The sequence below is a fragment of the Genypterus blacodes genome, unplaced genomic scaffold (assembly GCF_046128005.1).
Source record: "Genypterus blacodes isolate CSIRO-AG114 ecotype Tasmania unplaced genomic scaffold, CSIRO-AGI_Gbla_v1 ptg000019l_1, whole genome shotgun sequence".
NCBI classification, from domain to species: domain Eukaryota; kingdom Metazoa; phylum Chordata; class Actinopteri; order Ophidiiformes; family Ophidiidae; genus Genypterus; species Genypterus blacodes.
In genome coordinates this window covers 1495379-1567213 of record NW_027466832.1, presented here as the reverse complement: position 1 = coordinate 1567213, position 71835 = coordinate 1495379, and the positions used below count along the sequence as shown (strand labels likewise).

General features: G+C 42.1%; 2 protein-coding genes across 5 annotated transcripts; one reads left to right on the top strand and one right to left on the bottom strand.

The window, feature by feature from the left end:
- The first annotated feature begins 22609 nt into the window (after positions 1–22609).
- Positions 22610–37886, top strand: rad54l (RAD54 like). Of its 3 annotated transcripts, none has more exons than XM_076141581.1 (19): positions 22610–22641; positions 22795–22890; positions 22977–23060; positions 23616–23708; positions 23794–23854; positions 24473–24608; positions 25165–25234; positions 25334–25622; positions 26081–26205; positions 26295–26445; positions 26578–26704; positions 27196–27270; positions 27411–27541; positions 32943–33053; positions 35520–35643; positions 35721–35799; positions 35873–36052; positions 36162–36325; positions 37217–37886. In XM_076141581.1, exons 2-19 carry the CDS (start codon positions 22837–22839, stop codon positions 37416–37418), a joined length of 2256 nt encoding a protein of 751 aa, XP_075997696.1. In that variant the 5' UTR covers positions 22610–22641; positions 22795–22836; the 3' UTR covers positions 37419–37886. The 3 variants fall into 3 exon arrangements, with proteins under 3 accessions (XP_075997696.1, XP_075997695.1, XP_075997697.1); XM_076141580.1 differs by having other exon boundaries at positions 22627–22687; XM_076141582.1 differs by having other exon boundaries at positions 22632–22687; positions 22798–22890.
- Positions 36375–45493, bottom strand: lrrc41 (leucine rich repeat containing 41). Of its 2 annotated transcripts, none has more exons than XM_076141583.1 (10): positions 45151–45493; positions 44072–44179; positions 43899–43957; positions 43036–43804; positions 42341–42559; positions 41982–42146; positions 40332–40430; positions 39676–39804; positions 38827–38899; positions 36375–38260 (listed from the first exon to the last, which is right to left on the bottom strand). In XM_076141583.1, exons 1-10 carry the CDS (start codon positions 45305–45307, stop codon positions 38041–38043), a joined length of 1998 nt encoding a protein of 665 aa, XP_075997698.1. In that variant the 5' UTR covers positions 45308–45493; the 3' UTR covers positions 36375–38040. The 2 variants fall into 2 exon arrangements, with proteins under 2 accessions (XP_075997698.1, XP_075997699.1); XM_076141584.1 differs by having other exon boundaries at positions 36376–38260; positions 44072–44158.
- Between the last annotated feature and the right edge of the window lie 26342 nt (positions 45494–71835).

Here is a 71835-nt window from a genome sequence, read left to right as displayed (position 1 = left end):
GGGGCTGATGAAAGCCTCATTGACTGAACATGGAACATGATGATATACATATTTCAGCTATGTTAGTCCTATTTTAGCCTAACTAGCACCCCATTTTACGAGCTTTTAGGTCTAGCCAGTCCCATGACGTTCCTTCCTTTCCAGCATTATCTTTTAATTCCTGTCTTTGTTGAGTTTGGACATGGTTATGTAGAACATTCCGTTCGGGGCAGTGTTATCTGGGATGTAAGTGCAACACAATTCTCCAAACATTTGACACACCCCCCCTTGTCCAGCTAGGATCCAATCTAAGGCCTGCCTATTTGGACAAGACATCCAGTTAGTTTCTCGTAGTTGTACACCCATTGCCATAAGGGCTTCATCAGTATAATTCATGAAACGCTGTTGGTTATTATAAATATAAATAAACCAAACAACATATCTGTTGTCGTTCTCTCTTTCCTTGTTTAGTATCATGCAACAGGTTGATGAAAGTGATGACTTTTATTCTTTCTACTTAGAGTCAATGTTGTCTCACTCTTATCTAGGTCATGGGTTGGATTTTGGTCTAACACAATGTTCAACGGGTTCGTAGTTGCATCATACTCATCTGCGTCCTGTCTTTTGGCTTCACTCCAACGCGGCTGGGTCTGTGTCTGGACGGCACCTTTCAGGTCCTTTGTCAGCACAGATCTCTCCAACACTAGTTCCTCCAGGGCTTGGTTTCATGTCACTATCCACATTAGAAGAAAAAGAAGAAGAAACACTTTTATTGATCCCCGAGGGGAAATTATTTTCCTCACTCGGTTGTATGCTTGCATTATTGTTGTACCTAGACAGAAACACACACACACGTAAGGCAAGTCATTATCTTTATTAAGTGGGTCAGAGACTTTTTGCTCATTTTGCTCCTCTGATTTACTGGCTTTCTAATTTGACTCATCCTTTGTTGTTTCTGCTTGGGCCTTGGTGCAGTTGTTTGGATGGTACCACGTAGTTCTTCTCTCCACCAGTTGGAGTTGCCCTGTGTACGGCCCTTCTCGTCACTTTCTCCGGTAGAGCTTAATGTAGACCTGGTCTCCTGGCACCACCGGGCTCTCTGCTACTGAACTAGAATAAGGAACCCTGCTTTTTTCCTGTGAATAGATGACTTTATGTATGGCAGTTAGCTGCCTCATATATTCCTTCAACTCCATTTGCAACTGCCCAAGCGAAGGTCCCTTATAAGCAGGGGTTCTTAACCTTTTTGACCTCGGGGCCCAACCTTTCCAGTACAGAGGCGTCCGGGGCCCATTCAAATATCAACACTGAATTGGTTATCTTACTCTTGATTTGTATTCAATAACTAATTTGTATAACTGTATAAGTAAAAGCAAAGTGCAAATGAAAGTACAGCCTTCTAATTTGCAAATTAACTTAAAAGGTGCATGGCAGAGCCAGAACTTGCTCTTCATAACAGTGACTAATGGAAAATAACTTTTTAAAAATGTTTTACTTCTTACACAACTCAGACGTGATCAGATCTAGCCTAGGTGAAATGGAGGAAAGGCAAACTCTTAGCGATGCCTCCAGTGTTGATCTGAGTCTGTTTCGGGCTTTGGTCTTAGTTATGGCCAGCCTAATATAATTAATAAACGCCACGGCACAACAGTCCAGGCGCAGCGTCACATTTCTTTAGGACGCGGATCCTAAGTCTGGCTTCTCACCGGCTGCCCACACACCTGCCCCGGTTCCGCTACGTCGCGTGTATGACGTCACAGGGTTGAATGAATGAATGAATAGCTGATCGGCCCTGATCGTCTCGTTTTTCCGTGAATCTCCACACCTCTTTGTTGTTGATTTTTCCCTTAACCCTTTTACACCTAAGGCTCAAAATTTTCGCCTGGACTTCTTTGCTTATTTGGACTATGAAAAGGTCAGAAAATGTCCTGTGAGTAAGTGCTTTTGCCCATTTTCCAGAATACCTGTACATTTTTATATCTGGCTGTTATTTACCATCTACTGCATGTTATAAGAGTGTTATAACAGTTTAAAATGAAGAAAAACACAAAAACGGAATTTGATTTTAGAGTTTAAATGAACAAAAAACACTGCAATTGTACATGAATAACAGATATTATATTACTAATTTGAAATATGATAAGTATAAAACAATTTACAATAAAACTTGAGAGTCCCTCTCTCTAAATGTGCCAAAACAGGCCATAAAATAGAAACTTTGTACAGACGTTTTTTACAACACAGGGTCCCTTCACATGCCAAGGCCTTGGTGGTACTGCCAGTGACAGTTTCTGTTGAGCTGCAGACACGGGCCCACATCCCAGTCCTCACACATCCAGGCAGTGCTCCTTTTGCAAAGTTTACAGCGCCGTCACCCCATGCTGGCTCTCTGATCTTTGGCCTGGCTGCTGCTTGTGGTGACAGGGAGGTGGTGATTGCCTGGGGTCTTCTGAGGGCCATTCAGTTCAACTCCAAGGAGGTGTGCAGCGAGTGCCTCCTGGAACAGTTGCCTGGTCTTAGGCCTCCCCTGCAGGCTGGCACAGCGAGCCATGTGGATGACGTAGGCGTTTGTCGCAGCAATGTCAACAAGATGCTGGAACACAGTGGTGAGCCATTGCCTCGTTTTTCTATGGACTGAATTAGTTCCAATCATTTGGTCCGAGGTGTCCACTGTGGTGGGTCTGGGGACAGAGATTTTTTCTTGTGGCCCATCACGTGTCTTGTGCCAGCGCTGCACTGTGTCCCCACTGTACACTGTGTGGATGGTGGAGCACAGGGAGACCTCTCTGGTGTCCATCCACTTTACGTATAGAAGTCCCCCGTCCCTGATCCACCAGATACTGCCTCGTGGGGATCTTTTGGTAAGAGCATTCTCTAGGGTTTTGGGGACACCAACTCTTCCCTGCCTGTATAAGAAGAAGGTGATTACTTTATTGTCATTTCATAGTATTTGCATACACTGAAACAAAATGTATTCTCTGCATTTGACGCATCCTATATATGATACACATCACTAGGAGCAGTGGGCAGCCATTGCACATTACCTGTATTTCCCAAAAGCTCCGAATCTCTGCTGGCTCAGGTGTTGGAGAAGAGGAGGGGGCTGGTGTAAAAGTTGTCTGTGTAGATAATATACCCAGACCCCAGGTAGTCTTTGTTGACCAGTCCCGCTACAACATCAAAAGAGAGCCCCTTCCCGGATGCTGTCTTCGACTTGCCAGTGTAGAGCTTGAAGTCGATGGTGTAGCCGTTCTTGTCAGCAAGCACAAAAAAACTTCAACCCCCACTTTGTTGGTTTGGCCCTCATGTACTGTTTGATGCTGAGCCTGGCCTTGGTCCCAACCATCCTCTCGTCGACTGCGAGGTGCTGACTTGGGTGGTAGATGGCCTTGCAGTTCATACATATCATATCCATGAGTGGCCTGACCCGGTGGAGGAAGTCATAATCCTCTGTGCCCCTTTTCAGATTACATTACATTACATTACGATCATTTGGCGGACGCTTTTATCCAAAGCGACTTACATTACATTATATTACCACCCTTCGCAGAGGGGGGAGCACTTGAGGGTTCGGTGCCTTGCTCAGGGGCACCTCGGCAGGGACTCGAACCGGCAACCCTCCGGTTCATAAGTGGAAGCTCTACCCACTCGACTACTGCCTCCCCAGATCATTTTCCACACTTTTCTCCGGGTCACTCATATGGATATTGGATAAAATGGCCATGAACTGGTCTCAGGACATGACTGTGGCAGGGAATGACACGTGGAAAATCGTTTGCCTACGCCAGAAGTCGCTCATCTTTGGGAGGTCTAAAACTGACATGTACAACAACATGCCTATGAACTTCTTCAGTTCTTCTGGAGTTATTTCAGTCCAGATGAACTTTCTCCTCTTCTCCAGGTTTTTGGCTGCGTTCTTATTTGTGTTTTCACAGAGGAGTTTGAAAACTGCAGCATCAAAAAAGTGTGAAAAACCTGGTGGTGGGTTTCCCATATTGAGAGGGGGTTGGACACCTGGGGACGGTTTGGGGTTGAACCTCAGTGGTGGAGGGACTCCATCATCAGGCTCTGCCACAGTCTGCCATCTTTGATGATGTGGTGAGCGGCTTCGGTCTCTGAAAGATACAGATCCAGATCCTGGACCAGATCCTCGACCAGATCCTCCAGCATCCCCACAGCCTCTCCTAGGACGCAGGCAACTTGAAGAAGAAAAAAATTGTAATTTTACCACGTCACAAGACAAACTGAAAGTAGTGGAGAAAAATATTCAGCTGGTCACACACACTGTGTAGTACAAACAAGGCATGGTAGACTGCATAAAAGATATAAATATATACATACAAACAAGACTTGGTAACTTTACACTATTCTAAAAAAGTCACCAAACAAACAATGCATGCGCCATATTTCGTAGTTCGTGATGCGCACAACTACGTATAAAAAGTATAAATACACACATATTACGAGCTTACAAACTTGGTAAACTGTTTTTAAAAAGTCATCATGCAATACAAGTGTTGATTTACATACCTTTTTGCTGACATTGTTGTTCTCTTTGCTGTTCTTCGGTCTGCTTCTCCACTCTGCTTTCTGTCACTGTCACCGCTGTGTTTGTATTTGCAGCGATGAAAGTTGTTGTTTCGCGGTCTTCCGAGAGAGGCGGGAGGGTTATTACCGTAATAAACCCAAATTGGCTGTAAAGTGCAAGGTCTCAGCTTTCAGAAACCGTTGAAATTTTTCCGATAGCGCAAACATTGAAGTAATTATGGTAATCCAAAGCCGATGACGCAAAACGTGTCGGCGCCGACACACTCGGTTTTAAAGGGTTAAGTGCACTTTCTTTTCTAAAATCTAAAATAACTCATAACTCAAGTGCAAGTGGTAAAGCATCATTCCAATTGAGCTTTGTCTTTTCGAGTCCCATTAACTCTTTCGACCGTCCCTTGAGACTGATGATGATATCCACTTACCAACCTTTGTCTGCTTCTTAACTGTTGTAAGATTCCTCAAGCTACTTTCTGCACAAATGCTGATCCATTATCTGCACTTATTTCTGAATGTATACCAAAATGTGGAATTAATTCTTTTATCAAGAACTTGACAACAGTCTCTGACCCTAGGTCTTTTGATGGTATTGCTTCAACCCAACGACCAAAGCGATCAATTATTACTAATATGTAACGCTTTCCATGCACTGATTTTATCATGTCAACATAGTCTATGACTACAGTAGATGTTTGAATAGTACTTCTGGTACTGGAATTTGGCCTATCGGTGTTGTTATTCCTTTTCTTACATTATTTTGGGCACAAATTTCCCATTATCCTAGCACATCATCCACCATTGTCTGAAAAAATGGCGACCAATATCCTTGTTTTATTTTTTTTACCACTTCCCCCCTTGCACAGTGTGCAAATCAGAAACCAACATGGTTAGCAATGCCACAGCTGCAACTATCAATCTAATTAGAAAAAAAAAAAAAAAAAACTTTCATTAAACATCAACCCCACCATCGTACAGAGCATGTAACAAATGTACGCCCACACAGGCACTCTGGAGCTTTTAACCTTCAGATGCGTTAACAACTCAATAATACAAATAGTAAAAATAAAACAGTAAACTAGCGATGCCTCAAAATTTACATTTACCCGCAAAGTTATGTATGGTATGGATTCAGGTTCATTGTATCACTCTGAAAATTAAAGGATTGGGGTCAATATTTATGGCTGCTCCCTGTTTTCCTATTATTATGTATTAGATTAAAATTGAAATGCTCCCACTTCTGTACAATTTGTTCAGTTATATCCCCCAGCCAACATACATTTGTTGTTTTTGATGGCACGCTCATTTGAAGATTGATTCCAGAACTGTCAATGTACAGACCTTGTGGTGAACACCGGCTTTTTATTTATAATTTACATAATGCATCTCTCCCTAACAAATTTACATGAATTTTAGAACAGTTTGTCTTCTGTTAGTCTTCGTTGGGGTGGCTGATCACCAGAACCCCGTTCGGTCCAATTGGGAGCTGGCCATGGTTCGTTTGATGGGCAACTTTGGCGATTGTGTCCGGGCTGCCCGCATCCCCAGCAGAGTCTTGGAGGTCCTCGTCTTGGAGGTTGGCCCCCCTGGCCTCCTCTGCAGTGCGATGCAGGTGGTCTCTTAATCTTTGTAGCCTATTGTTGTATTCGTTACTATTGGGAATAGACATTGATGATGGGAGAGGGTTGGACACGGGGTGGAGCAGAGGGTTGAGTGACAGGTGTCTCTTTACCTGACTGATTGTTCAGAACTGGGGCTTGAAACTTTTTCCCATATTTGTTAGTCAGTTCACTAAGTTGTAGCTGAGCAACTTTTCTTTGAATGTCTTTCTCCTGCGCCCTCATTCTCTCCTCGTCCTTTCTGTATTTTTCTGTGGCATGTATCACATGGTCACAGAATTCTCTGTGCGGTTTTGATGTCAGTCCCACAACGTCCTCCAATCTGCTATTTACTGGGCTTGGCATGGCCTCTATCACTGATGTTCTGAACAGTGTGGTTAGTAGAGGGCTTCTCTCAGCTTCCTCCTCAGTTTCCTGCTTCCATCTTTTCAGTTGAAGACTGATGTAGGCAGCTGGATTCTCTGTATCAGTAAGAAGCTCACCCTTCAGTGCCTTGGGGTCAATCTTGACCGAATATTCTTTCCTCGGGGCCCCCCATAAGCCAGCTCGATATGGATTGAATTCAGCTCCATTGGCTCGTGGATCAATCATCCAGTCAGCGCCACTCATGCGCAAGACTGATTTTCTGCATTTTCCATCGTTGGCACCCCCATGGTTCGGGCCCACAGTGCCTTAATGTCACCAAGAGCCAATATTTTGCCCACTGTCTCTTCCTCGAATGCTTTTATCCATTTGGTGGCCCTCTCATGGACATTAGGAAATCGAGCAATCAGCCCCTCAAGGTCGAGTGTTTTGCCAAGGGACATACTGTCCCTGTGCCCCCCTTATCAATATTGGATATTGGCCAGGGTCATATCTGTCTGGAGGCCTTATTGCAGGTCTGTATCGAAGGTCATAATCTTTCTCTTTCCTTTTGGCCCCCTGGTGGCTTCCTGCCGAATATGTAAGACTTCCTGCTACAATATCTCTCTGTTCTACTTCCCGAGGTCCTTCAGTGTAATTTACTCGAGCTTAACTTCCTACTTTGCCCTGCTCTTTCATATACTGTGTCTTCTCTCCTTCTTTTAACATCTCTTCGCCCTTTTTCCAGTTCTGCCTCTACTTCTATCACTTGATACCTAGTATGTTCCTGGTTTTCTTCACCTAGTTGGTCAAACCTCAACCAATATGCCTCTGCCTCTTTCTCTTTCAGAGCCTGGTTTATCCCTGCAAAACAATCGAAGACTTTTGTCCTTTCTAACTTCCTTGTTCCTTTCTCTAGTGTAAACTTTCAGAGTCCACTCTTTATATTGGACAGGAGATGCTCTGTAAGGAGCTGAATCAATGTCTCCTGAAATTTGAAGGACACCTGCCAGATTTGGATATATTCCTGCAGTATCTGCCGACACTAGCTGTTTCTCTGTCTGCTTCCTCTCCGTTCTCACCTTTTTACCTCTTAAATTCTCTCGGATTTCTCTCAACCTGTTATTTGTGCCTTCATCTTTGAACAATTTAATTATCTCTTTCACTGTCTTCTGTTGTCTTTTCTTGCCTTTGTCCGACGGTTTGTAGTCTTTTATTCTGAGTTGCATCTCTTCACATGCATTGACATCAAATGTGTCTCCAGCTGGCCAGGAACTGCATAAGTTTTTAGTTCGCTTCTCCCATTTTTCTGTTGTTTTCTCTGTCTTTTTTGCTCAGGGGATACTTAATTCCCGAGAGGGTTACCGGTATCCCGTCCATTTCTGCTGTACGTATCAACAATTTGAATATTGTCTTTTGATGTTTTTATACCTGGGTGGTCTCAATTGCATCGTTTTAGAACAGCAATAATTACAATTTGGTCTTATTCACTGAGTTAAGCAACATACATGTTTCAAGCACAAGTTATAGTTGTTATGTCCTAAGTCACCTCTTCTTAAGCCCTTATTAGGAATTCAGCATCTGGTAAAACATTTAAATCAAACAATGCAACAATATATGCCAATACTGTGTTGCAGCTCTCAGTTTATGTACAGAAAATTTGATGTGTGCCAAACAATATTAAGTGGTCAGACCTGACTCCAGAGAGTCTCAGATGGGGAGGAGGGAAGTCAGCCTCTCTCCTTTGTTCCTGTTTAGCAAGCCCGAGTGTGTGTGGTAACAGCAGTGCAACAGCAGTGCTCCCGCAGCACACAACAAAACAACACTGCAACAGGTTTTGAACTGATTATATTGCCAGAAGGAACATTCAACCTGACCACTACTTTATGTGCAAGTTTTTACTAGTTTACTTCTTCTACAATTTTCAGCTTCAAATTTCAGAGTTTAATATACTTCGTATTTGCAACGGAGCCCAAACTGGACACACACGGCTCCCTTTTGTTCTCGCAGTCACACAAATAGGGACCACATCCTTCCTCACTACACACATGCATTCAAACCTGTCAGTGCTGACCACACTTGTGCACAAACATGCACACCCACACACACAATTGCTATTAACCTAAATATTGAAGGGACAGCAATTGTAACAATTAACAACAGCTTGTACAGCAATTCTAAGATTTCTAAGATTTTTGTTCTTTTAAATTCACCTAAATCTCTTTTTGTCCAAGTCATTTATTTACTCTGATCTATGTATCTCTAATCTATGTATCTCTGAATTTATAACTTTAGTCAGGTCTCATTGAGGAGTGGGACAGGTGTGATTGTCCTGGTGCGTGTCTCTCTCTTTCTCAGGATCTCGGGAGACAACACCTAAGCTCAAGTACTTTAACGGGACCTCTCCCGCATTATCAGTTATCTCCTCTTATTGACCCCTAATTCTTCAACTTTTAACATCAACTTTTAGATTTTTGAAAATTACTTTAGTGCATTTAAAAAGTCAATTTCAATTATGCAGAAATATAGCAAATTAACACGTCTAAAATGCTCCAATTACTGTAGTTTTAATTATGTAAGTACACTTTTATGTTTTACTTCTGTTGAATTCTCTTGATTGATTTTACCTACAGTTCTTCTCCTCAACTATATCTCCTTCAGTTATATTGCTGTTATATATTTTATACTGCTTTAGATTAATCGGACCCGCTGATATGGAAACTGCAATGTATTTTTGAAGACGCAAGCCAACCTTTGAACAGGAGACCCGTTTCTCTCGTGGTCATCCTGTGAGCCAGCTAATCTGCTCCTTCCCTCATTGTGAGCCGCAGAGTGCTCATATAGTTTTTCTTGAAAAATCTCTTACAAGCTCGTTCAGTGCCCCTGAGCTCCTGGAGGTAGATGGCAAATAAGGAATATTTTAGGCATTCCAAATTCTCCTTCATGGAATGTTTGACACCCTTGTCAAAATCATTCAAGATCTCATGAATGAGCAGTTTTAGCCATCACTTGACTAGTATGTCCATGGGTTAGAGACGACTGGGACTTCCCAGATTTGTTGCGCAATCTTCTCTTACACACACACATACACTCAACCTCGGTCTCCATTATTCTCTAATCAGATTCTTTGTTGTGAGTTTTAAGTCTACTGAACTTACCAACCAGACGATGGACCTCCAGGCAGCCCTCTCCCACAGAATACTATACCAGTTAAAAAAGCAAATCTGCTAACCTCTTTATGGCCATTTCTGTGTGGGCAGACGCACCCAAGTTCCATCCCCCGGTGTGGCAGTCCAGCAGGTTTTCTCTTGGCAATCCTGTTCGTGACGGCATTTATATAGAATAATTCTATGTATCAATTTGTGGAGATGGTTGAGGTTTCTTCATCTTTATTCATTCACACCTCATTGTGAGTACAAGTATACACAAGCACTAAGTTCTTCCTAGAGCCAACGTAATTTTATATCAGAGTATCGGGGGGCTTTCCATTGTTGTATTGTTGGCCCTGGCTACCTTAGTGACCATGTCACAGTGACCTGCCAAGACCTAATGTCGCTTCCTCTCTGATGATGGATGAATGATTCTGGTAAAACACTCAAGGTTAAGGACAAACTGTGTACTTCCTTTCAAATACTGAACAGTTACATGATATTAAATGATTGCCAAGAACACAAGGTAATTCACTGGGCTCACACATCCTTGCTTATCATGCCATTCTGGGGTTAAGCGGACCATGTTTGTGCTGAAGCAGCGGTTTTGGTGGCCGTCCATGAAGTCGGAGGTATCGGAGTACGTGGTACGCCGGTCTGTGCCCAGAATAAGACATCATCCAGGGCTCAGATCCGGGGCAGCAGTAGCTCAGTCCATAGGGATTCAGCTTAGGAACCGGAGGGTTGCCGGTTCGAGTCCCGTATGGACCGAGTAAGCAGACTGGTAGCTGGTCGCTTAAATCGATGACGGTCTGAGGAAGGTTCTTAGGGATCGCCACAAATGACGGCACATATGAGCCTCCCTCAACACGCACCATCACAAGAACAATACACCAGTTGTATGAAAAAGGAGAGGACTACAACAGCGACAACGTTACAACACACACCAACTGTTGCTCTCACTAGTGACTACTTGAAATTGCTGGGTAACCATGCTTACAGCGTTACAGTGCATTATAGTGATGAACAGTGGGAGCTGCATTCACTGCTCTGACTTGTTACACAGCAGTGGATCGTTTCAAATAAAGTTTCAACAAACTTAGCACATATAGTGCAAGAAATATGATTTCTGCTGCGAGACATATGCCTTTTGAACACGCCCCCTTGCGCCCATTGCGCACAGTCTCCAGCGTTCTGTCGCAGAACAGTGTGTCTATCTGCAGAACAGTGCATTTGACAGTGACCTGCAGAAACACACACAAACACACTTAATAGCCCAGGGGTCAGCAACCTGCAGCTCCCGAGCTGGATGCGGCTATTAAGCCCCTCTGCAGTGGCTCCCTGTAGATTTGAAGTTCTGTGCTGAATTCATGCTCATGAAAACAAGTAATAAATAATTATACCGTGGATATATATCCCCCCGTCAGAGCGGGTGATTGCAGCGCGAATGTGAAGCGTAGTAGTAGTAGTCTTGCTGCAGTGTTTTGAACAAGCTGCAGTTTCTTAAGAGGAGAGAAGTTCAAACCAGAGAAGAGAAGATTACAGTAATCCAGTGTAGAGGTGACAAACACGCGAATTAGCGTTTCAGCATCTGCTTTGCTAAGAAGCGGTCTGTTTCTGGCTATAATACGGATATGGAAATAAGCAACCCTTGTTACATTGTTAATATGGCTGCTGAAAGTTAGATCCTCGTCAAATGTTACACCCAGGTCCCAAGATCAGCATTTCAGTCTCATCAACGTTAAGAAGCAACAAGTTGTTTGCCATCCAGCCTTTAATGAAAACAGGACTCCAAATTGGAGATCCCAGAGTGATCGTTGGAATTTATGGAAACATACAGTTGGGTGTCATCTGCATAGGAATGGAAATCTATCCCAAACTGGCGATTTATGTTCCAGAGAGGGAGCAAATAGATAGAAAATAATATTGGGCCCAGTAGAGAACCCTGTGGAACGCCACATTTCACAGGATGACAAGACAACATGAATTAATATTGTTTAATGAAACAAAATTAGATATATCCGTTTGGTAGGATCTGACCCATGAAAGTGCGAGACCATGAACGCAGATGTGGGTCTCAAGGTTATCGAGTAGGATTTTATGATCCACAGTGTCGAAGGCTGCAGTTCTAGAAGATTTAGTACCAAAAAGGCACCAGAGTCAGTGGTGAGAAATAGGTTGTTTGAGACCTTTGTTAACGCAGTTTCTGTGCTATGTAGCGGCATAAAGCCAGATTGGTGCGGCTCAAGCAAGTTATTTGCCTCAAGGTAATCAGTAAGCTGATTTGCTACCAGACGATCGAGAATTTAAGAGAGGAAAGGGAGATTTGAGATGAGTCTATAGTTACTATGTAAGCCGTCTGTGTTTAAGGTGGGCTTTTTCAGAAGGGGTTCAATGGCAGCTGTTTTAAAAGCAGCAGGCACAACCCCCGAAAAGAGCGACATATTAAGAACTTCAAGAAAAGAGGCCCCAAGAACCAGTCATAGATCCTTTATAAGTTGAGCAGGAAGAGGATCAAGTAGGCAGGTAGTGGGCTTGGAGGAGGACACTAACTTGTTAAAACTGGTCAGTGAGACTGTCTCAAAAAGACTTAATTTACAGCAGTGGTTCTCAAACTTTTTACATCGGGTACCACCTCAGAAAATATTTGGCTCTCCAAGTACCACCACTCTGGCCGATGTTAAAATACAGTAGCATAGGCCTACCCTATTCAGCTGCTATGCAAAATACACACAGGAAGCAAATTTAATCCTCATAAGAATATTATTTAATTTGACATTTGTCAGTCACAGCCACATTGTACAAATTGGTACTAGAACTCTCTCAGATGAACAACTCTCCTATATGGGGCAGACACACACACACACACACACACACACACACACAGCATGTGAGAACATAAATCAAAAACACAACTGTACTTAAAACACACAGCATTTTGGCAACTATTTATAACTCTTATAGGCCTGACAGAACAGAAAGTCCTCCTAAGCTGCACCATCATGCTCATATCTTACATAAACAAGTCAATTGGAATAAACTTGCATCATCAGTAGTCTCGTCCAGTTCGATGGAATAAAAGCGACTATTTTTAATGCGTTCAGTGTTGTCTTAACGTCTTCTGCCATGGTTGCTATTCTCCGCGACACTGTGTCATTTGAAAGTGGCACCAAATTTAACTGTTTGGCGATCTTCTCGCCACACATAATGTGTACCATCTCTTTTGCTAATGGTTAACACAGCTGTTCATCAATTGTGTGCGGCTTACCTGCTTTCGCTATGCGAAGGCTGGGCACGATAAGAAGCCTCCTGTACTTAACCACAGGTGCACCACGGAACCAAATTGCGCATTTGGACTGCCTCAGTTCATCACGTTTGCGTACAAACAACTCCACTGCTTTGTCTTTCAGCATTGTGTGTTTTGTTGTAAGATGCCGTTTGAGATGCAATGGTTTCATGGACTCATTGCTGAGAACATCATCACACACTGTGGCTTTGGCTCGTCATCCGTCCCGCTCCAGCTGAATCCCAGGTTGATATAACTCGGGTCATTTTTCCATATTGTTTTTCGCTTTTTGCAGCCAGCTACCGGTGCTGTGGACACTTCACACTACTTATGTTGCTGCTAACGTTCGCACTCCGTTCATCGTCGTTCAGACTGTTTAAAATATCCTCCTCCTGATCCGCAGACTTCGTCCTTTTAGTTCCCCTCTGGAGCCACGACTTAAGTGGATTTGGACCGCTTATATTTCCCCCCCCCCTATCTCCACTTACAACCTTGCCATCACATTTAAGTTTGGCCTGTAATAGTCAGCTAATAGTTGACGTTTGCACGCAGCGCCACTATCGGTAAGGGGTAGTAGTGTGCCGTGTGCAAACATTTATGTTAAGTCGTATTTCAATTTTTTCATGGTTGTGATTTTTTTTTTCCACCACGTACCTCCGCGTACCACCGGTGGGGGCTCCACAGTTTGAGAGTCACTCGTTTACAGGACAGAGTCTCCCTCGTAGGGGCGACATCAGAAAGTGATATCATGGTGGGAGTAGAGTTACAAATTGATGTTTTTATGGCATCAATCTTGTTCGTAGAAAACTCCATGAAGTTGTTTGGTAGAAACTCAGAGCTGACTGCGGATGTCACTCGAGAATCAAGGGGCCACTTTGTCCCTTTTGCACGATCTTTGTTTTGGAGGAGCAATAGACTCCAAAGTGCTGACTAATAGGGAGTTCATGTTGTCCGTTAGAGTATCCAGTGAGGTCTTATTAGGTTTTAATACCTCTAGGGCTTGGGGTTATTCCACAGCAAGCTGGTTAATGACACTAGGACGTATAGCACAACCAAAGAAGGCATTTGGCTTGCCTTTGTCACAGATCAGTCCCTCGACACCGAGGATGATAAGGGAATGCTGAATGCAGATACACGATGGCTATGAGGGCTCGCAAGAGCCGTGACTGTAACAAGCCCCACAATGCTTTCGATGTGCCAAACAGACACTGACCACCAAAATAAAAGCCCTCATCCATTTCCACATGATATATATACCAATATAACTTTTTCTTACGTAACTTATTAACCCGTAACATACACCCCCCTTAAATCCTGCCAAAATGGAGACGTACCACAAAGAGAACTCCAAAAAGAAAGAAAAGCAGAAAACAAACTTCCAGTCACAAGACAGTATCAACAAGAGAAAGATGATCCAACGAATCAAGTTCAGCCCCCAGGACAGAGCTAGCCTTCCTGACGATCTTATTGATCCTGTTGGCGTCAGCTGACCTCGCCCAACTGTCCCAGCACATGACCGCGAAGAAGATGGCACTGGCAACCACAGACAGGTAGAACATCTGCATGTTGCAGACATTGAAGGATCGAAGCCTCCTCAGGAAGTACAGTCGACTGTCCCTTCTTGTAAACAGCCTCAGCGTTCTTAGACCAGTCCAGTTTGTTGTCCAAATGGACTCCCAGGTATTTGTATACCTGCAAAGAGTCCACAGTCACCCCATTGATGGTCACAGATGTGGGGGGTGACTTCTTCTTGTGGAGGTCCACCACCAGCTCCTTGGTTTTGTCAGTGTTGAGCTGCAGGTGATTCAGCTCACACCACTCGATGAAGGAGTCCACGACACCCTTGTACTCCTCATCCTTCCCGCGGTGATGCCGCCTACTCTTGCAGAGTCATCTGAGAACTTCTGCAGGTGGCAGTACTCCGAGCAGAATTGGAAGTCAGATGTGTACGGGGTGAACAGGAATGGTGATAGGACCTTACCCTAAGGGGCCCCAGTGTTGCACACCACAGTGTCAGACGCACATCCCTGCAGTCTGACAAACTGCGGCCGACCAGTTAGATAGTCCACTATCCAGGAAACCAGGGGAGAGACTACCTGCATCGCCGACAGCTTACTCCCGAGCAGGACACGGTGGTGTTGAATGCACTGGAAAAGTCAAAGAACATGACTCTCACAGTGCTGCCGGGTCTGTCCAGATGGGCGTAGGCAAGGTGAAGCAGGAAGATGACGGCATCCTCTACTCCCAGTTTCAGCTGATAGGCAAACTGGAGAGGGTCCAGTGAGGGTTTGACCAGGGGCCAAAGGAATGACAGTACCAGTCTCTCCAATGACTTCATCAGGTGGGACGTCAGCGCCACTGGTCTGTAGTCGTTGAGGGTGCTGGGACGTGACTTCTTCGGGACTGGAACCAGGCAGGATGTCTTCCACAGCAGGGGGAGGCTGGGTGTGGCTGATACTGATGGGGGAGGGGGGTTGGGTGTGGCTGATATTGATGGGGGAGGCTGGGTGTGGCTGATACTGGTGGGGGCTGAGTGGTTTCAGTATTGGTGGGGGGAGGTGGTGCCAGGGGGAGGATAGCTGGTATTGTGTTGTTGTGGGGGAATGGTGGGGGAGGGGAGTCAGCGTGGCTGGAGGGTTGAGGGGTGTCGATGGCTGACGAGCTGACGGACTGGTCAATGGGCCTATCATCAAATCTAAGAACAGGTTCAACTTGTTGGCCCAGACCTGGTCACCTTCTGCTGACTGGCTACTGGTCCGCTTGTAGCCAGTGATGGTTTTCATGCTCCACACCTACCTCAGGTTGTTTTGCTGAAGCTTTCGCTCCAGCCCACTCCTGTAAGTGTCCTTGCCCTGTTGGATCTTCTCATTCAGCAGCCTCTGGACGCGCTTCATCTCCTCCCTATCTCCGGAAGGCTCTCTTCTTCTCATTCAAGAGGGGCCATCATGTCTCTGGTCACCCAAGGTTTGTTGTTGGGGAAGCAGCACACAGTCTCTGTGGGAACAATACGGTCTACACGGAAGTTGATGTACCCTGTTACACAGTCCGTGAGATCATCAATGTCCTCTCCATGCGAGTCACAAAGCACGTCCCAGTCGGTAACCTCAAAGCAGCAGTACAAGCCTCTCGTCCAGCGTCAGTCTGTGACTACAAGGACAGTGAGGAGATGGTCACAGGAGGCTGAAGAGGCTCTGCAGGCCTCTTCAGCCTCCTGTGACCATCTCCTCACTGTCCTTGTCCTCGTGCAGCCATGTCTCCGTGAAACACAAAACACTGCTCTCACGATACACCCGCTGCGTCCTCACCAAGACCGCTAGCTTGTCCGTCTTGTTAGTGAGCGGTCTCACGTTCCCCATGGTGATCGAAGGGAGATATAGATTGTATCTCTGTTTCTTCTGTCGTTGTTTCACCCCAGCCTTACATCCCCTGTACTTCCTTCTCAACTCCTTGGGGATCTCAGGCTTTTCCTGTGCTAACGCGGTCCGCCAAAGAGAAACCTTCTGACTGCGCTTGTAGACAAAGACTTCTCCGTATTGTTGAACAAAGACAGCCACACGGTTGAGAAGAAGTGTCCCAAAAATGAGAAAAACGGAAACAACTTTCCACAGCATTGTGATGTGTATGTTGTGATGTTAGGGAATCACTAGTCAACCCTAACTTAACTGAATTAGTAACAAAAAACCCATAACATTAATAGAAAAAAGCTAAAAGGCTAGAAAGAGTAAGAGCACAAACTGTTGCTGGCTGCCGCTTGAACAGCGCCGGAACCAGAAGAAGTATGATGATCCACCACGTCAAAGTCATCCGAGTTAGTAAGCACCCAGTGCACTGTTCAGTCAACACTGCCATCATCCTCATCTGGAGGACTGACCTCAGGAACCATCACATTCCTCTCGCTAGGATGGAGTTCTTGCACCTCATCAATGGGTAAGAAGTTCACAGGAAGCAGAAGATTTCTGTGAACTACCTTCACTCTGTCTGAGTTGATGTCTTTGATCTTGTAGACATTGATATTAGACTTCACAGCCACAACTTCATATGGAGAAGACTCCCATTTGTCAGCTACCTTCCTCTTACCTCTTTCACCTCTGTTTGCAACAAGCACTCTATATCAGCGAGGGCAAGCGGCAACACCTGACAGAGTCAACAGTTCCTTGATCAACTTGCTTTCAAAATTTGCTCCTTGATCAGTGTGAATTATTTTTGGAAAGCCGTAAACAAGGAAGAAGTCATTCCACAGTCTTTGAGCTACTTGCTTGGCAGTTTGATTTCTGCATGGGAATGCATGGGCCATCTTAGAAAAGTGATCAGTCATGACCAATACATCCATGTACTTCCCATCGCTGACCTCCGCTGACCAAAAGTCAATGCAGACCAAAAGTCAATGCAGACCAAAAGTCAATGTAGACCAAAAGTCAATGCAGACCAAAAGTCAACGCAGACCAACTCGATCGGCTCTGATGTGCGGATACTCTCCAATGGAGCACATGCATTGGGTTCAGGTGTCTTCCCAGCAACACAGCGATGACAGTTCTTCACATGATCTTCAATGTCTCCTTTCATGCCAACCCAGAAGAATCTTTGCCTCGCTAGAGACAGTGTTCGGCTTTTCCCTTGGTGACCAGCTTCATCATGAATCCCCTTGAGCACCTGCACTTTGAGGGAATGAGGCACCATGAAGAGGGAAAGTCGTCTGTTCATGTTGTGGTCTCTTCTCACCTTGCAAAGCACACCATCGTGAATGGCCAACTTGTCCCAGTACTTTAGGAGCTGATGTACACTGGAGGCTCATCTGCTCTTTCACTCTTGGATGGCTTTCGACGTCTCTCTATGTAGAAAAGGACACGGCTGATGGTGCCATCTTGCCCTTGGTTGTTGACAAGACTGCTGTGAGGGATGGGTGAGTCAATACATGACAATGGAAGAACAGCTGGACTCGCCCCCATGACTTCACTCAGGCCACCGGTGGAGTGTGCGTCCAGCACAGCTGAAATCTCATGAGCTTCGATGGACCCACCAGATAAGGCTTCAACACTGGGTGGGTTGTGTGCGTCTCTACCTGATCTCAGGACCATCTGATGATTAGTGGTCATCAACAACACCACTGACATTTCTCAGAAGAGACGTGTATGGCTCTGTGACAAGACGGTGACTTATGCATGACTGACAAACAGCTCTCTGCTCAAAGCATTAGCAACAACATTCTTAGGGCCGAGACATGCCTCAAGTCAAAGCTGTAAGACGCAAGTTTAGCCACCCGTCGCTGCTCGGAAGCATCCAGTCTGGGCTTCGACAAGATGTACGTCAATGGGTTGTTATCTGTCCAAGCTGTGAAGTGACACTCTTTCAGTCAATGGCTGAACTTTTCGCATACAGCCCATTTCAATGCAAAGAATTCCAGTCTATGAGTGGGGTAATTCATCTGTGGGCGAGAGAGTGTCCTACTGGCAAAGGCTTCTTCTCCAGGAGGGACTTGAGATAGAACGGCCCCAACACGATCAAAGTCTATGGCCAACATGAACGACTTGTCAAAAGCTGGGTGGGCCAAGGTCACACTCTGAAGAAGCTCTGATTTTAACGTTTCAAAAGCGGTTTGACATGCCAGTATCCAGTCAGTGGGAGCAAGCTTAGCATCGCTCATCTTCTTCCGAGGCTTCCTCCCCCTTCTCTCAGTCTGTTTGTTGGACCCTGCTGTCAATCAGAAGAGCGGCTTGGCCTTTGCCGAGCATCCCTCAATAGCACCATACCAAGGAATGACCTGATCTTTTTTGGACAAGGTGTCTGTCCGTCGGCTTCCATGAGGTCGACATTCTGAATTTTGCCGATGGTCTCGACTTTGTCTGGGTCAGTCTGAAATGCCTTTCTCACTAATGATGTGGCCAAGGAACTTAACAGATCGTCTCAAGAAGAAACATTTCTTGGGGGCCAGCTTCAAGCAGTGACTGGACAGACGGGAGAAGACCATTTCAAGGCATTGGAGGGCCACAGACTCAGACCGGGCAAACACCATCAAGTCATCCAAGTAGCACAAAACACTGCTGAAATTCTCATCTCCAAAGATGGACATCATCATCCTCATGAACGTAGCCGGACTGTTGGAAAAACCCTGAGGCAGTCGGTTGTATTCATGAGAGCAAAAACTGAATGTGAATTTCCCTATTGTGTTAATCAAAATAAAATGTAATTAAATTAATGCGTTTGGAAAACAATTTGTACAATGAGACTTGCATATTCATGCTTTGCTGCCCGTTAAAGGCCAAATACTTTCATATAATAGCTTTTACATAGAATTTATTTTAGTTCACCCAAACACTCCATCCATCCTTGACTGGCTCGGCACCTCTGTCAAATTTTTGTGCCCATTGTGGCCCGCAAATCAAAAAGTTTGCCCACCCCTGCTCCAAGTCAATGTCAGGAAGATTCAGACTGCACAGAACACTTTTAATCTCCTCACTAGATCTGGGTGCTGAAGTGGGGCTGTTCTCAATACACTGTACATTGAACTTGATCTGTTCAGCCTGTGACAGGTCTTCCACAGCAATACAAGGTGACACTGTCAGCTATCTTGGTGTCTGCTTTGGCCTTGACCTTTTGTGGGTTAAACAATGACTGTGCTACCCACAGACAGGACTGACACAGGTAGCTTTCCCCTACACCAGATGCTCTGTTTGCGGCTCTAATGTCATACCTCTCTGGAGCTTTACAGTGCCTACCTTCCATGGCACAGACTCACCCCTCCACCTCTCAGTATTGGAGAAAAGGGACAAAAAGTCACGGCACTCATCACTCCGGTTGTGGCTGGGCATGGACATGAGTCTCCAATAACTGCTAGTTTCTCTCAGCTGCGTCAAGAGTCTCTTGATGCTCTTGGTGCCCAAGATCATCTCCTCAGTCTGACCTGGCACAACTAAAGTGGGATACGGATATGTAATGTAATGTAATGTAATGTAATGGATACCATAGAACAACCATACACTGCAACTTGAAGATCATAGATCGCTGTTGGACTGACACGGTGACCCCAACAGCCAACAATAACAATGTCTCGAGCTGACTGTTTCATCAAATCAGGAATACACTTACACAAACTCGCTTCAGCAGACTCATTGAGAGTACGTGCCATGGATCCACTATCAAAGAGAGCTTTAAATGTGGTTCCATTCTCAATTGAAACTGATGTGTAAAACAAACTGTCTGACTTTGGAACTGTCTTATCCTTAGAAATATCACTACAGTACAATTGACTTAAAGAGTCATACTCTGAAAAAGCTTCAAAACTGGAGGCTCACTCTTAAAATCTACGTGGTCCTCCCCTGCACGCAGATGGGTTAGTTTAACGGCTGGCTGGTGGGTGCTTCATTCCTCTTTCCCTGTGTACAACTGCTCCTTGGATGGTCAGGAGAGAAACAGTGAAAACACAGTCTCTTGTCCTTGCAGTGTGAGAAAGCAGTATGAGTATTCCCACTACAGACTAAACATGGCTCGTCATTAAGGCCTGGAATACGAGACATGCCACTCGTCTTTCTACTCGGTCTTGACTGACTGTTGGACATGAGGACTTTCTCCAGCATTCCAATCATCCTTTCCAGAGCAGAGTGATCCATGGTAGTGTGCTGAGGCACAGACTGAATGCTTTGTACAGGGCCTGGGCTAGCGTTCACCTCTATCTTGTTCACAGCCACTACCTTCTCTAATATAGCCTTCTCCGACCTTTTCCCTGCTGCTTTGATAAACTTCTCAAGAGTGGTGCTCATTCAAGATTTCTTGCACCTCAGAGGCAGTCCACTTGTCGATGGTCTTAGATCGAAAGGTAAGAGCTAGATCTGAATTTGGGCAACTCCTAATGAACATGCGCGTGAGCTCAATGGCCAGGCTGTCACACTGCTTACCCTGCTCTTTTAGACACTCTGCAGCAACATCAGCAGTACAGTTAAGTCGTAGCCAGTAATCACAGGGGTCTTCCTGTGGCTCAGGCAGAGAGGTGTAAAAGTCTTGCAGAGGGAGAGGTGAAAACTGCTGACAGCTGAAATGTTTCCTCAAAAGGCTGTATATCAAGTCTGGGTTGCTCCTGATGTCAACACCACTAGATTTTATGCCCACTTTGACAACATCCTTGGCCTTGCCTCTTAAGTGAATGAGAATCTCCTCGCCCTGTTCATCAGTCATCAAGCCTCCCTTCCTTATGAAAGATTGCATGAGCTCAATCCGTTCCTCAAGTGTAACAGAATCTGACTTGCCTACTCTGAAAGTAGGAAGATCCCTCACTTTCCTCTGACTCACTAAGTGAAGCTGAGATGCATTTGTCACAGAATTCTGAGCTGACTGTCAATATGTGCACTAGAAGCAGATACACCTGTAGCTGGACTAGGTTTACTCAAGTGTGTAAGAACGCTATCTTCTAGCTGTTGACCTATTTGCTGCATAATGTTACCCATCTGATCCAGAACATCATGAGTATCAAAGGGAGTGGACGTGTAAGGAGACTGGTGAGTGGAGGAGCTATCACCCTGTGTCTGATAATGCGAGGTAAAGCGTGTGCTGCCATCCCTGCACTACTACCTACAGTGGAACTAAGTAAGAAAGGGACAGGCACCTCCACTAAACCTCTACCCCGACCAAAACTAATTGGTATGTGAAAAAGCTGAGATCTGGGAAAGTTTGAGCTGTCCATTTCAGTCAAGGAGATAGATAAATAGAAAAGAAGAGAAAACACCTATATACACTATAATACAAGTACTATTACATTCATAAACAATTTCCTAGAATTATATGTATGCTGCAATTAACCAAGGCTGCTTAACTGAACTAATATCATGACTGGTCCACCGGTCCGAGGAGGTGTTGATCGACGACCAATTTGAAGCTTTATCCGGGTCACGGCACCATTGTAACCTGCGTTGTGTCTTGCACTAATAAGGAGCTTGCATCTGGTATGAGTGGAACTTTATTCTGCAGACAGAAGACATTGATTCTGCCGCAGGGTGACCACAATGCCAGTGACGTGCCAAAATGACACTGACAGCCAAAATAAAAACCCTCATCCATTTCTGCAGGATTTAACAATATATATACCAACATAACTCAACTCTTTATTACATTTGCAACCAAATGTAATTGCACTTTTGTTAATATTGCAGTACTTTAACAATAAAAGTGTGCAACACTACTTTTGAATTCATTATCTAGGATGGATGATTCCAGTCATCAGAGGCATTGTGGTGAAAGGAGGGGGTGGAACCTCCTGGTGGCGTTGTGGTCCACGCCTCTCTGGCTGCCTTCTGTCCAGACATAAATGAAGGCGTGTATACTATATTGTAATTCAATGTTTTTATGTTGTGGTTTCACACAGACAAAACAACTAAAACACTGTTGTTCAACGTATAGACAATAAAATATTATTATTATTATTATTATTAGTATTAGTATTAGTAGTAGTAGTAGTACTAGTAGTAGTAGTATTTTAGTTTATACAGGGTCGAGAGAAATGAGTACACAACCTAAACACCAAAAACAAGTTTTGTTTCTGGTTATGTATTGTATAGTTAAAGCATTTATATGAAAAACCGTCGGTGGATAAAAAAATAAATCCTGCTTTACTTAACTACAAGACAGATGTAGAAACACGGGGAAAGATATTTTATCCTGAAAAGTCTGGTGTACAGTTTTTGACCTTTCAGACTTGCCGTAGTGTGGTGGAAGTGTTTTAGCGCGAACCGCAGTGCTAGTAAGTACGTTGGAGTAAACTGCAAGCTGGATGGATTTAATGCTACGTGTGTGACAGTTTTGCTGACTTTATTCCTAAATCTTTTTGCACCTGTATTTCAATGTATCTGTATCTTTCAGTCGTACGCCTGTAGTCATTTTTTTCGTTTCACAGCAGCGTGAACGTCAGTCAGCAACAGATAAATTTCATTGATGAATGAAACCAGACTATCAACACGGAGGTGCCTCGACCCAACTGCCGAAGAAAATGGTAAATAAGCGTCATTTCAAAAATGTTACTGCGACTTTGCCGGCGCTGTCATAGATAATCAACTCCATATAAAATGTTGTTTTCAGAGAAGGAGTCTTGCGCCAAGTCGGGTTGCCAAACGGAAACAAAGCGAGGATTTGCCTGAAGATGAGGCGTGGACGTGTGGAACTGTAAGTAAACAGTGTTGTTATGTTTTTCTGTAGTATTCTGTGTGAAGGATTCACAGCAAGTTCAGTGTTAACCATGATAAGTTTCATTCTCGTAACTAACCCTGATGTTTTCATTCTCTGAACCGAGATTGTCTGTACGTTCTAAGTAGAACCAAGTAGGCACACTGCAATAAAGGTGAAATGTCCATCTGTAATCCTACACTGAGGAGGTTGGTAGTGGGCAATGTTGATCACTTTGAAATTGTAACCCCTGCGAATTTTATAACTGGTGCAAATGGTTTGCATTTGAAAGTTTTGCTTATTATTAATATTATTATGCTCAGACAGGTATGACATCCATATCTCTTACTAATTTATGTTTTGTATTGTATATGGATTAGTAAACTGATATGTGTAGTGTATATAGTATATCAGTATATGAAAATTAGTTTTAACTGCTTCTCCTTGCATACCTAATTTTCCTCAGTCACATGTTTGATTAACGGTTGGTTGTTTTAATGAAGTTATCAGAGATGGGAGGTGATGCGGTTGAAAATAATGTTTGTTTTCTCACAGGAGAAAAGTGAAGAAGAGAAAAGTCTTTCTCGGTTTAGAATTCCTGTGACACAGCTGACTAACAGACCCTTATGTATGGATGGTGCTAAGCATGTAAGTATTTTTTTGCACATTGGAGTCAATTATTGCACAGAGTTTGTATGTAAATGCTGAAGTATTTTCAAATGTGTTTTTATAGGAGGCATTTATTCGAAGTATCCTCTCAAAGCCATTTAAAGTTCCTATTCTCAATTACAAAGGTAACATGTTCCTCAACACTGTGACTTCTCTACGTGTCTGCAATTGGCAAATAGTTTTTTTACTATTTGTTTTTATTGAAGCAGACATTGTACATGACATTGTGCATACAGGTGTAGGATATTTTGGAGATAATTTTTTATATAGGAAGAGGGGAGAGAAAGATAGGGAGGAAGGTTGTGTTATCCCTACTATTGTTGTTGAACTTTATACATAGACCCTGAGGTAGAGTACAAGTAGACTGGAGTGGGTACATACAGAACTTACAGGATGATGTCAAACAGCAATGTAGGCACCAGGGGGGGATGCGCTTACAGAATTAAAGTGTTTCCTGAATTGGTACCAAATCATTAGAGTATTAAGAAAAACAGGGTTTTTGGTGAACTGAGAGATCTTGGTTGGGAGAGAGAAGTAAATTAGGGCAGCGTAGGAGGAGCAGGATTGGGCTTCCAGCCTGCACCAGGGTAGCTCAGGAGAGTTAACCCAGTAGCTTAATTTATCGATATGAACATACATCTTTGTAGTAGTGGTTTGAAGATCCTTGGGGGCTTCGAACCCCAAATGAAGGCGCTGATGGCAAAGAGTTAATTCAAGTGTTCATTTCATGGTTTTTCCCACAGGTTCACTAGGAATCAGGGCCCTCGGTCTGAAACGTGCTGGAATAAGGCGAGCACTTCATGATCCATTTGCAAAGGATGCACTGCTTCTTTATGAACCCCCCACTCTGAGTGCTCATGACCTGATCAAAGCTGACAGGTACGCTACAAACAACTTTAAATGGCTGTTTAGTTTTTGTCTAACTGAATTTGCCATGCCAGTCCACTAACACTTGATTTATTTAAACTGATGCATTTCTGCATCGTCATACAACAGAACTTATAAATAAGTAAGTTGGAGAAATTTTAAACGTGGATATTACAAATATTGTCACTATAAAAAGATTAAGTCGTTCAATCACTACTACAACTGAGTGTATTTAATTTACCCCAAAATTGTGCCTTCCTTTTACTGTGTGCTGCTGAATTTTTGGAAGCGATTGATCTGACCTCTATTTTGCGCCTGTTTTCCATTTAAATTCTTGTTTTTTTTGTAATGACCCTACTGAAGGCCTTGAGCAGAAGTGCATCGGTTCATTTCGGTGAAGTTGTTCTCAATACGGCAAGTGTTGCTGGACTCTTCTCAGTCGGAGATTACCTCCCCGCTCCATGCAGCAACTGTTAGTGGAGTTGATATAGATTGATGTGTCATTTTATAAAGGGCATAATCCAACCATTAGTGTCATGATGACTCTGCCTTTCTGTGTCCTTTCCAGAGAAAAACTACCGGTCCATGTTGTTGTGGACCCAGTCTTGGGAAATGTGCTAAGACCACATCAAAGAGAGGTTTTAAAGAAAACTTACTCGCACTTAAATAAAGCTGTCTTCACCTGGAAAGCTTTGCTCACCAAGACCTTTTTCACCTTTTTATGTATTTTAATCTAGGGTGTGAAGTTCCTGTGGGACTGTGTGACAGGCAGACGCATTGCCGGCTCCTATGGCTGCATAATGGCTGATGAGATGGGCCTGGGGAAAACCTTGCAGTGTATCGCTCTCATGTGGACCCTGCTCCGCCAAAGTCCCGATGCCAAGCCAGAGATAGAAAAAGCCATTGTGGTTTCACCTTCGAGTTTGGTTCGCAATTGGCATAATGAACTAGGAAAGTGGCTTGGGGGACGTATCACACCATTGGCAATCGATGGAGGCTCAAAGGAGGAGATAGACAGACTATTAGGTACCTGCTTTCACATTGTTGTAATCATATTTTCTGTTATAAACAAAATGAAAAAGTCAGAAAAATATACTTTCTACTGGTTCATAAAGGCTGAAATATCAATCAATCAATCAAGTCAACCTAAATGGTTCATCCCATTTGGAGGCCGGAATGTGCCCCACAATGTGCTTCTCTGGTTATTGTTTGTGGAGTTGACCTTTCTAGCAGAGTGGACCGTCGGTGTTAACTGACAGAAAATCCAAATGTAAAACATTTTGTAGCAACATCTCAGGATACCGTCTTATGTTTTACATTTGGGCATAATGTGGAATTAGAACAAAAATAGACAACAAACCTTAAACACACATAGAAAGATGCATTGGAGAGATCTGTTTCTAATAATGTTGACTAGTGTTTGGGTGATGCTTTATACGTAAATCTACCTGCTCGTTAATTGTATTGTTTTCTGTGGTCTCCAGTAAATTTCATATCTCAGCACGGATTGAGGGTTCCTGCCCCAATACTGATCATTTCATATGAAACGTTTCGACTGCACGCTGAGGTTCTGCACAAGGGCAAAGTTGGACTTGTCGTCTGTGATGAAGTATTGCACCATTTATTTGCCTACCACACTTCTGTGTTACTTTAGCTGCCAATGAGATGATGTGAACGTATCATCTGTACACACTGTAGGGTCATCGGCTGAAGAACTCTGACAACCAGACATACCAGGCTCTGAATGACATGAGGGCCCAGAGGAGAGTACTGATATCAGGCACTCCTATTCAGAATGACCTGTTGGAGTACTTCAGCCTGGTTCACTTTGTTAATGCTGGGATCCTTGGTAAGCAACCAACAACCCTCATCTCTCTTGACACACACACACCCACACATAAAGCACTGTTAAAACATGTAGCTGTGTCTGCTTTTCTGTCAGATGTAAGGACATTCTCTGTCATGTAATTCTCAATATCAGGCACAGCTCAGGAGTTTAAGAAGCGATTCGAGATTCCTATCTTAAAGGGTCGAGATGCAGATGCCAGCGTCAAAGAACGACAGAATGGAGAGGAGAAGCTTAAGGAACTGATCAGCATTGTAAACAGGTAAGCTGACCAAAAGTGCCTAATTGAAGTGAAACTGGCCATGGGACATGTAACCAAGTATTAGCATTGCTGTAAGTTTACTTTTAGACCCATATTAAATTCATAAAAGAACCAAACTTCATGAATGTTTTTGAGTTGTAGAAACTATTGGAGACTCAAGACTGCCCTGACATACATCGTCTTGACAAGTGTAAACTTTTGACCAGTGTAAACTGACCATACTGTGTGTGTGTGTGTGTGTGTGTGTGTGTGTGTGTGTGTGTGTGTGTGTGTGTGTGTGTGTGTGTGTGTGTGTGTGTGTGTGTGTGTGTGTGTGTGTGTGTGTGTGTGTGTGTGTGTGTGTGTGTGTGTGTGTGTGTGTGTGTGTGTGTGTGTGTGTGTGTGTGTGTGTGTGTGTGTGTGTGTGCATATATACACCACAACAACTGTGTATATATATATATAGCCCATTTAAGATGTTGACTATAAAGATGGGTCTTCTGTCTCAACAGATGCTTGATAAGGAGAACATCGGATATACTGTCCAAGTATCTTCCTGTGAAAATTGAGCAGGTTGTCTGTTGCAGGTATAAACATGTAAATATACAAAAACATAACTGAAGTGTAATTGCGGGTATGATATTTGGTAGACTAAGAGTATGTTTACCAGGAGTAAGATATAACCTGTGCAGACCTGATAAATTTGGTTGTAACTGGTTCCCTGCAGGCTGACTCCTCTTCAAACAGAGCTGTATAAGCGTTTCTTGAGGCAAATCAGGCCAGTTGAGACATTGCAGGAGGGCAAAATGTGTGTGTCATCGCTGTCTTCCATCACATCACTCAAGAAACTCTGCAATCGTAAGTTAACTGGAAACTGTTTTACAAAGTCTTAAAATTCTAGTTTCAAAGATTATTTTCTTACATTCAAATTTGTCAGGGCTTTAATTATTAGCTAGCTGAATTTGTTTGTTTTTCTAAACATTGTAGCACCTAGAAGGCACTGGCATACCTCTGCCAAGTCTAAGTAGGTCAACACTTTAAACAGAAGGAGATAAAAAAAATAGATACTTCTGTGAGAACCTTGAATCAGAATTCAAATATTTTTGAATATCTCATTTCTTCACATTTGCTCATATTACTGATGTCGTATTTCAGTAAATGTAGCTCCGTAAGAATAAACAGAAGCCCTTTTCAGACATAGATCATGGCATAATGCTGGGTTAACCTTTCAGGCTCGCTGGTGATTTTCAGCATGCAAATACGCTGTGGGATAATTGCACCTTTTGTGCTTTTCGAAAATGCCATGGCCATGCCGGGATACACAGACAAATAAACAAAAAATGACGCTGCTGCATCGGATGCCGACCTGGTAGCTCTGCTATGGCTGTGCTTAATGTTTTAAATATTTTTTGTATTTTACATTTTCATCTACTCATTTAGCAGATGCTTTTATCAAAAGCGTACATATGAGGTTTCTGTACGATGTACATATGAGTGACGTACATCTAGTCCGGAGGGAACAAAAATAGTACGTGCAAAGAAGCCAAGTTCTAGTCGAACAACAGGACATACAGGTACATCTCAAAAAATTAGAATATCATAAAAAAGTCCAATATTTTTTGTCACTCATCTCAGAAAGTGAAACCCATATATTATATAAATTAATAACACATAGAGTGAAATATTTCAAGCCTTTTTTTCTTGAAATTTTGATGATTATGCTTACAGCTAACGCAAAATTCAGTGTCTCAGAGAATTAGAATATTACATAAGATCAATCAAAAAAGGATATTTTAAACAGAAATGTCAGGCTTCTGAAAAAATGTTCATTTCTATGCACTCAATACTTGGTTGGGCCTCCTTTTGCATGAATTTCTGAATCAATGCGCCGTGGCATGGAGGCGATCAGCCTGTGGCACTGCTCAGGTGTAATGGAAGCCCCGGTTGCTTTGATAGAGGCCTTCAGTTCATCTGCATTGTTGGGTCTGGTGTCTCTCATCTTCCTCTTGACAATACCCCATAGATTCTCTATGGGGTTCAGGTCAGGCGATTTTGCTGGCCAATCAAGCACAGTAACACCATGGTCACTGGACCAGCTTTTGGTACATTTGGCAGTGTGGACAGGTGCCAAGTCCTGCTGGAAAATGAAATCAGCATCTCCATACAGCTTGTCAGCAGAAGGAATCATGAAGTGCTCTAAAATTTCCTGGTAGATGGCTGCATTGACTGGGGACTTCAGAGAACACAGTGGACCAACACCAGCACATGACATGTCAGCCCAAATCATCACAGACTCTGGAAACTTCACACTTGACTTCAAGCAACGTGGACTCTGTGCCTCTCCACTCTTCCTCCGGACTCTGGGACCTTGATTTCCAAATGACATGCAAAATTTACTTTCATCTGAAAAGAGGACTTTGGACCACTGAGCAACAGTCATGTCATGTGCTGGTGTTGGTCAATGCAGCCATCTACCATGAAATTTTAGAGCACTTCATGATTCCTTCTGCTGACAAGCTTTATGGAGATGCTGATTTCATTTTCCAGCAGGACTTGGCACCTGCCACACTGCCAAAGGTACCAAAAGCTTGTTTAGTGACCATGGTGTTACTGTGCTTGATTGGCCAGCAAACTCGCCTGACCTGAACCCCATAGAGGAAGATGAGAGACACCAGACCCAACAATGCAGATGACCTGAAGGCGGCTTTCAAAGCAACCTGGGCTTCCATTACACCTGAGCAGTGCCACAGACTGATCGCCTCCATGCCACGGTGCATTGATGCAGAAATTCATGCAAAAGGAAGCCCAACCAAGTATTGAGTGCATAGAAATGAACACTCTTTCAGAAGCCTGACATTTCTGTTTAAAATATCCTTTTTTGATTGATCTTATGTTATATTCTAATTCTCTGAGACACTGAATTTTGCGTTTCTGTTAGCATAATCATCAAAATTTCAAGAAATAAAGGCTTGAAATTTTTCACTCTATGTTTTATTAATCTATATAATATATGGGTTTCACTTTCTGAGATGAGTGACAAAAAATATTGGACTTTTTTATGATTTTTTGAGATGTACCTCTAGCTGCCTAGAGCAGTGGCGCCTCCCGAAAATTGTCATAGGTGGCCAGATGGGGCCACTGAAAATCTTGGGGTGGCCCACCAAAACCAAAAGCCGTAACTGAATTTCAGGAATTGTATGACGCTGTTGTAGTATAAAGGCCAGTTAAAAACTAAGGAACCACCCACTGATATACTCTGGTTTCTTATGTTATGTTTAATGTTACTAATTATCTGATGTGCACAGACAGTGGTGCCCACGTAGATTCAGTTTGGGAGGGGTTGGGGGATGGGGTCTGGCGAGTATGTGTGAAGGAGGGTGTGATGACAGGGGGCAGAGCTCAGCAGGGAGACTGCTGTGGGGAAGAAACTGTTCCTAAACCTGGTGGTTCTTGTACGGAGACTCCTGTAGCACCTCCCAGAGGGCAGGAGGGCAAACAGTCTGTGTGCCGGATAGCAGGAGTCTTTCTTGATCTTGGTAGCTCTCTTGAGACAACGCTTCCTGAAGGTGGCCTCAAAAGCAGGAAGTGGGGCTCCAGCAATGTGTTGGGCGGTTTTCACCACCTTCTGCAGCGCCTTCTGGTCAGCGATGGAGCAGTTCAATGGTGCAGCGATAGAAGTTCATCAGGATCTCTGAAGGAGGTGGTTTTTCCTCAGTTCTCAGGAAAAAGAGGCGCTGGTGAGCCTTCTTGACAAGATTGGAGCAGTTGGTTGTCCAGGTTAGGTCCTGTGAGATGTGGATCCCCAGGAATTTAAAGCTGGTCACAGGCTCCACCATGATGTGGATGGGTAGATGAGTGTCAGCAAGTTACATGGCTTATTAAAATAATCAAATTACAGCAGCAATTTCCATTAGTTTACTTTTAATATAAGTGATTTGGCCCACTTAAAATGAAAAAGACAAAAATCTTGTTGTTCATGAGATGTGTAGTATGTTATATATGAGAGTCCTGCTTTGGCCATCGGAAGAGTCCTGCTTTGGCCTGGGGAATGAACATTTCATAGCCCCTCAAATATAAGTCAGCAAGTCATTTCAAGGTAGAAATTTGTGTCACCAGCTTATTTTGAAAAACGGACATGGTCACTTGTTGTCCTCACACTTTGCCAAGTTCTGTTCCAATGCATTTACCATAAAGGCGACAGCTGGCTCGACTGCAGTTATCTAGAAGGTCGACTATGAACAGTCTCATCGTTTAACATGGGTGCCCAAATCAAAACGACTGTGTGCCACAGCGCTTCTGTTATTCGCAGCACATCTAGTGTGGCTCCCCCGATCGATAATTCAAATCAGGGTGCTTGGACCACTAGGAGGATTGATTATCACAAAGCCAGTCAGATTATAACGGCCATCCTCAATGGCTTGGTGCCACTGGCAATAGCTGACTGTATGTCTTCACCCCATTACCGACAAGAACTACTTTGCCCCAGACAGTCTCCCCTTCTCTATGCATGTAAACTGTGTATTCATTGAACTCCCTGTTGTGATGTCAAGTTCATCTAGAATTTCAGGCACTGTTATGCAGCTGCTATGTATTAGCATCTCAAAGGCCAAGTCATCAGCTAACTACTGTAGTCATATCTGCAAGCAGATATATACCTCTATAGTTAGGTCCATAAGTATTTGGATTGACACACTTTCCACAATTTTGTCTCTGTACACCACCACAATGGACTTGAAATGAATCAATCAATATCTGCTTTAAATGCTGACTTTCAGCTTTAATTTGAGGGTATTTACATCCAAATCAGGTGAACGGTGTAGGAATTACAACAATTTACATATGTGCCTCCCTATTTTTAAGGGACCAAAAGTAATTGGACAATTGATTCAAAGCTGTTCCATGGCCAGGTGTGTGTTATTCCCTAATTTTTTTCATTCACAAGGACAAGGAGCAGATAAAAGGTCTAGAGTTCATTCCAAGTGTGCTATTTGCACTTGGAATCTGTTGCTGTCAAGTCTCAACATGAGGTCCAAAGAGCTGGTTCTATCAGTGAAACAAGCCATCATTTGGATGAAAAATCAAAACAAACCCATCACAGAGATAGCAAAAACATAAGGTGTGGCAAAATCAACTGTGACCAACACCAAAAGACTTGGAAGACCACAGAAAACAACTATGGTGGATGACGGAAGAATTATTTCCCTGGTTAAGAAAAACCCCTTTAAAACACTTGGACAGATCAAGAACACTATCTATCTGTGTATCTGTGTCAAAGTCAACAATCAAGGGAAGACTTCATCAGAGTGAAGAGACCCGATTAGAGTTTGCCTAAAAACATCTAAAAAAGCCTGTACAGTTCTGGAACAACATCCTATGGATAGATGAGTCAACGATCAACTTGTATCAGAAGGATGGGAAGAGACGAGTATAGAGTAGGAAAGGAACTGCACTTGATCCAAAGCATACCACCTCATCAGTGAAGCATGATGGTGGTAGTGTTATGGCGTGGGCATGTATGGCTGCCAATGGAACTGGTTCCCCTGTATTAATTGATGATTTGACTGCTGACAAGTGTTTTGGGCAATGTTATCTGCCTATATTCAGCCAAATGCTTCAGAACTCATTGGACGGCGATTCACAGAACAGATGGACAATGACCTGAAGCATACTGTGAAAGCAACCAAAGAGTTTTTTAAGGCAAATAAGTGGAATGTTATGAAATGGCCAAGTCTATCACCTGACCTGAATCCAATTAAGCATTCATTTCACTTGCTTAACCCAAAAATGAAGGGAAAATGCCCCAACAACAAGCAGAAACTGAAGACAGTTGCTCTAGAGGCCCGTTAGAACATCACCAGGGACCAAACCCACAGTCCGGTGATGTCTATGGGTTCCTGACTGTCCAGGCTGTCATTGACTGCAAAGGATTTGCAACCAATTATTAAGAGTGACAATTTGATCTATGATTGTGAATTTGTCTAATTCATTTTGGTCCCTTGAAAATGGGGAGGCACATATAAAAACGGTTGTCATTCCTACACTGTTCATCTGATTTGGATGTGAATACCCTCAAATCAAAGCTCAAAGTCTGCACTTACCGCACATCTTGATTGTTTAATTTTAAGTCCATTGTGGTGGTGTACAGAGCAAAATTGGGTCAATGTCAATGTCAAGTCTATATACCTCAGGCAAACAGCAGGTTGGATGGAAGTTTGCTTTGTCCAGATACAGTATTTTTCATGCAGTATTTATGTTGCAGACCCAGCTCTCATCTATGAAAAATGTATGGAGGGTGAGGAAGGTTTTGAAGGAGCGCTGGATTTGTTTCCACCTGGATACTGCACAAAAGCTGTGGAGCCTCAACTCTCGGGTAAGAACACATCACAGCACAGTATTTATCATCAGTTATCCAGAGATATGCTGTTGCCTCCTATTGACTGAAATGGAATTGTGCAATTGTGAAGCCCCATAGCGCACAGTAGCATGTGGGTGTATTATGTGATCAATGGTGTTTGTCTGTCACAGGGATAACGCAGATTGATCAGATTTGGATCAAACTTGGTAGGTAGGTAGGGTGGAGGGTCATGGCCTTCCCTATCACATTGTTTTCAAATCAGTGGTTCCCAAAGTGGGGGGTGCGACTCCTAGGGGGGGTGCAGAGTGGGACCGGAAGAGGAACGATATGAATAAGTACCGCCTCAGGTAAATGATCCATCTCGCTGCAGGAGAATGAGCGTCCAGAGCGCACTGATGGCATTGACACCCGATGACAGTTACACTTTGACCTTGGCCCATACTATCCAATAATGAATTAATTGCTCTCTTGAAGTTATTTAAGCCTAAGTATTTAAGTCTTAAACACACAAAAAAATTACTTAAATATTTATGTATTGTCACGCGGGCCAGAGGTTCCCAACCCCTGGGCTATATAATTTAAAAATTTACTTGACTTAACATGATAATGAGCATACAGTTACCAGACATATTCAGATTTTTATTTTATTTTTTACATATGGGGTGGGGGGTGGAGAGATAAATAAAACCATAAAGAGAACCAGGCTATGTAATGTTTTATAATTAAGACAATGGGATGACAGTAATTTCCCTTGGGTTAATAAACTTTTATCTTATCTGATCTTATCTTATCTTAAACAGCAACAGCTGATACCACAGCCAGGTTATGTTGGAATGACACAATAATATATTCAGAGTTTTAGAGGACATCAGTGTTATTTCATAGGTATAGTTCTTACAGGATGACATCATGCAACTGTGCAGGCAGCTTCGGAACACATCATGTGCATGGGAAACAAAAAGAAGAAATCCCACCCAAAGAGCCCTCCCACCCCCCACATCCACACAACCCCATTCTGGGTCGCCTGTGATAAAGAAACTTGGTTTGGTGTTCAAGTTTCCAGTCATTAGTCTGGCATAGCCTGTAAGAAATGGTTGCCGTTTGTGGTACAACTTATCGGTGTGTCCTCTCATAGTGTAGTCAATTTTCTTGATTTTAAGAAAATAATTGTGTCCCTCAGCCATTGTGAGACAGGGAGAGGGGTTAGTGATTTCCACTGCAAAAGCAATAAATATATTTTGCAGCAAAAGCAACCCACTGCTTTGCCAAGCAATAAAATGGCGAAATAGTGTTATCCACAACCCTATGAACCTAGATGTTTTATAGGACTACCACTGTTGTCCACCACTCAACTATGATGTTTTTGGCCCTTAAACAGGTTGGCTCTGCCACTGCTCTTTGCACTTTGTCCAAATCCACCATGATGCTGCCTCTGCCTGCTTAGTGAAGTGAAATAGTGTATGAGACAAGGGCCAGAGAGTTGTTTAGCCTTCTTTCTCACCAGCTCCACACTACAGCCAACCTGGTCACGTTGCCACTGGAATTTCCCATCTGCCAGAGTGGACCAACATGATAGGACATGCTCAAGGTTGGTTGGCCTTCTATAGAGTGTGCACTTGGGGCTCTTTGCCAACCCCTCTTAGTGGAGGTTTGATGAAGTAGGCAGGACCTCATACACTGAACAGAGCAAAAACTGGTGTCCTTCCATGCTCTAGATGGGTGGCCAGGTCAGTGCCCTCTTTTGCACGCACTATGGCTACATCCTTGACTTGCCGACTTTCCCTCCTCTGCCTTGCGGATCTTCCTCTAAAACACACAGTGCTGCTCCTTGAAGTTAGGCTTTTCCTGCTTGCCCTAGTAGAGCTACCAAGACCCAGTCTGTCCTGGGCTACTGAACTGATGTCATCGTGGTGCAGCCTCTCTCAATGCACTGCTGGCTGACCACTTGCAACCTATTGTGTACCTGTTTGTATTGAGTCTTGTATCCTTACTGTCATGGTATGGTGCGTTTTTGTCGTCATCCGTGTCTTCATCACGGATGTTGCTGGCAGCTGCCTGGCCTGTGCAGGCCAATGGAGCAGAAGCTAATTGGGACATCCAGCCATATCTGGCCACTTGCACCCCAACATTATGTCTCTGCTGACTTGACGAGAAGGTTCATCACAGAATCACTGAGATTGTGCACCCAGGGAAAATGCCCATCTCCAGTGTCTGCCAGTCAATGCAGAAATTTCCGCTTGTCAAGCAGATGTTGAGCTTGCCCTCAGCAACCAAACAACTGTCAGGAAGTGACAGTGCAACACGTGTACGCAATGCCATTTGGCTCCACAGCTGATTTTCCTCTGGATTTCTTAAGAAATGTGGGTTTTTTTTAGTAAATAAAGTACAATTAGAAAATTCAACCCAGGTGTGTACATCTGTGTTCATCCAGATATCTGAAAACAGTTAAATAAATTGTGGTAAATCTGTGCTTTGTTACAGGGAAAATGCTGGTTCTTGACTACCTTCTGGCAATGACAAAGTCCACATCTAGTGACAAGGTGGTGCTCGTCTCTAACTACACTCAAACACTAGATCTCTTTGAAAAGCTGTGCCGAGCTAGAAGGTGATTTTGGGAGGAAACTTTTGGCTCTCATATTTCTCAGCAAGACCTGCAACAACCTTCACTTTTGTCTTAAACAGATACCTGTATGTTCGATTGGATGGAACAATGTCGATCAAGAAAAGGGCGAAGATCGTGGAAAGATTCAATTGTCCATCTGTGAGTTGGAAATTGTTATGGCGATGTGCTTTAATGAGACAATACAAAGTACCTAAATCCCTCTTTTTCTCAGAACCCAGAGTTCATCTTTATGCTAAGCAGCAAGGCTGGTGGGTGTGGCTTGAATTTGATTGGTGCTAATCGCTTGGTGATGTTTGATCCTGACTGGAACCCAGCCAATGATGAGCAAGCAATGGCACGGGTTTGGAGAGATGGCCAGAAGAAAACCTGCTACATCTATAGACTACTTTCTGTGAGTTTTAACACCATTATCATGATGTTTTTTTATTTAATGTCAAGTCATGATCTGGCTTATCTATTTCTTGATTGATTTTGAGGATTAAAAAAAGGTTTGTTTTTAGACAGGAACAATAGAGGAGAAGATCCTGCAAAGGCAGGCCCATAAGAAAGCTCTGAGCAGCTGTGTGGTGGATGAAGAGAAGGACGTGGAGCGTCACTTTTCCCTGGGTGAACTACGAGAGCTCTTCTCTCTGAATGAGGAGACCACAAGTGACACACATGACAGGTAAAAAAAACAAACATGATGCTCTCTCTCATGAGCTCTTTCATGCTGTGCCCAGATCTATTAAGTTAATTTCTGATATGCTCATGTAATGTCGATAGCCATAATGAACAGTGACTCACAGATCACCACTTCTTGATGTTCTTTGACATGGCTATTTAACATAACTCCATTAAGAATATATTTTATTTTGTGTATTGGCTTCAGGAAAGAAAAGTCGACGCATCACAAAAGGTTCGCTAGGATACAAAAAAATACAAGTTAAATAACTTCTATTAAAGAAAAGATCAACCTAATATAATGGGCACAAAAGTAAAATCTACACAATCACAGCAATGCAAAGATTATGCCAAAGTGCAGTAAAAACAAATATGACTCACTGACCCTTCTCTCCAAAGCCCTACAGATGAACAGGTGATCCCAGATTGGCCATACCGATGTGACCCAAGTCACTCACCGCGATCACACAATATAAATGACATTACACAAAATAAAACCAAAACAAAATTCAATTCATAATACCACAAAAATTGATTCAGAGCCCATTCTTTTAATATAATGGCCTGAAGAGAGAGAAACTACTAAATGTGTTTCTGGATCAATTTACATAACTGATTGACGCAAAGACTATACTAATAATAATGTCAGATTGTGGTCAAAGAATGGAGTAATAATCTTGAATATATTGACTTGACAAATTGCAATTCTTACAATGTTAAGAAATATTTTTTTAAATTCCTGGATCCTTCCCTACAATTTAAGTTTCATCATGGACCACCCCTCCCCAAAGTGTTGCCAAAATACTTTCAGGAATGGAGTAATCCTGCTTACAGACATGAGTGAAAACAAAACAAACATCTTCACAGCTTTTTGTATTTTGTTGTGTGGCTTTAGGTTTCACTGTCGACGCTGCGTTAATGGGAGGGAGGTTCGATCTCCTCTAAATGACTCTGACTGCACAAGCGATCTTTCTCAGTGGCACCACTGCTTTGACAAACGGAGTCTGAAGGACCAGGTGCTGAAAGCCTCCTGGGATGCTGCTGTCACCTTTGTCTTCCACCAGTGTTCCCATGAGGATCAGAAGGGTGTTGTATAACAGGAGGAACATAACACCGATTTTGTACCATCTTACCACAATGTAGATACTGATATTTACATCTTAACGTCCGAGTTGAAATTTAAGTGATGCTATGATAACATTAATTCTAATAAAGAACTAAAAATGTTTGTCTACAGTTTTGATCGATGTTAGATTAACAGACAAACAACAAAAATATCAAAACTCATTACTGGAGAGTGCTTTGTCACAAGAGTCTTAGTAAATATTTCCTCTCAAGTTGTTTTATTAAACATTTTAATACCACAGGTGAAGAGTTACATGAAGAGTTTTTCTTTTGGTTTCTGCATTCAGATGTAAACAGAACCTAACCTAACAAAATAATAAATACTAAATTTCACAACTGAGTTTTGCTGTTTTTGGATTATACTCATAACATGATTGTGATCAAACAGTGGCTGATCTGTCCAATGCAAAACATATCCAGTGGTGGGTCATATCTGTCTGTCTCAAAGGAGAAATCAGGGCTTTGGGACCTTCACAGACGGCAGATCAGATTGTTTTCCGGGTCACCTGAACAGCGAGTAAAGCGCTTTGGGATACAGGGAATGTGTACCTGAAGTTGTGGACTGATATCTGTCTAATTGCATGGTGTGAATGTTCACATATTGCTGAGGTGATCTGCCATTGTGTCCCTGGATTTCCATCCGTCAACCAAGATATTACAGACTGGATACAACCTCTCCAGTGCAACGTTCCACATCTTGACATTGCGATCCCAGGGATTTTGCCTAAGGTCAACAGTCAAACTGCGTGGCGGACGATGCGCCTCCATACACCGAGTGAACTCCAACAACTCAGCAGCTTGAATGAAGTTGCCGCTGAAAACAAAAACACAGCAAATGGAAATCAAACTTTAGAAATCTGAGCACATAGGGCTCGTCAATGCTCGCATTTGCTAAATATCCTACTTAAAATTCTCTTCAACAAGGTTGATATCACAGCAATGAACACAGCCACAGCACAATAATGAAAAAATCCTCAATAGTGAACACAGTGAGCTGCCGATAAAGTTAGCTAGCAACATGAAGCCTGTGACCTAAAGGTTTTTCCCCTAAGAATAACTACCAAAAATAAGAATTTTAATTTCTTAACTTTAAAAAATGAGATTTTCTGCAATCCCCAAGCCGAAACAAAAATAAAACGACAACAAACAGGCACAGAGATTACCCGGTGAATGCACACGCACCACGTTTGGATCAAGCGCCATCTTAATCATACACATACAGGCAACAAATACAGATGATGAGATAATTGTTGCCTCTAGTTAGGGAAAAGTTAAAAATATTTTGAATTGTAGTTCTGGGGTTTGGTGGTGGTGATGGTTTCAGAGTGTTTAAACGCAGCCAAAACACATGTGAGCACATTAATGAGATAAATATCTTGCCTGATGTCCAGCTGGGTCAAGGTGCTTGGTGGTGATGTAGAAAACAGCTCTGCCAGGACAGCGACAGACTTTGCTGTTGATACAAGAAGTCAATTTGATTTACACTGTTAAAACATTTGCCTTATGAAATGATTTGTTGGCGGACACGCTTATATCAATATGGCTATTAAGATAAGATAAAACTTTATTATTCCGAGGGAAATTACTGCCTGAGATACTAGCTATTTCCAATTGTGTCAAAACAGCCCCAGTATGAAGTTTAAGATTTTAGAATGAAATTAATGATTTATATGGATCTATATGGACAAAAAAACCTGATGATCAAAAGGCCTTCTAGGTCAGTGATTTTTAACCACTGTGCCACTCAGAGATCGTCAGGTGTGCCGTGGGAAATTATCCAACTTCACTTAATTACTGTAGTCTGCGAGCCGATCCGGCCCGCGAGACAGATCAGCAGATACAGACCCCCCCAGTCAACAAAAGTTTTGTGTCATTTTGTAACACTTTGGGTTGGTGGTGTGACTCAGGATTTTTTTAATGTAAAAAATGTGCCTTGCCTCAAAAAAGGTTGAAAAACACTGTTCTAGGTTATCTTAAATACAACCACCCAAAGGAATATGCACACAGTTTTTGGAAAGCACTTCTGGTGCTGGTGTTACACTCATGTGATAACGGCTTGATAGCAGAAGTATTATCGCAAGGTAACACATTGAAATTATTATCTTTCTTTAGTTAACTAAGTTGTGATATAATGCAGTCGTCATTGACCCTGCAGCCATATGTAAGCCTGGTCTTAGCATTGGATTCATCAGTGCAGTGAAGCCTGCTCAATGGGAAAATGTTCCTTACCCAGTCGATTCTGTGCCAAACTGAGTGAGAGTAGGGATGGCAGTCTCCGCAGAGCTTCCACCAGCTCCTGCAAACTTTCCTCTTTGTTGTTACACCTCTCAAAAAGGCGACAGTCTTTAAGCCAGAGCTCTGGCAATGAGATAAGAGAAATGGAAATTATTTCGACCTTTTTGGTAAACAACACTAGTTTATATGTCACTCAACAATGTGGTTACATCACTTCCAAGAGAAATTTTGGTTTTACTCAAGATGTACAATATCTTCTGAATACTGCTGATAACAGGAGAGATAAACACAATAACCTCTGTAAAACACAAGGCAATGTTTGCATACAACCTCTTTAATTCTATGTTCCATCCTGAGAGAACCCTAATGTTGTTTAAACATTCTTGTGAAATAAGTAGTTTCTGCTTCAAATTGTCATTTGTTAAGCAGATTGTCTACTTGGTTCTAAAGCTAGCGTGACTCGGTTATTAGGACTGAGGGGTTTCATCTCCGGTTTAACCTGACAACTATTTCACTATAAGTGAAACCCAAGCAACCCACTATGATAATTTCTAACACCCGAAACCTTGAATTCTTTAGGCAAAAGTCATACAAAGTACAGGCCTGCATTAGCTGAGGTCTTGCAGTCAGTGTCAATTTTCTTTGATTACCTTCCAAATTGCAGTCTTTTAGTAGATTTAGGATGTCAGGGAGACAGTGAGACAGGTTAAGGTCCTCCAAATGGAGCATTCTCAAACATCGATTTGATTCTAGAAGAGATGTTAAGGCATTATATATTATATATATATATATACATACATACACACACATATATACATACATATATGTATACATATAAACTATTTTAACATTTTAACTCTGAGCTCCAAGCATTTCCATAAGTCAAACTTATACACACACACACATATATATATACCATGTGTTTACACTGTTACGACCATATTGTCTTTGATTTCTTTCATCTATATATATACACAGTATATATATATATATTTTTATACACATACATACATACAAACATATATATATATATACATATATGTGTGTGTATATATATATATATATATACACACACATATATGTATATATATGTAGATATGTGTATATACATACACATATATGAACATAGAAAGTAAGGAAATTATGTTTACATTTACCCCAAGCTCCGTCTTCTCAATTATTTATTGTCATTGTCAATCATTAAAATGAAGTTTTATAAGTTAGGAGTTACGATTTGCTGCAAATGGGATACCTGCCTCTGGACTCTAACTCTTGGCCCTCAAAAAACAAAGATCACAGGGAGAAATGTTGGGCTTCATATTTTTTGGTATATTTTGTGTCCCTTTATGGGACACATTTCCCTTCGTGTGGGTTACTAAAGGTGTTTTTAAAACGTATCGTATCTTATATAAATGCCATATGCAGTAATCTTTGCAAGAGCACGTTTAAAATCGCTCACTGAAATCACCATTCTGTGACACGAGGCCAAATTTGATATCCACACATTTAAGAGCTGATGGATGTATTCCTGTTACCTGACTCTAGCTCCTTCATTTAAAATAGTTTCTGCTTGCTGTAACGTGCGGATCTAGTGAGTCGAGGTGGAGGTTTCTAATAAACTTCTCTGATGGGCCTGCCCCTCTCCCTCACTGAAAGTGTGCTCTCCATAAAAGCCTATTTGTTATTAAGTCAAGTCAACTTTATCACCAAATAATCTAACAAAATCTTTAAAGACCCACAACATCAAGTCACGTCATCTCATCTACACATCTCAGAAAGAGGCTGGGTGGCTCACCCTCGTAGGAATCTATTGCTTTCCTCTCTCTGTATATATTACCTACAAAGGGAGACACAGGAGATCCCAGAGCACAGCCATGCTTCTGTCTAAAGAACACTCCCCCCCACAATAAAAAACAGGTGGTGTTCAGAGTCAGTATAACAGAGCAATTCTGTCGGTGTTGGTTCTGTTAGTAAAATCACTGTTCCGTAGCCAGCACCATCAAAATTTGTCATTTCCTGTGCAACACAACCTTGACTGCTATCAAAATTATATATTTTTGACTCTGTTAACAAAATCCCAAGTTGTTCATATGATGTGGACTATTGCCTAACAGGGGAGTTTGGATAGTGGCCAAATCTTAAGCGCCAAGTGTGATCAATTGTAATTTAATGTTTTAATTGTCGTTGCGTCAAGTAACCATTAGCATATATAATAATAGTATAATCATCGGCAATTGTTGCAGTGTTCCTGCATGAGCCTAATAAATATGCATCAACCTCTCACACTGACATCACATTACCTGAAACAATGGAGAGAAGCCGACTGTGTGATGAGCCGGTGTGCAGCCTCATCCCAGCTAAATGAAGTGAAGTGAGATGTGGAGAACAGCTCAGCACAGATGAGACACTGTGAAGATCTATCTGCAGCTGCTCTACTTTGACTGACAGTTTTTCAAGGGATAGCTCTGTGGAAAAGATTGGAAAAAACTTTGCGATGAAAAATTGACATCCTTAGTATAATGCATGCAACTCAGTCCAAAACCAATTCATTAATTTTCCACAAATACTCATATCAGTATACTTATTCTATATATACACTGTATTACTTCCTGCTCCCTTGTCCAACTGCCACTTCATTTTGTTAAAACAGCTATAGCACCTGTCATCCCAAGTGACTCTGACTCTCTGACATCCTGAGGCATTGGATGGATCTCCACTGTTAGGGACCTCAGGTTGGGACTTGCATTCAGCAGGGTCTCCATAAGCTTCATGTTAGGCAAGACACCAATGCTCAGATCAATCAGGGAGCTGCTGGAGTTGTCGGATAGCTGCTTGAGGGATCTGGCCAGGTCCACCACATCAGGGATCCTGAAGATTGCTGCATATATTATAAAGAATCAATCCCTCCAGTGTGTTTATCATATACAGTTACAGTATATGTTAACATCATAGATTAAATCAAGACTACAAGATCTTTAATTATTGCAATGATGTTCTGAGAGGAATTATGAAGCCAGCTAATAACATAATTAGCTTCAAACTGGGGTTCTGCACTGGGTGTGTGCGAGTGTTAATGACTATTGGGTCTGTAGATAATCCAGCAGAAGGAAATCCAACGTTGGCAAACTGGCAAACCCAAGTTCCATGTCCGACTTCATTCATCATTGAGCTTCTATAAGTTTGCGCTTTGTGGTGTGGCATTATCTCCCCAGCAGTTTTTGCAAAATCATATAACAACCAGTCTAAACAAAGAAATTGAACATTAAACATATTAATATATAATAATAATATATATAGTGATATATATAATATATAGTTATTATCAATTAATGCCCATACAGACAGATTACCTACCAAATAAGGTCTTCAGAGTAAGAGACCGAAGGCACAGCCACGTGGGCAGGTAGAGGATGAGTACACCAAGTGAATCAGGTCCACAGTCCTTTATGTGCAGTGATTGAATTTGTCCCCTTGGACAGGCCACGGCTGAAGGACCAGCAGATGGAGTGAAGATTCGACAAAGAACCCTCGGGTCCACAGAGTAATTCGACATTCCTGATTTCTCCTGCTCAGTAAGAGAATCTAGCTTTGGGTGTTTGCATGGAGTTGCTTGGTCCTGCTCACTGTTGGAAGCTTTAAAAGTAGTCACTTGCAATCCAATTGAATTAGCACTTGTCTTTGTCTTGTGCATAAACTTCATTAGTTTGGCATCTACATATTGAGACCCTCTTGCGTGTAGAAGCCATGCCATCATCATCATGGGGTATTGCTCATATACAATAAGTTTTTTACCACCCCCATGATCTAGCAAGCGATGCAGGACATACAATTCATACCGCCTCTCAGGTACACATAGATGCTGTATAACATTAACTGTCTCAACACTTTTCTCTAAGATACTCAGAAGAGGCCACTGCTCAGTGGTTAAACTTTGAAGGTAGTTAGGTGCACAACTGACAGAAAAATGTTTGACATGTTGGGCCATAAGCAACAGCACAGACTTGATGTTTACACCTGATATGTGTCTGGCAAGTCTCTCATGTCTTTGACCATAGAACATGACTGAAAAAAACAGGTCCATAGCTTCTTGTTTGCTTTCTTCTTCTGTGTATACATCTATTACCTAAAAGATAACACAAGAGACATTGCATCTGGGTTTCTTATTTTACTAAGTGAGATTTTAATATTTGTCAACTAACCATTTTCATGACACCTACCCAATCGCGTCCCTTCATATCCCGTATGATCGCAACCCATCCAGAGTAGGTGGATATTCCTGAGCAAACAAAGAAACGTAAAGATAAAAACTTCATAATGAATAACTGATGGAAACAAAGATGATCTCTAATAAGAAAAAACACACAAGATTCCTTTACACTACAGTTCCTACCTTTTTGATTTATGGCAGGCTGGAGCTTGGCAAGATGATATATATTCAGATGAGGTACGAGATCCCTTATAAGGGGCTTTGGAAGATCTGAAGTACGACAGATTGTATCTTAAGTGATTAAACAGATTCAAAATCAATGACAAGAATTTAAAAAAAAATAAATAAATTTCATTAATTGTAATACATTTAAATACGGTAGATACAAAAGAGAATGTTACCCCAATGTTGTCTATTCTGTCTGTTCATTATTTCCCTTTATATTAAGCATAGAGCGCAATAATACAATGTTTATTAAATTGTTGTAATCATAACAATTGATAAATAAGATAAGTACACATCTTCGATTATACTGTCAAGGACGGACTTCATTTGCCATAAAAAAATTATTAAATCTTATTGAAATATTTTTATGAATTGATTAGATTTTGCATACATTTTCAAGACAAAGGTGGATTAAACAAAAAACCTAATGTGAAAAAAATTAAGTGGAACAAAAATAATTTATATTAAAACGTGAAGGCTCCGCCCCCTACAGTTCGCTGCTCGCATGTCTGTCACGTGCTCGCAATAGCCTGCGCCAACACGTTTAGCGGTGACTGTAATGTAAACCATAATCATTCTGATTGGTCAATCCATATTACGCGAGAACAAATTCCCTACGTCTCAGTTTTTCATAGATACGAGAGATAACGAAGAATACATAACTTCCGTAGCCGTGGCACAGATGCATCTGTTACTGCATCATACATGTAAACACACTAAAAACTAAAGTGAAACACTAACAGCAACCCAAACACGGCTGTGTACCAGTGGTATCCGCAGTCTAGGATACGTCGTTCGTAACTGTGGACATTTCGCTTTGGTGCCAACAATGTTTCTGTTGAATCAAAAGTGATTAATTTTGAATTTAAGCATACTGAAGACCAGTTTGAGTTTTCCGTCAACGGTTACGCCTTTAAACCCATCATAACTTTCGATGCTAGCTAGTAAGCTAGCTCCTTGGGTACTGTTATTCTTCGTGTCCATAAACATAAATATGACTATGAGTCCTTCCCCCTGCCTTTCTTCAGCCTACTCACCCAGAACAGCGTTAGTGTGGAGAGCAGCCATGTGTTGAGCAGTAGCATGGAGACACAACTCCCTCAGACAGCACATGCTCGCCTTCACAGCCCTTCTTCTGTAGCCTTCGTTTGCTGCCATTCGCAGGACATCTTTCGCGTAAGCTTCGTGTATCATTTTGAGCCCAGAAAATCTGCAGGTGTAGCCTGACGATAAATGTCTGTCACAATGATGCTGAGAAACGTCTCGTACAGGGATACAGCAACGGTGGGGTGTAGTGGTGTACCTTTCACGAACGAGCCGGTTCGCAGCTAAGAGCTATTTTTCCTTTTTACTGCAACTTGATGAAAGGCAGAATGATAGGATGGTCTTCTCCGTGCCTCGACCAATCACGTGAAGGCAGACACGGATCATAACATGAGGGGAGGGGCGGGGGTGTGCAGCGTGCCGTGCTGACGGTCTGCTACAGTACAGAGCAGGAAAGAGAGGAGCCTAGAAAGAGAAAGGAGTGTGGTGCGCGAAAAGTGGGATGGCGAGATGAAGCTTCATGAAGCGTTGAAGCTTTCCATCCAATTGCTCGACACACGGGCCGAAGCTTCACAGCGCTTCATTTGCTCTACTGTGCCATCAGTGGAAAATAAATCTAAAACAAGCAGTGATTGTATTGACATCATGGATTTGATGTTTGAAGCTTTGAATTGAATTAATTGATGATTGATTTTTGTGATGCTAATAAATAAAATGTATTAATCCATCTGTGTCAATGGCTCGGAGTGTGTGTCGAATAATGCAGGAAGATTTTTGTGAAGCGCATATCGAGGCGTGTGTTGGTGACGTATCTGGTTACGTTTGAAGCCTCGCGAACCTGCCTTACCACGTGACTGATTCAGGAGCTGTTGTTGAGAACACTGATGATGCAAGTTTGGCCAATTTACTTGTTTATGTCAGATATGAGCATGAGGGTGCAGCTTAGGAGGACTTTCTGTTCTGTCAGGCTTATAAGAGTTATAAATAGTTGCCAAAATGCTGTGTGTTTGAAGTACAGTTGGTTGTATTTTGATTTATGTTCTCACATGCTGTGTGTGTATGTTTGTATGTATGCATGTTTGTGAATGAAATGCAGTTGTTATTAATGGTCTCACACTGTATGTGTGTGTGTGTGTGTGTGTGTGTGTGTGTTTGTGTTTGAACATGCTTTGGGTGTAAGAGGGACTGCCCCTGCCCCATATAGGAGAGTTGTTTAAATGAGAGAGTTCTAGTACCAATTTGTACAATGTGGCTGTGACTGACAAAGGTCAAAATAAATAATATTCTTATGAGGACTAAATGTGCTTCCTGTGTGTATTTTGCACAGCAGCTGAAGAGGGTAGGCCTGCGCTACTGTATTTTAACATTGGCCATAGTGGTGGTACTTGGAAGGCCAAATATTTTTTGAGGTGGTACCCGATGTAAAAAGTTTGAGAAAGGCCCACTTCCGCCAACATTGCGTCAAGCTTCAATAGCTCTCTTCTTTAAAAAAGACAAAGACTTTACCGCCTGTGGCTCCTATAGACCTCTATCCCTATCAAATGCTGATGTTAAGATCTTAAACCAAAACGATCGCTCTTCGCTTGGAAAGAGTCTTGCCCCTTAGCTCGAACGAGCAAAATGGCTTCAATAAAGGTCGACAACTGTTTTTTAACACTCGCACCCTTCTAAATATTATTATCCACTCCTCTAACACTGTAATTTCACCAGAGATTGTAATCTCCCTGGACGCTGAAAAAGCCTTTGACAGGGTAGAATGGGAATATTTATTTGCAGTACTGAAGCAACTTGGCTTCGGAAAACAAATTGAGCAGCTGGATTAGATTATTATACTCATCACCACAGGCCAGTGTCCTTACAAATGATATTCGTTCAGAATACTTCACACTACAACGGGGGACCCGCAAGGGTTTCCCTCTTTCACCACTCCTCTTTGCGCTGGCCATCGAACCATTGGCCATCCCATTACAGTCTTCCACTCTCTTTAAAGGCGTTATCCGTAATGGTGTCTTCCAGCTGTCCTGTCAATCCTTTTCCACATTGAGGAGTTTTTCTGGCTACAAAATCAATATTTCAAAGAGCGAATGTTACCCCATTAATACTAAATAATAAGTTTGCATCTCCACCAAACAGACTTCCCCTTCAATCTCAGTAGCTCGGTGTTGAAGTATCTCGAGAATGTGACTTGTACATTTTTAGACCTCCTGCCCGCCAACTACACTGCGCTCACCACAACCCTGAAAACTGTCTTTGTACTTTTGTGTAAGGCAGGGGTGTCCAATGCCAATTGACCCTCTTGACATTTTTGAATCATACAAAGGTTGAACAGGTGTCAACAAAAGAATTCTGCCTTTCTTTCACATATGAAGAGTCAGATAACATAAACAACAAGCAGTCTGGGATACCTAGAACCATGAATCTGATAAATACCTCAGGTTTGCATCTCTGCCAAACAGACTTCCCCTTTAATCTCAGTAGCTCGGGGTTGAAGTATCTCGGCATCAATGTGACTCGTATATTCTCAGATCTCCTGCCCGCCAACTACACCGCGCTTACCACAACCCTGAAAGCTGACTCTCTTAGATGGAACAGTTTACCACTCTCCTTAATTGGGAAAATAAACGGGATCAAAAAGAATGTTCAGATTTCTTACCTGTTTCAATCTCTTCCTCTATTCCTACCTAAACATTTCTTTGACTCTTTAGACAAAATGATCAGCGCCTTCATTTGTGGTGCGAAGCCCCCAAGGATCCGCAAACCACTATTACAAAGAGGTAAGTTCAGTGGGGGTCTCGCCCTACCAAACCTCCAATCCTAACTAAATCTGCAACTTAATACAAGACAGTGGGAGGCAGTGGCTCAGTGGGTAGTGCTTCCGCTTGGGAACCGGAGGGTAGCCGAGGTGCCCCTGAACAAGGCACCGAACCCTCAATTGCTCCCCCCTCTGCGAAGGGTGGTAATGTAATGTAATGTAAGTCGCTTTGGATAAAAGCGTCTGCCAAATGATCGTAATGTAATGTAATGTAAAGACAGAATGATAGGATGGTCTTCTCCGTGCCATGAACATGTAGAAGACTGAACGTTTGAACTGATGTTGTGCCCTTTGACCAATTCACGTGAGGACAGACAAGCAACAGAAGACACAGCAAGAAGAAACCCCTTAGCAGATGCTATACTGGAAGTACGGTCCTATCTTTAGGAGCCCCTCATCCAAAGGACCGCCTTCCCTAATGTCGTTCACCTGTGTCTGGTTGTCTCCTCCCTGTCTTGTATATATATACCCATGTGTTCTGTCTGTTCTTTGTCAGTTCGTTATCGTTTGTGAATTGCTTGTGTTTGTAATCCTTGTGACAGTACTCCTCGTTTGATCTTGTTTTACCTGTGTGCTGACCCGTGCCTGCACCTGACCACGTCTTCTTTCTCAGCTCCTGTGTACCGACCCATGCCTGCACCTGACCTCGTCTCCCGTCTTCAGCCCTCGGATTTATGCCTGCCCTCGACCTCGTGTCTCACCGCCGGCCCTCGGAACCTTATGGGTCATCTGTTCCGTTAACCCTTGACATTTTTATGGATAGATCAAAGACCAAACAATTTTCCACTCAACTTCTAGTGGTATCTCTCTATGCATGTTATATTTGTCCAAATTTTAAAACACCGCTACCTGTTACAGTTCTCATGATTTAAAACTTGTGGTGTGCGCATATTTGGTTGTATATGTGAGTGCGCACACGGTATGTGATTGTGTGTGAGTACTGCTTCAAGTTAGCACATTGTGGGAGTAGAGGACGCCGTCATCTTCCTGCTTCACCGTGCCTACGCCCATCTGGACAGACTCGGCAGCACTGTGAGAGTCATGTTCTTTGACTTTTCCAGTGCATTCAACACCGTTCGGCCTGCCCTGCTCGGGAGTAAGCTGTCGGCGATGCAGGTAGACTCTCCCCTGGTTTCCTGAATAGTGGACAATCTCACTGGTCGGCCGCAGTTTGTCGGACTGCAGGGATGTGTGTCTGACACTGTGGTGTGCAACACTGGGGCCCCTCAGGGTAAGGTCTTATCACCATTCCTGTTCACCCTGTACACATCCAACTTCTAATTCTGCTCGGAGTCCTGCCACCTGCAGAAGTTCTCAGATGACTCTGCAATAGTGGGCTGCATCACCGAGGGGAAGGATGAGGAGTACAGGGGTGTCGTGGACTCCTTCGTCGAGTGGTGTGAGCTGAATCAGCCTGCAGCTCAACACTGACAAAACCAAGGAGCTGGTGGTGGACCTCCGCAAGAAGAAGTCACCCCCCACACCTGTGACCATCAATGGGGTGACTGTGGACTCTGTGCAGGTATACAAATACCTTGGAGTCCATTTTGACAACAAACTGGACTGGTCTAAGAACGCTGAGTCCGTTTGCAGAAGGGACAGAGTCGACTCTACTTCCTGAGGAGGCTTCGATCCTTCAATGTCTGTAACACCATGCTGAGGATGTTCTACCAGTCTGTGGTTGCCAGTGCCATCTTCTTCGCGGTCGTGTGCTGGGGCAGTAGGGCGAGGTCAGCTGACGCCAACAGGATCAACAAGATCGTCAGGAAGGCTGGCTCCGTCCTGGGGACTGAACTTGATTCGTTGGAGCGTGTGTCGGAGAGGAGAATGCTGCGCAAGCTACGGAGAATCATGAACAATGACTCTCACCCTCTCCACCAGGTGCTGGCCTCATACAAGAGCACCTCCAGTAACAGACTCATTCCCCCCAGGTGTACTACTGAGCGCCATACGAAATCCTTTCTCCCTGTGGCCATTGGACTCTTTAATAAAGCTACTTCGGGTTGAGGTGGGACGGTGGGGACATAGGGATCTGAGCCCGCTCCCCACCCCCCTCCCAACCTGCTTCACTGTCACCTTATAGTATATTGCACTAAACGTTGCTGTATGTCACATATACACACGTGTATGCTGTAGTTGTATAGATTGTCATTACTCATACCTCAGTCAGATGCACATTACACTTGCACTTCCTTATGTACTTATGCGGTCATGTACTGTTCCCCCCATTGTATGTACTTCGTACCCCCTTATTGTTTGTACTTATGGTGTACTTATTATCTACTTGCATTCTTGTACTTTTCATTATTGCACTAGTTGGGTGATTTCTGATTTCTGGGTCTTGTTTTTTTCATGCTGTACTGTAACTGTAGCACAGTAATTTCCCTCGGGATAATAAAATTTCATCTTATCTTATCTTATCTTATCTTAACTCCTTCAGAGTGGTTCTAGGTGTCTTGGTGGTCTCCCTCACCAGTCTCCCTCTTGCCCAGTCACTCAGTTTTTGAGAACGGCCGTACTCCTTCCATTTCTTGATGATGGATTCAAATGAAATCCAGGGGATGCGCAGTGAGTTGGAATTGTTTTTGTAGCCATCCCCTAACTTATACTTTCTTAATAATCTTTTCTCTGAGTTGCTTGGAGTGTTCTTTTGTTTTCATTGTGTAATTCTAGCAGAAATACTGATGAACCAGTGACTGGACCTCCCAGGCACAGATGTCGTTATACTACAATCACTTGAGACACATTAACTGCACTCAATGGAATTGAGATGGGATAACTAAGTGCAGTTTGAAGGTGTTTAGAAGAGGCTTCATCAACAGTAACGCCCTGAAAGAAGAGGACAAGCTAACATATTTCAACGATCTTCATAATGCCAGCGATTAATTCATAATTTTGGCTTATCCACTCAGCAAGCATTGTTGCAAGTTTTAACACTTACTTGCATTATAGGTGATGTGTGAGCTGAGGCCGATTCTGGGTCTGGCCAAGAGTAAATTTATAAATGTAAAGCAAAGACGAGATGGGAGGACAAGGTGCAGTTTTACAGTGTTTAGAAGAAAGTGACGAAGCCACCCATGACCCTGGATGAAGTCATTTTGCTGTGTATCTAATACACTGCTTAGTGTTTCTTCAGACATGGGAATAGATTTGTGTATGTTGCCAATATGTAACAGTGATTAAATCAACACATAATGATAATACTCTCTATCGTGACAAAAGGACAAAGGGTGACAAAAGGAATGTCTGTGACCTCAATGTGGCGCAGATGTCATGTTTAGAGTAGGAAATGGTATTTCCACATAATGTAAATAAGAGGGTTCCTTTATATTTTTATCTTGTGTTATGTGGGTTCAACATTGTTTTGATCACCTGTGATGACTATGCAGCAACATCTAAAATTCACCAGTAGGTGTCAGTATGGCTACACGAATGGATTAGAGTAGATTAGATGAGATTCAACCTTTTTGGCAATAAAGCTGTTCTGATTCTGATTCTGACAGTGAGTTGGAGCATGCTTGTAAGCACTACTTTGACATGGCTCGCACTAGTAGAGAGGGGGAATGTGTCATGTCAAAAGAGCTGAGATGTCAGGCTGGTGAAGAACACTCACCAGCATGATTTGTATCTTGATAGCAAGTAAGCAATGAGAGTGGGTCCGGTATATTTCCAAGCATGACTTCAATGCAACGACCAGGAGACTACTGGAGTATTATCCCGTGCTGCAGGACAACCACAAAACTGTGAAACATGTATGTGATTCATGTGTGTGCTTTATGATGTCTTTTACTTAGATTATAAAAGGGTCCACACCAGTGAGGGGCCAGCCAAAGAGAAGTCACAGCATCCACTTGTCATCAAGTGACACGTGATAAGATTCTGATGCAGACTCAAATTGAGGATCAACAGTTATTTTGCATCAAACAGCAGTGATGATGGCCCAGGCACATATGAGTGGAAACATTTCATTTTGGCAATAATGATGATAATGAAGGCTAGGCAATGTTCAGATAGTTTTGGACATCATGTTTCCCATACCTATTGAAGTAAGAAGACCCTTCATCAACAGTAACTGAAAGAGTCCAAAAGAAGAGGACAGGTACCTGATGATATGATACCTGATGCATATCCATGTTTCAAGGATCTTCATAATGCCAGCGATTAAGTCATTATTTTGGGTTATCCACTCAGCAAGCATTGTTGCAACACTCACTTGCATTATATGTGATGTATAGGCTGAGGCCGATCCTGGATGTGGCCAAGAGCAAATTCATAAATGAAATGACGAGATTGGAGGACTAGGTGACTCGGCCACTCCAGGACATTCAACTTGTTATCTTCAAACCATTTCTGTGTAGCATTTGCTGTATGCTTTGGATCATTGTCTTGCTGGAACAGAAATCTTCTTCCAAGTTGTAGCTCTCTTGCAGACTAAGTCATATTGTCCTCAAGGATTTCACAAAATGTTGCTGCATTCATTTTCTTTTACAAGCCTTTCAGGGCGCTCCAGGAGCATCCCCACAGCGTGATGCTGCCACCACCATGCTTCAAAGTGTGTTTATGGTGATGTGCAGTGTTTGGTGTCAAACATAGCGACTAGTCTGATGACCAAAAAAGCTGAATTTTTTAAATATATAGATAGGTGATGTGTGAGCTGAGGCTGATTCTGGATGTGGCCAAGAGCAAATTCAGAAATGAAGTAAAGACAAGATGGGAGGACTAGGTGCAGTTTTACCGTGTTTAGAAGAAAGTGATGAAGCCACCCATGACCCTGGATGTAATTACTTACATCCAGTTTTCATCCCCCCCAAAAAACATGAAAACTCAGAGAATTTTTAACAAATTGGAATGTGCAAACAGTCCATCACAGTATATCTTTCTCACTGTTTCTTCGTCTCTTACTCTCTCTCTCTCCCTCCTCTGTCTCCATATCTATCTTTTTGATGTATTACAAACATTTTTAAGAGACACACTGAATATGTCCCTCACATTCAAGACAGAGAAATTCTGTTTCATTCCTTCACTCACAACATTCAAGCTTGGGTTGAATCCAAATATTTATAACAGTTTTGTGTCACTAGACTTCAGACAGAGCCAGCAGGAGGCAATTCACCGTCATTTTGAATATGTAAAGAAGGAAAAACATCCCATTGATTCTCACAAATACTCAGGTTTATAATAACCCATTTATGTTTCACCACAGCCTGACGTCAGTTCAGACATATCACATGTCATAACAATAATAACAACAACATGCAAAAAGATAGAATATTTATTGATCATCATCTAGCATGCAATCCACAGCAAATCCCATGCAATTGAAATTTAAATTGCATATACTGTAGACCATTGGTTCTCAAACTGTGGTACGCGGACAAATCAAATAAAAATATCTTAAATGCGACTTAAAATAAGTAAGCCGGTGCCGGGAACATCCCGTTGCCGGGAACGTCCCGTTGCTGGGAACGTCCCGTTGCCGGCGCACTTGCCGGTGAAAATCACGGACAGCAGCACACATGTATTTGCCGCATCATCTGCAAACACTATCAAAATCATGTAAGTGAGCAGTAATCATATAAGGAAGCAAAGAAATGTATCGGTAAATGTAAAGACTGGTTTGTTTTTTTGTATTGGTCAGGGGTCTCAAACTCAACTTCCATGGGGGCTGCTGGAGGTAGAGTCTGGGTGAGGCTGGGCCTCATCAAGTATTCCCCAAAAAAAGGGTTTCAAGTATTCCAAAGAAAAGGTACCCTTAAGGCGGGCTTTCCATTGTGATATATTGTCATGTTTTTATCCCAATACCTGAGTATTTGGGATCTTATTTAGTATGCCCTTTCTATATATTCTGAGAGGGATTTGAAAACTTTATCATTGTTCATAGCCTTTTTTAACACTTTTTTTCTTATCATTATTAAATTTATCAATCGTGTTCTCTCTCAGGTGTTTATACCTTTAACATTCATAAATAAAGTGATCTAGATTTTCTTCTTTTTCTTTACATCCTACACAACCTTCTGCTCTGCCAAATCTCTCTGGATGCCATTGAGCTAACTCTGGTTTCCATGTTACTCTGCCTGTCTTAACTCTTAACATCAAGTGCTTTGTCTGATTTTTCATATCTTTTAATTTCTTGCTCTTTTTGATTAAATTGTTCTTGGTAAATTTGTTTTCTTTTGCGATCACACATATCTGTCCTTTTTCCTTCTCTTTATTTCTCTTGTAAGAATAATCTATAACTTCTTCTTTATAATATTCAGGTGCTAACAACCATTTGGCTTTTTGTTCTTGCCCCCCATCTCATGCTATTTGCTATGCATGTAATTCTTTTCCCTTTCCTATTGCAACACTCTGCTGTCTTTGTTAGGTCACTAATTGCTCTTGTTGAGTCCTCTGTACCTTGCACAGGGTGACAGGATATATTTTCCTTCTGAGTGACACCAATTGATGGGCATTTCGGCTCTTTTTAGAAAGCCGGTTCTTTTGACTTGGCTCACTAAAAAGAGCCGGCTCAGTGTCATACGTCTCTCTCTGTCTTCCTTCACCCCCCGCTTCTATTGCGTACTTGCCGGTAAAAATCATGGCAGTCAGGAGCCGGCCCCCAGTCGTTCACTTCAAAGTTCGCGACCGATCCATCACTACTCCGGAATAACGTTTCATCCAAGTGACTTACGTAGCTAATTCGCGTTGGCTAACTTGTCAACAAACACCACAGGAAGCTGTCACGAGCCTGAGCTATGGTAGCCCATATGTGATAAAAACATATAAAACTCCCAGGGCAACGACTCGCGCAACGACTCGGCAAATAGGTGCGGGTGAGAAAAACGCGCAGGCCGCACTAACACGAAACTTTGATGTCAAGTAGGGGGCCACAAAATATCGTCCCGCAGGCCGTGAGTTTGAGACCCCTGGACTACACTGCTAGAATGCGACTTCTTCAAGCAGTGGACACACATGCACACACCAACCAGATAGTTTTGTTGCTGCAGGACCTTCATGAGCTCCAAGTGGAAGTTCTGGTCCACCTCCTGCTCCACCTGCTCCTTCACTGCTTCATCCTCCTCATCTGATCCACTGGAGTTTTCATCCTGACCATAGCACTCTCTTCATCAACCTTATCTAGGTCCTGCAATTGCAAATCCAGCCCACTTGTATTTTTCTATAGGGTCTATGTATGTATAAAGTTCAACAACAATAGTAGGGATATCACAACCTGCCTCCCTTCTCTCTATCTCTCTCTCTCCTCTTTCCTCTCTTTCTATATAAATAATGATCTCCAAAATTCCCTTTAACCTGTATGCACAATGTCATGTACAATATCTGCTTCAATAAAAACAAATTGCAAAAAAAAAAAAAAACCTTATCTAGGTCCTGAACCTACACAAACCTACACAAACAACTAAGTCTTTACATTTACTGATACTGTTTCTCTGCTTCCTCACAAGATTACTGCATGCTTACACGATTTTGATAATCTTTGCAGATGATGCGGTAAATCGATTCCATTCCAATTCCAGAAAACCGGGAAATTATGCAGCATTGTCCAAGACTTCAACAAGATGATCTCACTGTGGCACATTATAGGTCAGACACCCAAATACACTAGTAATAACACACAGTAATTGAGCATTCATTTGAAATATAATCCATCCATGCTTAATGGATGATCGAATCTGCATTGTTGCAAGTTTATGAAGACTTACATCTAAGATAGCACTGAGGGCTGCAGCAGTCACATGTGGGCAGATGGAGAAGAAGACAGTTTTACAGACCTGCCCAATACCATCACCTCCAACCACTCAGGCTCATCTTCCTCCTGTGGGGCTGCATAACACAAAGAGCTTTCATTTGATTCAAACCATGACTTTTGAAAAATCCCTTATAACAACATACAGGAACTTTGGGTTCCCATGGATGTTTGGTCCAAATTCTTAAAGAAGTGCAATTTCACCTTGTTTCTTCTTTTTCTTCTTGGCCTTCTTCTGCACTTTATTCACAGAACTTTGGAGGTCCACCAGCTCTTCAGGGGCCTTCATCACAAACATGTATGGTTTAGTGAGTTGCTCTCAACTAAAGTATCAGTCCCCTCATTACCAACCAGGACTCTGCTGAATGATCTGGTTCTCATAGCAGTGGTAGGAACTTCAATCTACATAATATACAAGAACACACGGTTCTGGTGTTGATCATATTTTTATGATTTATGCCAGTTCCATCACTATAAACTCATCCATAATGAGGATAATTTTGTGCGAAGTGCTGCTGAATAGCAGCACATGCTCCACCTTAAAGTGATGAATGCCAACTAACAGGAAGAGCTGCTCCAAAGTGCCGCTCTCTGCAGCCGGGCCTTTGTTTGTCTTCTTCTTTAGACTCGCCATCGATTCCAGCATACTGAGAGGAGTGAGACAGATGAACATTGGTGACTCTGTTCAGCTGTGTGTGTGTGTGTGTATGTGTGTGTGTGTGTGTGTGTGTGTGTGTGTGTGTGTGTGTGTGTGTGTGTGTGTGTGTGTACCTACCTGTCCCATGCTGTTCTCTGCTCCAAGGCGGGGGCTGTTGCTCGCTGCGGCTAACCGACCCGAGCAAGCAACAGCAGAGGAAAATGCTTTAAGTGTTTTACTGTAAATCCCATGAAATGTGTGATTATCCAGACAAAAAATGGTGGAAATAATGTATTTGGTGCTGCTGTGTCAGTATGCGTTGACACACTTGCCCAACATGAGCTTGCTGGTGTGTGCGTGTGTGCGAGGGAGTGTGCCTGTCTCTGTGTCTGTTGCCTGAAAGATTGAAATGCTTTAAATCAGAGGTCTTCAACAGGGGGTCCGCTGAGGTACTGTAGGGGGGTCACGAAATTTGTGGAAGACAATTTTATATATTTTTTTTAATGTTGAAATTTTTTTTTTACCAATTCTTTACCCCACAAATTTAAATGTCTTTAGGTATACATGCACATGCATCCAACATGGGGCAAATTGGGGAATATGACAAAATTCTGAAAAAGTTGACTGCGTGCTCATCGTTTTGTAAAACTAGAGAAAACCAGAAAAGCCCACCTCCTGGACAACGAAGAGTGTGTGAGAGAGAGAGAGAGAGAGAGAGCGCTAAAATTTCAGACACAGCCTCCAGGCTGCAATTGTATCATCTAGTTTGTATATGGCACTTCATAGTAACCATGGACCAAATGGGTCATTTCTGTGAAAGGCAGTGGAAAGCGCCCGAGCGCTATGATTAAAACAGAAATAGCGGAAATATCTCAGTTGGGAGAGCATTAGAGTGAAGATCTAAATTTCCCTAGTTCAATCCTAGTTTTCAGCAGAAATCTCCCTTGTCACAAAAATGTCAGTCCAAAATTTTGTAATAAACCCAAATAATCAAATCATGGACAAGGAACGAGCGAGAGCTAACCACATCATCTAGATGGCACAAAGATCATTTGCTGCAAGTTTGGGGCAAATTAAATTTTTTGTCAAAATCGGGAAACATGGACAAAATGCGTCATTTTGTAAAAAGCCCATATTTTCGAAGTGGAAATGCCTAAACGCTATGATTGAAACAGAAATAGTGGAAATAACTCAGTTGGGAGAGCGTTAGACTGAAGATCTTAAGGCAGAAATCAACCTTGTCACAAAAATGTAACAGTAATCATGGACAAAATAATTGTAATTTTTGTAAAAGGCCCATATTAAGATTAAGATTAAGATCATCATTATCATGTTGCATGCAATTCACGTGCAAATAACATGCAATTGAAATTTTTCTTACACCCCCCTTACATATCACATTGCATGCATTACAGAGGGGGTGCAGGGCAGCCATTTATCGGCGCCCATGGTGCAGTTGGGGGTTTGGTGCCTTGCTCATGTGCACCTCGGCAGTGCTCTGAAGGTAAACTGGCAACTCACCAGCTACCAGTCTGTTTACTTGGTCCACACAGTCAAAAACAGCCTGGATGCTGCGTCTCTAATTTTAGCTCTCTATCTCCTTCCTTGTCCAAGATATGAGCTTTTCAAGTTTTCTCTAGTTTCAACAATCGATGACCTGCGGGTTAACGTTTTTCGAAATTTTTGAATATTCCCCAATTTGCCCCAAATTCACACAAATTGATGCCATTTCTGCCTGGATGCTGTGTCTGAAATTTCAGCTATCTCCTTCCTTGTTAAAGATATGGGCTTTTCAAGTTTTCTCCAGTTTAATAAATGGATGACCCGCGGGTCAACGTTTTTGGAAAATTTTCAATATTCCCCAATTTGCCCCAAATTCACACAAATTGATGCCATTTCTGCCTGGATGCTGCGTCTGAAATTTTAGCTCTCTATCTCCTTCCTTGTCACAGATATGGGCTTTTCAAGTTTTCTCCAGTTTCAGAAAATCGATAACCCGCAGTTCAACGTTTTTAGAAAATTTTCAATATTCCCCAATTTGCCCCAAATTCACACAAATTGATGCCATTTCTGCCTGGATGCTGCCTCTGAAATTTTAGCTCTCTATCTCCTTCCTTGTCCAAGATATGGGCTTTTAAAGAAATTGGATTTCAGTCAAAATTGTCAAAATGACTCCAAACTTACACCAAAGAATCCTGGTGCCATGGGGATGTTGTGTGTGAATTTGGGGCTTTTTATGTGTTTCCTATGCCAAGATATGGCCCATCCAAAAAAAAGTCAAAGTGCATAAGGGTCCCCCCTTACCTCCTCTGAAAAAAATGACCAAAATTTAAATTTTCTTCAAACTCATACCAATGAATCACCGTGCCCCCCAGAGTGTGTGTGTGTGTATTTTTGAGCTCTTTAGCTTCTTCCTTGTCCAAGATATGGCTTTTAAAGGAATTGGATTAAAGTCAAAATTGTCAAAATGACTCCAAACTTGCACCAAAGAATCCTGGTGCCATGGGGATGTTGTGTGTGAATTTGGGGCTTTTTGTGTGTTCCCTAGGCCAAGATATGGCCCATCCAAAAAAAAGTCAAAGTGGATAAGGGTCGCCCTTACCTCCTCTGAAAAAAATGACCAAAATTTAAATTTTCTGTAAACTCATACCAATGAATCATCGTGCCCCATAAGTTTGTGTCTGGATTTTTTGAGCTCTTTAGCTTCTTCCTTGTCCAAGATATGGGCTTTTAAAGGAATTGGATTTCGGTCAAAATTGTCAAAATGACTCCAAACTTGCACCAAAGAATCCTGGTGCCATGGGGATGTTGTGTGTGAATTTGGGGCTTTTTGTGTGTTCCCTAGGCCAAGATATGGCCCATCCAAAAAAAAAGTCAAAGTGGATAAGGGTCCCCCTTACCTCCTCTGAAAAAAATGACCAAAATTTAAATTTTCTTTAAACTCATACAAATGAATCATCGTGCCCCCCAGAGTGTGTGTGGACTGTTTGAGCTCTTTAGCTTCTTCCTTGTACAAGATATGGGCTTTTAAAGAAATTGGATTTCAGTCAAAATTGTCAAAATGACTCCAATCTTGCACCAAAGAATCCTGGTGCCATGGGGATGTTGTGTGGGAATTTGGGGCTTTTTGTGTGTTCCCTAGGCCAAGATATGGCCCATCTAAAAAAAGTCAAAGTGCATAAGGGTCCACCCTTACCTCCTCTGAAAAAAATGACCAAAATTTAAATTTTCTTTAAACTCATACCAATGAATCATCGTGCCCCCCAGAGTGTGTGTGTGGATTTTTTGAGCTCTTTAGCTTCTTCCTTGTCCAAGATATGGCTTTTAAAGGAATTGGATTAGAGTCAAAATTGTCAAAATGACTCCAGACTTGCACCAAAGAATCCTGGTGCCATGGGGATGTTGTGTATGAATTTGGGGCTTGTTGTGTGTTTCCTAGGCCATGATATGGCCCATCCAAAAAAAGTCAAAGTGGATAAGGGTCCCCCTTACCTCCTCTGAAAAAAATGACCAAAATTTAAATTTTCTTTAAACTCATACCAATGAATCATCGTGCCCCCATAGGTGAATGTGTCTGGATATTTTGAGCTCTTTAGCTTCTTCCTTGTCCAAGATATGGCTTTTAAAGGAATTGGAATTTGGACAAAATTGTCAAAATGACTCCAATCTTGCACCAAAGAATCCTGGTGCCATGGGGATGTTGTGTGTGAATTGGATTTCGTGTGAATTTGGGGCTTTTTATGTGTTTCCTATGCCAAGATATGGCCCATCCAAAAAAAAGTCAAAGTGGATAAGGGTCCCCCCTTACCTCCTCTGAAAAAAATGATCAAAATTTAAATTTTCTTTAAACTCACCAATGAATAATCGTGCCCCCCAGAGTGTGTGTGTGGATTTTTTGAGCTCTTTAGCTTCTTCCTTGTCCAAGATATGGGCTTTTAAAGGAATTGGATTTCGGTCAAAATTGTCAAAATGACTCCAAACTTGCACCAACGAATCCTGGTGCCATGGGGATGTTGTGTGTGAATTTGGGGCTTTTTGTGTGTTTCCTAGGCCAAGATATGGCCCATCAAAAAAAAAGTCAAAGTGGATAAGGGTCCCCCCTTACCTCCTCTGAAAAAAATGACCAAAATTTTAATTTTCTTTAAACTCATACCAATGAATCATCGTGCCCCCCAGAATGTGTGTGTGTATTTTGAGCTCTTTAGCTTCTTCCTTGTCCAATATATGGCTTTTAAAGGAATTGGATTGAAGTCAAAATTGTCAAAATGACTCCAAACTTGCACCAAAGAATCCTGGTGCCATGGGGATGTTGTGTATGAATTTGGGGCTTTTAGTGTGTTCCCTAGGCCAAGATATGGCCCATCCAAAAAAAAGTCAAAGTGCATAAGGGTCCCCCCTTACCTCCTCTGAAAAAAATGACCAAAATTTAAATTTTCTTTAAACTCATACCAATGAATCATCGTGCCCCCCAGAGTGTGTGTGTGGATTTTTTGAGCTCTTTAGCTTCTTCCTTGTACAAGATATGGCTTTTAAAGGAATTGGATTAAAGTCAAAATTGTCAAAATGACTCCAAACTTGCACCAAAGAATCCTGGTGCCATGGGGATGTTGTGTGTGAATTTGGGGCTTTTTGTGTGTTCCCTAGGCCAAGATATGGCCCATCAAAAAAAAAAGTCAAAGTGCATAAGGGTCCCCGCTTACCTCCTCTGAAAAAAATGACCAAAATTTAAATTTTCTTTAAACTCATACCAATGAATCATCAAGTCCCCCAGAGGGTGTGTGGATTTTTTGAGCTCTTTAGTTTGTTCCTTGTCCAAGATATGGGCTTTTAAAGGAATTGGATTTCGGTCAAAATTGTCAAAATGACTCCAATCTTGCACCAAAGAATCCTGGTGCCATGGGGATGTTGTGTGTGAATTTGGGGATTTTTGTGTGTTTCCTAGGCCAAGATATGGCCCATCCAAAAAAAAGTCAAAGTGGATAAGGGTCCCCCCTTACCTTCTCTGAAAAAAGTTACCAAAATTTAAATTTTCTTTAAACTCACGCTAATGAATCATCGTGCCCCCCAGAATGTGTGTGTGGATTTTTTGAGCTCTTTAGCTTCTTCCTTGTCCAAGATATGGGCTTTTGAAGGAATTCGATTTTCGGTCAAAATTGTCAAAATGACTCCAAACTTGTACCAAAGAATCCTGGTGCCATGGGGATGTTGTGTGGGAATTTGGGGCTTTTTGTGTGTTTCCTAGGCCAAGATATGGCCCATCAAAAAATAAGTCAAAGTGGATAAGGGTCCCCCCTTACCTCCTCTGAAAAAAATGACCAAAATTTTAATTTTCTTTAAACTCATACCAATGAATCATCGTGCCCCCCAGAGTGTGTGTGGATTTTTTGAGCTCTTTAGTTTCTTCCTTGTCCAAGATATGGGCTTTTAAAGGAATTGGATTTCAGTCAAAATTGTCAAAATGACTCCAAACTTGCACCAAAGAATCCTGGTGCCATGGGGATGTTGTGTGTGAATTTGGGGCTTTTTGTGTGTTTCCTAGGCTAAGATATGGCCCATCAAAAAAAAAGTCAAAGTGCATAAGGGTCCCCCCTTACCTCCTCTGAAAAAAATGACCAAAATTTAAATTTTCTTCAAACTCATACCAATGAATCATCGTGCCCCCCAGAGTGTGTGTGTGTGTATTTTTGAGCTCTTTAGCTTCTTCCTTGTCCAAGATATGGGCTTTTAAAGGAATTGGATTTCAATCAAAATTGTCAAAATGACTCCAAACTTGCACCAAAGAATCCTGGTGCCATGGGGATGTTGTGTGTGAATTTGCAGCTTTTTGTGTGTTCCCTAGGCCAAGATATGGCCCATCCAAAAAAAAGTCAAAGTGGATAAGGGTCCCCCCTTACCTCCCCTGAAAAAAATGACCAAAATTTAAATTTTCTTTAAACTCATACCAATGAATCATCGTGCCCCCATAAGTGTGTGTCTGGATTTTTTGAGCTCTTTAGTTTCTTCCTTGTCCAAGATATGGGCTTTTAAAGGAATTGGATTTCGGTCAAAATTGTCAAAATGACTCCAAACTTGCACCAAAGAGTCCTGGTGCCATGGGGATGTTGTGTGTGAATTTGGGGTTTTTTGTGTGTTTCCTAGGCCAAGATATGGCCCATCAAAAAAAAGTCAAAGTGTGAGGGTCCCCCCTTACCTCCTCTGAAAAAAATGACCAAAATTTAAATTTTCTTTAAACTCATACCAATGAATCATCGTGTCCCCCAGAGGGTGTGTGGATTTTTTGAGCTCTTTAGTTTCTTCCTTGTCCAAGATATGGGCTTTTAAAGGAATTGGATTTCGGTCAAAATTGTCAAAATGACTCCAAACTTGCACCAAAGAATCCTGGTGCCATGGGGATGGTGTGTGTGAATTTGGGGCTTTTTGTGTGTTTCCTAGGCCAAGATATGGCCCATCAAAAAAAAGTCAAAGTGCATAAGGGTCCCCCCTTACCTCCTCTGAAAAAAATTACCAAAATTTAAATTTTCTTTAAACTCATACCAATGAATCATCGTGCCCCCCAGAATGTGTGTGTGGATTTTTTGAGCTGTTTAGCTTCTTCCTTGTCCAAGATATGGGCTTTTAAAGGAATTGGAATTTGGACAAAATTGTCAAAATGACTCCAAACTTGCCCTAAAGAATCCTGGTGCCATGGGGATGTTGTGTGTGAATTTGGGACTTTTTATGTGTTTCCTATGCCAAGATATGGCCCATCCAAAAAAAAGTCAAAGTTGATAAGGGTCCCCCCTTACCTCCTCTGAAAAAAATGACCAAAATTTAAATTTTCTTTAAACTCATACCAATGAATCATCGTGCCCCCCAGAATGTGTGTGTGGATTTTTTGAGCTCTTTAGCTTCTTCCTTGTCCAAGATATGGGCTTTTAAAGGAATTGGATTTCGGTCAAAATTGTCAAAATGACTCCAAACTTGCACCAAAGAATCCTGGTGCCATGGGGATGTTGTGTGTGAATTTGGGGCTTTTTGTGTGTTTGCTAGGCCAAGATATGGCCCATCCAAAAAAAAGTCAAAGTTTATAAGGGTCCCCCCTTACCTCCTCTGAAAAAAATCACCAAAATTTAAATTTTCTTTAAACTCATACCAATGAATCATCGTGCCTCCCAGAGTGTGTGTGTGTGTATTTTTGAGCTCTTTAGCTTCTTCCTTGTCCAATATATGGCTTTTAAAGGAATTGGATTGAAGACAAAATTGTCAAAATGACTCCAAACATGCACCAAAGAATCCTGGTGCCATGGGGATGTTGTGTATGAATTTGGGGCTTTTAGTGTGTTCCCTAGGCCAAGATATGGCCCATCCAAAAAAAAGTCATAGTGGATAAGGGGTCCCCCCTTACCTCCTCTGAAAAAAATGACCAAAATTTAAATTTTCTTTAAACTCATACCAATGAATCATCGTGCCCCCCAGAGTGTGTGTGTGGATTTTTTGAGCTCTTTAGCTTCTTCCTTGTACAAGATATGGCTTTTAAAGGAATTGGATTAAAGTCAAAATTGTCAAAATGACTCCAAACTTGCACCAAAGAATCCTGGTGCCATGGGGATGTTGTGTGTGAATTTGGGGCTTTTTGTGTGTTTCCTAGGCCAAGATATGGCCCATCAAAAAAAAAGTCAAAGTGCATAAGGGTCCCCCCTTACCTCCTCTGAAAAAAATTACCAAAATATTAATTTTCTTTAAACTCATACCAATGAATCATCAAGTCCCCCAGAGGGTGTGTGGATTTTTTGAGCTCTTTAGTTTCTTCCTTGTCCAAGATATGGGCTTTTGAAGGAATTCGATTTTCGGTCAAAATTGTCAAAATGACTCCAAACTTGTACCAAAGAATCCTGGTGCCATGGAGATGTTGTGTGGGAATTTGGGGCTTTTTGTGTGTTTCCTAGGCCAAGATATGGCCCATCAAAAAAAAAGTCAAAGTGGATAAGGGTCCCCCCTTACCTCCTCTGAAAAAAATGACCAAAATTTAGATTTTCTTTAAACTCATACCAATGAATCATCGTGCCCCCCAGAGTGTGTGTGTGTGTATTTTTGAGCTCTTTAGCTTCTTCCTTGTCCAAGATATGGCTTTTAAAGGAATTGGATTAAAGTCAAAATTGTCAAAATGACTCCAATCTTGCACCAAAGAATCCTGGTGCCATGGGGATGTTGTGTATGAATTTGGGGCTGTTTGTGTGTTCCCTAGGCCAAGATATGGCCCATCCAAAAAAAAGTCAAAGTGCATAAGAGTCCCCCCTTACCTCCTCTGAAAAAAATGACCAAAATTTAAATTTTCTTTAAACTCATACCAATAAATCATCGTGTCCCCCAGAGGGTGTGTGGATTTTTTGAGCTCTTTAGTTTCTTTCTTGTCCAAGATATGGGCTTTTGAAGGAATTCGATTTTCGGTCAAAATTGTCAAAATGACTCCAAACTTGTACCAAAGAATCCTGGTGCCATGGGGATGTTGTGTGTGAATTTGGGGCTTTTTGTGTGTTCCCTAGGCCAAGATATGGCCCATCCAAAAAAAAGTCAAAGTGGATAAGGGTCCCCCCTTACCTCCTCTGAAAAAAATGACCAAAATTTAGATTTTCTTCAAACTCATACCAATGAATCATCGTGCCCCCATAAGTGTGTGTGTGGATTTTTTGAGCTCTTTTGCTTCTTCCTTGTCCAAGATATGGCTTTTAAAGGAATTGGATTTCGGTCAAAATTGTCAAAATGACTCCAAACTTGCACCAAAGAATCCTGGTGCCACGGGGATGTTGTGTGTGAATTTGGGGCTTTTTGTGTGTTTCCTATGCAAAGATATGGCCCATCCAAAAAAAAGTCAAAGTTGATAAGGGTCCCCCCTTACCTCCTCTGAAAAAAATGACCAAAATTTAAATTTTCTTTAAACTCATACCAATGAATCATCGTGCCCCCCCAGAGTGTGTGTGGATTTTTTGAGCTCTTTAGTTTCTTCCATGTCCAAGATATGGGCTTTTAAAGGAATTGGAATTTGGACAAAATTGTCAAAATGACTCCAATCTTGCACCAAAGAATCCTGGTGCCATGGGGATGTTGTGTGTGAATTTGGGGCTTTTTATGTGTTTCCTATGCCAAGATATGGCCCATCCAAAAAAAAGTCAAAGTGGATAAGGGTCCCCCCTTACCTCCTCTGAAAAAAATGACCAAAATTTAATTTTTCCTTAAACTCATACCAATGAATCATCGTGCCCCCCAGAGTGTGTGTGGATTTTTTGAGCTCTTGAGTTTCTTCCTTGTCCAAGATATGGGCTTTTAAAGGAATTGGAATTTGGACAAAATTGACAAAATGAATCCAAACTTGTACCAAAGAATCCTGGTGCCATGGGGATGTTGTGTGTGATTTTGGGGCTTTTTGTGTGTTCCCTAGGCCAAGATATGGCCCATCCAAAAAAAAGTCAAAGTGGATAAGGGTCCCCCCTTACCTCCTCTGAAAAAAATGACCAAAATGTAAATTTTCTTTAAACTCATACCAATGAATCATCGTGCCCCCCAGAGTGTGTGTGGATTTTTTGGGCTCTTTAGTTTCTTCCTTGTCCAAGATATGGGCTTTTAAAGGAATTGGATTTCGGTCAAAATTGTCAAAATGACTCCAAACTTGCACCAAAGAATCCTGGTGCCATGGGGATGTTGTGTGTGAATTTGGGGCTTTTTGTGTGTTTCCTATGCAAAGATATGGCCCATCCAAAAAAAAGTCAAAGTTGATAAGGGTCCCCCCTTACCTCCTCTGAAAAAAATGACCAAAATTTAAATTTTCTTTAAACTCATACCAATGAATCATCGTGCCCCCCCAGAGTGTGTGTGGATTTTTTGAGCTCTTTAGTTTCTTCCATGTCCAAGATATGTGCTTTTAAAGGAATTGGAATTTGGACAAAATTGTCAAAATGACTCCAATCTTGCACCAAAGAATCCTGGTGCCATGGGGATGTTGTGTGTGAATTTGGGGCTTTTTATGTGTTTCCTATGCCAAGATATGGCCCATCCAAAAAAAAGTCAAAGTGGATAAGGGTCCCCCCTTACCTCCTCTGAAAAAAATGACCAAAATTTAATTTTTCCTTAAACTCATACCGATGAATCATCGTGCCCCCAGAGTGTGTGTGGATTTTTTGAGCTCTTGAGTTTCTTCCTTGTCCAAGATATGGGCTTTTAAAGGAATTGGAATTTGGACAAAATTGACAAGATGACTCCAAACTTGTACCAAAGAATCCTGGTGCCATGGGGATGTTGTGTGTGAATTTGGGGTTTTTTGTGTGTTCCCTAGGCCAAGATATGGCCCATCCAAAAAAAAGACAAAGTGGATAAGGGTCCCCCCTTACCTCCTCTGAAAAAAATGACCAAAATTAAAATTTTCTTTAAACTCATACCAATGAATCATCGTGCCCCCCAGAGTGTGTGTGGATTTTTTGGGCTCTTGAGTTTCTTCCTTGTCCAAGATATGGGCTTTTAAAGGAATTGGAATTTGGACAAAATTGACAAAACGACTCCAAACTTGTACCAAAGAATCCTGGTGCCATGGGGATGTTGTGTGTGAATTTGGGGCTTTTTGTGTGTTCCCTAGGCCAAGATATGGCCCATCCAAAAAAAAGTCAAAGTGGATAAGGGTCCCCCCTTACCTCCTCTGAAAAAAATGACCAAAATTAAAATTTTCTTTAAACTCATACCAATGAATCATCGTGCCCCCCAGAGTGTGTGTGGATTTTTTGAGCTCTTTAGCTTCTTCCTTGTCCAAGATATGGGCTTTTAAAGGAATTGGATTTCGGTCAAAATTGTCAAAATGACTTTAAACTTGTACCAAAGAATCCTGGTGCCATGGGGATGTTGTGTGTGATTTTGGGGCTTTTTGTGTGTTCCCTAGGCCAAGATATGGCCCATCCAAAAAAAAGTCAAAGTGGATAAGGGTCCCCCTTACCTCCTCTGAAAAAAATGACCAAAATGTAAATTTTCTTTAAACTCATACCAATGAATCATCGTGCCCCCCAGAGTGTGTGTGGATTTTTTGGGCTCTTTAGTTTCTTCCTTGTCCAAGATATGGGCTTTAAAAGGAATTGGATTTCGGTCAAAATTGTCAAAATGACTCCAAACTTGCACCAAAGAATCCTGGTGCCATGGGGATGTTGTGTGTGAATTTGGGGCTTTCTGTGTGTTTCCTATGCAAAGATATGGCCCATCCAAAAAAAAGTCAAAGTTGATAAGGGTCCCCCCTTACCTCCTCTGAAAAAAATGACCAAAATTTAAATTTTCTTTAAACTCATACCAATGAATCATCGTGCCCCCCCAGAGTGTGTGTGGATTTTTTGAGCTCTTTAGTTTCTTCCATGTCCAAGATATGGGCTTTTAAAGGAATTGGAATTTGGACAAAATTGTCAAAATGACTCCAATCTTGCACCAAAGAATCCTGGTGCCATGGGAATGTTGTGTGTGAATTTGGGGCTTTTTATGTGTTTCCTATGCCAAGATATGGCCCATCCAAAAAAAAGTCAAAGTGGATAAGGGTCCCCCCTTACCTCCTCTGAAAAAAATGACCAAAATTTAATTTTTCCTTAAACTCATACCAATGAATCATCGTGCCCCCAGAGTGTGTGTGGATTTTTTGAGCTCTTGAGTTTCTTCCTTGTCCAAGATATGGGCTTTTAAAGGAATTGGAATTTGGACAAAATTGACAAAATGCCTCCAAACTTGTACCAAAGAATCCTGGTGCCATGGGGATGTTGTGTGTGAATTTGGGGCTTTTTGTGTGTTCCTTAGGCCAAGATATGGCCCATCCAAAAAAAAGACAAAGTGGATAAGGGTCCCCCCTTACCTCCTCTGAAAAAAATGACCAAAATTAAAATTTTCTTTAAACTCATACCAATGAATCATCGTGCCCCCCAGAGTGTGTGTGGATTTTTTGGGCTCTTGAGTTTCTTCCTTGTCCAAGATATGGGCTTTTAAAGGAATTGGAATTTGGACAAAATTGACAAAATGACTCCAAACTTGTACCAAAGAATCCTGGTGCCATGGGGATGTTGTGTGTGAATTTGGGGCTTTTTGTGTGTTCCCTAGGCCAAGATATGGCCCATCCAAAAAAAAGTCAAAGTGGATAAGGGTCCCCCCTTACCTCCTCTGAAAAAAATGACCAAAATTTAAATTTTCTTTAAACTCATACCAATGAATCATCGTGCCCCCCAGAGTGTGTGTGGATTTTTTGGGCTCTTTAGTTTCTTCCTTGTCCAAGATATGGGCTTTTAAAGGAATTGGAATTCGGACAAAATTGACAAAATGACTCCAAACTCTTACCAAAGAATCCTGGTGCCATGGGGATGTTGTGTGTGAATTTGGGGCTTTTTGTGTGTTTCCTATGCAAAGATATGGAGGCAGTGGTCGAGGCAGTGGTCGAGTGGGTAGAGCTTCCGTAGAGCTTCCGCTTAAGAACCGGAGGGTTGCCGGTTCGAGTCCCTGCCGAGGTGCCCCTGAGCAAGGCACCGAACCCTCAATTGCTCCCCCCTCTGCGAAGGGTGGTAATATAATGTAATGTAAGTCGCTTTGGATAAAAGCGTCTGCCAAATGATCGTAATGTAATGTAATGTAATATGGCCCATCCAAAAAAAAGTCAAAGTTGATAAGGGTCCCCCCTTACCTCCTCTGAAAAAAGTTACCAAAATTTAAATTTTCTTTAAACTCATACCAATGAATCATCGTGCCCCCCCAGAGTGTGTGTGGATTTTTTGAGCTCTTTAGTTTCTTCCATGTCCAAGATATGGGCTTTTAAAGGAATTGGAATTTGGACAAAATTGACAAAATGACTCCAAACTTGTACCAAAGAATCCTGGTGCCATGGGGATGTTGTGTGTGAATTTGGGGTTTTTTGTGTGTTCCCTAGGCCAAGATATGGCCCATCCAAAAAAAAGTCAAAGTGGATAAGGGTCCCCCCTTACATCCTCTGAAAAAAATGACCAAAATTAAAATTTTCTTTAAACTCATACCAATGAATCATCGTGCCCCCCAGAGGGTGTGTGGATTTTTTGGGCTCTTGAGTTTCTTCCTTGTCCAAGATATGGGCTTTTAAAGGAATTGGAATTTGGACAAAATTGACAAAATGACTCCAAACTTGTACCAAAGAATCCTGGTGCCATGGGGATGTTGTGTGTGAATTTGGGGCTTTTTGTGTGTTCCCTAGGCCAAGATATGGCCCATCCAAAAAAAAGTCAAAGTGGATAAGGGTCCCCCCTTACCTCCTCTGAAAAAAATGACCAAAATTTAAATTTTCTTTAAACTCATACCAATGAATCATCGTGCCCCCCAGAGTGTGTGTGGATTTTTTGGGCTCTTTAGTTTCTTCCTTGTCCAAGATATGGGCTTTTAAAGGAATTGGATTTCGGTCAAAATTGTCAAAATGACTCCAAACTTGCACCAAAGAATCCTGGTGCCATGGGGATGTTGTGTGTGAATTTGGGGCTTTTTGTGTGTTTCCTATGCAAAGATATGGCCCATCCAAAAAAAAGTCAAAGTGGATAAGGGTCCCCCCTTACCTCCTCTGAAAAAAATGACCAAAATTAAAATTTTCTTTAAACTCATACCAATGAATCATCGTGCCCCCCAGAGTGTGTGTGTATTTTTTGAGCTCTTTAGCTTCTTCCTTGTCCAAGATATGGGCTTTTAAAGGAATTGGATTTCGGTCAAAATTGTCAAAATGACTTCAAACTTGTACCAAAGAATCCTGGTGCCATGGGGATGTTGTGTGTGATTTTGGGGCTTTTTGTGTGTTCCCTAGGCCAAGATATGGCCCATCCAAAAAAAAGTCAAAGTGGATAAGGGTCCCCCCTTACCTCCTCTGAAAAAAATGACCAAAATGTAAATTTTCTTTAAACTCATACCAATGAATCATTGTGCCCCCCAGAGTGTGTGGATTTTTTGGGCTCTTTAGTTTCTTCCTTGTCCAAGATATGTGCTTTTAAAGGAATTGGATTTCGGTCAAAATTGTCAAAATGACTCCAAACTTGTACCAAAGAATCCTGGTGCCATGGGGATGTTGTGTGTGAATTTGGGGCTTTTTGTGTGTTCCCTAGGCCAAGATATGGCCCAATCCAAAAAAAAGTCAAAGTGGATAAGGGTCCCCCCTTACCTCCTCTGAAAAAAATGACCAAAATTTAAATTTTCTTTAAACTCATACCAATGAATCATCGTGCCCCCCAGAGTGTGTGTGTGGATTTTTTGAAATCTTTAGCTTCTTCCTTGTCCAAGATATGGGCTTTTGAAGGAATTGGATTTCGGTCAAAATTGTCAAAATGACTCCAAACTTGCACCAAAGAATCCTGGTGCCATGGGGATGTTGTTTGTGAATTTGGGGCTTTTTGTGTGTTCCCTAGGCCAAGATATGGCCCATCCAAAAAAAAAGTCAAAGTGGATAAGGGTCCCCCCTTACCTCCTCTGAAAAAAATGACCAAAATTTAAATTTGCTTTAAACTCATACCAATGAATCATCGTGCCCCCCAGAGTGTGTGTGGATTTTTTGGGCTCTTTAGTTTCTTCCTTGTCCAAGATATGGGCTTTTAAAGGAATTGGATTTCGGTCAAAATTGTCAAAATGACTCCAAACTTGCACCAAAGAATCCTAGCTCCATGGGGATGTTGTGTGTGAATTTGGGGCTTTTTGTGTGTTTCCTATGCAAAGATATGGCCCATCCAAAAAAAAGTCAAAGTGGATAAGGGTCCCCCCTTACCTCCTCTGAAAAAAATGACCAAAATTTAAATTTTCTTTAAACTCATACCAATGAATCATCGTGCCCCCAAGAGTGTGTGTGGATTTTTTGAGCTCTTTAGCTTCTTCCTTGTCCAAGATATGGGCTTTTAAAGGAATTGGATTTCGGTCAAAATTGTCAAAATGACTTCAAACTTGTACCAAAGAATCCTGGTGCCATGGGGATGTTGTGTGTGATTTTGGGGCTTTTTGTGTGTTCCCTAGGCCAAGATATGGCCCATCCAAAAAAAAGTCAAAGTGGATAAGGGTCCCCCCTTACCTCCTCTGAAAAAAATGACCAAAATTAAAATTTTCTTTAAACTCATACCAATGAATCATCGTGCCCCCCAGAGTGTGTGTGGATTTTTTGGGCTCTTGAGTTTCTTCCTTGTCCAAGATATGGGCTTTTAAAGGAATTGGAATTTGGACAAAATTGACAAAATGACTCCAAACTTGTACCAAAGAATCCTGGTGCCATGGGGATGTTGTGTGTGAATTTGGGGCTTTTTGTGTGTTCCCTAGGCCAAGATATGGCACATCCAAAAAAAAGTCAAAGTGGATAAGGGTCCCCCCTTACCTCCTCTGAAAAAAATGACCAAAATTTAAATTTTCTTTAAACTCATACCAATGAATCATCGTGCCCCCCAGAGTGTGTGTGGATTTTTTGGGCTCTTTAGTTTCTTCCTTGTCCAAGATATGGGCTTTTAAAGGAATTGGATTTCGGT

Excerpts from the sequence above, each read along its gene's own strand:
- rad54l (XM_076141581.1), top strand. The coding sequence starts at position 22,837 with ATGAAACCAGACTATCAACACGGAGGTGCCTCGACCCAACTGCCGAAG. Across the intron at positions 23,061-23,615 it reads AGGCGTGGACGTGTGGAACT|GAGAAAAGTGAAGAAGAGAA; the intron begins GTAAGTAAACAG and ends GTTTTCTCACAG. Across the intron at positions 26,206-26,294 it reads GACTTGTCGTCTGTGATGAA|GGTCATCGGCTGAAGAACTC; the intron begins GTATTGCACCAT and ends TACACACTGTAG.
- lrrc41 (XM_076141583.1), bottom strand. The coding sequence starts at position 45,307 with ATGATACACGAAGCTTACGCGAAAGATGTCCTGCGAATGGCAGCAAAC. Across the intron at positions 43,958-44,071 it reads GCCTGCCATAAATCAAAAAG|GAATATCCACCTACTCTGGA; the intron begins GTAGGAACTGTA and ends TTGTTTGCTCAG. Across the intron at positions 40,431-41,981 it reads GCTTCTCTCCATTGTTTCAG|AATCAAATCGATGTTTGAGA; the intron begins GTAATGTGATGT and ends CATCTCTTCTAG.